The sequence below is a fragment of the Triticum dicoccoides genome, chromosome 3A (genome assembly GCF_002162155.2).
Source record: "Triticum dicoccoides isolate Atlit2015 ecotype Zavitan chromosome 3A, WEW_v2.0, whole genome shotgun sequence".
Classification (NCBI taxonomy): Eukaryota; Viridiplantae; Streptophyta; class Magnoliopsida; order Poales; family Poaceae; genus Triticum; species Triticum dicoccoides.
In genome coordinates this window covers 181,485,839-181,557,927 of record NC_041384.1, presented here as the reverse complement: position 1 = coordinate 181,557,927, position 72,089 = coordinate 181,485,839, and positions in this window count along the sequence as shown.

Genomic DNA, 72,089 nt, shown 5'->3' with positions numbered 1-72,089 from the left:
GATCTACGAGGTTCAGTAATAACTTGATCTGAAGTTCCATGATCATCATCATTAACTTCCTCACTAATTGGTGTAGGTGTCACAGAAACCGGTTTCTGTGATGAACTACTTTCCAATAAGGGAGCAGGTACAGTTTCTTCATCAAGTTCTACTTTCCTCCAACTCACTTCTTTCGAGAGAAACTCCTTCTCTAGAAAGGATCCATTCTTGGCAACGAATGTCTTGCCTTCGGATCTATGATAGAAGGTGTACCCAACAGTCTCCTTTGGGTATCCTATGAAGACACATTTCTCCGATTTGGGTTCGAGCTTATCAGGTTGAAGCTTTTTCACATAAGCATCACAGCCCCAAACTTTAAGAAACGACAACTTTGGTTTCTTGCCAAACCACAATTCATAAGGCGTCGTCTCAAGGGATTTCGATGGTGCCCTATTTAACGTGAATGCGGCCGTCTCTAAAGCATAACCCCAAAACGATAGCGGTAAATCAGTAAGAGACATCATAGATCGCACCATATCTAGTAAGGTACGATTACGACGTTCGGACACACCATTACGCTGTGGTGTTCCGGGTGGCGTGAGTTGCGAAACTATTCCGCTTTGTTTCAAATGTAGACCAAACTCGTAACTCAAATATTCTCCTCCACGATCAGATCGTAGAAATTTTATTTTCTTGTTACAATGATTTTCAACTTCACTCTGAAATTCTTTGAACTTTTCAAATGTTTCAGATTTATGTTTAATTAAGTAGATATACCCATATCTGCTTAAATCATCTATGAAGGTGAGAAAATAACGATATCCGCCACGAGCCTCAACATTCATCGGACCACATACATCTGTATGTATGATTTCCAACAATTCCATTGCTCTCTCCATAGTACCAGAGAATGGCGCTTTGGTCATCTTGCCCATGAGGCACGGTTCGCAAGTACCAAGTGATTCCAAAAGTCCATCAGTATGGAGTTTCTTCATGCGCTTTACACCGATATGACCTAAACGGCAGGGCCACAAATAACTTGCACTATCATTATCAACTATGCATCTTTTGGCTTCAACATTATGAATATGTGTATCACTACTATCGAGATTCATCAAAAATAGACCACTCTTCAAGGGTGCATGACCATAAAAGATATTACTCATATAAATAGAACAATCATTATTCTCTGACTTAAATGAATAACCGTCTTGCATCAAACAAGATCAAGATATAATGTTCATGCTCAACGCTGGCACCAAATAACAATAATTTAGGTCTAAAACTAATCCCGAAGGTAGATGTAGAGCTAGCATGACGACCGCGATCACATCGACTTTGGAACCATTTACCACGCGCATCGTCACCTCGTCCTTTGCCAGTGTTCGCTTAATCCGTAGTCCCTGTTTCGAGTTGCAAATATTAGCAACAGAACCGGTATCAAATACCTAGGTGCTACTGCGAGCTCTATAAGGTACACATCAATAACATGTATATCACATATACCTTTGTTCACCTTGCCATCCTTCTTATCCGCCAAATACTTGGGGCAGTTCCGCTTCCAGTGTCCAGTCTGCTTGCAGTAGAAGCACTCAGTTTCAGGCTTAGGTCCAGATTTGGGTTTCTTCTCCTGAACAGCAACTTGTTTACTGTTCTTCTTGAAGTTCCCCTTCTTCTTCCCTTTGCCCTTTTTCTTGAAACTGGCGGTCTTATTGACCATCAACACTTGATGCTCCTTCTTGATTTCTACCTCCGCAGCCTTTAGCATTGTGAAGAGCTCGGGAATCGTCTTATCCATCCCTTGCATGTTATAGTTCATCACGAAGCTCTTGTAGCTTGGTGGCAGTGATTGAAGAACTCTGTCAATGACACTATCAACAGGAAGATTAACTACCAGTTGAGTCAAGTGATTATGATACGCAGACATTTTGAGTATATGTTCACTGACAGAACTATTCTCCTCCATCTTGCAGCTATAGAACTTATTGGAGACTTCATATCTCTCAATCCGGGCATTTGCTTGAAATATTAACTTCAACTCCTGAAACATCTCATATGCTCCATGACGTTTAAAACGTCGTTGAAGACCCGGTTCTAAGCCGTAAAGCATGGAACACTGAACTATCAAGTAGTCATCAGCTTTGCTCTGCCAGACGTTCATAACATCTTGTTTTGCTCCTGCAGCAGGCTTGGCACTTAGCGGTGCTTCCAGGACGTAATTCTTCTGTGCAGCAATGAGGATAGTACTCAAGTTACGGACCCAGTCCGTGTAATTGCTACCATCATCTTTCAACTTTGCTTTCTCAAGGAACGCATTAAAATTCAACGGAACAACAGCACGGGCCATCTATCTACAATCAACATAGACAAGCAAAATACTATCAGGTACTAAGTTCATGATAAATTTAAGTTCAATTAATCATATTACTTAAGAACTCCCACTTAGAAAGACATCCCTCTAATCTTCTAAGTGATCACGTGATCCAAATCAACTAAACCATAACCGATCATCACGTGAAATGGAGTAGCTTTCAATGGTGAACATCAATATGTTGATCATATCTACTATATGATTCACGATCGACCTTTCGGTCTCAGTGTTCTGAGGCCATATCTGCATATGCTAGGCTCGTCAAGTTTAACCTAAGTGTTCTACGTGTGCAAAAACTGGCTTGCACCCATTGTAGATGGACATAGAGCTTATCACACCCGATCATCATGTGGTGTCTGGGCACGACGAACTTTGGCAACGGTGCATACTCAGGGAGAACACTTTTATCTTGAAATTTAGTGAGAGATCATCTTATAATGCTACCGTCAATCAAAGCAAGATAAGATGCATAAAAGATAAGCATCACATGCAATCAATATAAGTGATATGATATGGCCATCATCATCTCGTGCTTGTGATCTCCATCTCCGAAGCACTGTCATGATCACCATCGTCACCGGCGCGACACATTGATCTCCATCGTAGCATCGTTGTTGTCTCGCCAATCTTATGCTTCCACGACTATCGCTACCGCTTAGTGATAAAGTAAAGCATTACAGCGCAATTGCATTGCATACAATAAAGCGACAACCATATGGCTCCTACCAGTTGCCGATAACTCGGTTACAAAACATGATCATCTCATACAATAAAATTTAGCATCATGTCTTGACCATATCACATCACAACATGCCCTCCAAAAACAAGTTAGACGTCCTCTACTTTGTTGTTGCAATTTTTACGTGGCTGCTACGGGCTTAAGCAAGAACCGTTCGTACCTACGCATCAAAACCACAACGATAGTTTGTCAAGTTGGTGCTGTTTTAACCTTCGCAAGGACTGGGCGTAGCCACACTTGGTTCAGCTAAAGTTGGAGAAACTGACACCCACCAACCACTTGTGTGCAAAGCACGTCGGTAGAACCAGTCTCGCGTAAGCGTACGTGTAATGTCGGTCCGGGCCGCTTCATCCAACAATACCGCCGAACCAAAGTATGACATGCTGGTAAGTAGTATGACTTATATCGCCCACAACTCACTTGTGTTCTACTCGTGCACAACATCAACGCATAAAACCTAGGCTCGGATGCCACTATTGGGGAACGTAGTAATTTCAAAAATTTGCTACGCACACACAGGATCATGGTGATGCATAGCAACGACAGGGGAGAGTGTTGTCTACGTACCCTCGTAGACCGTTCGCGGAAGCGTTATATCAACACGGTTGATGTAGTCGTACGCCTTCACGATCCGACCGATCCAAGTACCGAAAGCACGGCACCTCCGAGTTCTGCACACGTTCGGCTCGGTGACGTCCTCGCCTTCTCGATCCAGCAAGAGGGGTGAAGTAGTAGATGAGTCCCGGCAGCACGACGGCGTGGTGACGGTGTTGGTGAAGAACAATCTCCGCAGGGCTTCACGTAAGCACTATGAAAACTAGGATGAAGGATAAACTAGAGGGGACGGGGTTGCCGGCACACGACTTGGTGTTTCTTGATCTGTCTTTGGTGCTAGCCCTACCCCTCTATTTATATGTTGAGCCCTGGGGTCGAAACTTGGAGTAAAAGCCTCCTCAAAGTCAGTTTCACCCGAAAGGCAAGAGTCCTTCTCGGACTCCAGGGCTAGACGCCAGGGTTCCCGGCGTCTACCCCCTAGACGCCAAGGTTCCTGGCGTCTAGCTTCTGGTCTCCGCAAAACTTCCTTTTGCACTTTCCAAAAGCCTCGTGGGCTTTCCCCTTTGGCCTAGATAAAGTGTTCTCGTGCCCAAACATTTCGGGAATCATCCGGAACCCCTTCCGGTGAATTCCGGAACCCTTCCGGAGATCAAACACTACTATCCCATATATCAAACTTTATCTCCGGACCATTCCGGAGTTCCTCGTCATGTCCGTGATCTCATCCCGGACTCCGAACAACATTCGGTCATCAACATACATAACTCATACAGTACTATATCGTCAACGAACGTTAAGCGTGCGGACCCTACGGGTTCGAGAACTATGTAGACATAACCGAGACACCTCTCTGGTCAATAACCAATAGCGGGACCTGGATGCCCATATTGGCTCCTACATATTCTACGAAGATCTTTATCGGTCAGACCGCATAACAACATGCGTTGTTCCCTTTGTCATCGGTATGTTACTTGCCCGAGATTCGATCGTCGGTATCTCAATACCTAGTTCAATCTCGTTACCGGCAAGTCTCTTTACTCATTCCATAATACATCATCCCGCAACTAACTCATTAGTTGCAATGCTTGCAAGGCTTATATTGATGTGCATTACCGAGTGGGCCCAGAGACACCTCTCCGACAATCGGAGTGACAAATCCTAATCTCGAAATACGCCAACCCAACAAGTACCTTTGGAGACACATGTAGAGCACCTTTATAATCACCCAGTTACGTTGTGATGTTTGGTGGCACACAAAGTGTTCCTCCGGTAAATGGGAGTTGCATAATCTCATAGTCATAGGAACATGTATAAGTCATGAAGAAAGCAATAGCAACAAACTAAACGATCAAGTGCTAAGCTAACGGAATGGGTCAAGTCAATCACATCATTCTCCTAATGATGTGATCCCGTTAATCAAATGACAACTCATGTATATGGTTAGGAAACTTAACCATCTTTGATCAACGAGCTAGTCAACTAGAGGCATACTAGTGACACTCTATTTGTCTATGTATTCACACATGTATTATGTTTCCGGTTAATACAATTCTAGCATGAATAATAAACATTTATCATGAAAAAGGAAATAAATAATAACTTTATTATTGCCTCTAGGGCATATTTCCTTCACAACAGGACCCCGTTTCGACCATAGGAGGTCCAAGAGAAGTCTGTTTCCTCCGTTTTGCGGTACGCCAGACCCCTCCCGATGAACAGGATCCCGTTTCGACCGTGGCCGGTCGAGCACAAGGCTGTTTCCTCCATTCTGCGGTACGCCAGGCCTTGTTTCGATCGGTTGTTCCGTCCAAGCCGGCTGGCTCCCGATGAACATGATGATGACGCAGTTTCTCCGTTCTGACCCAGCCATGTACACGAACCCTGGCCGTACGTTTGCGCGAGTAGGCGTTTGAGACCCCGCCCGTATGTATGTATGTGGCCATACTTACTTTCTTGCACCCTGGTTGTACGTACGTGTACATGCTACGTGAGCGCCTCTACTACGACACATGCCCTTGCTTACTCGGCCACGGTTCATCACTGTAGCCTGTAGACATACCGATCGACAAGTATGTACGTACATATTCGCGACCAGAATGACAACGTTACATACGCTTCGATCAGGTGGGTCCCGACTGTCAGGCACTTCCTTGAGTGCGAAGATGTAGCAGGTGGGTCCGAGCAGTCAGGGGCAAAACATTTTTTTCGCGAAATACGGTGGCCCGTCCGGTGGGTCCCTGATGTCACGTGGAGGAATCATTATTTTGCGCGAGTAAGGAGGCACTTCCTTGTTGTGGCCGCGGACCCAGCTGTCGTCCTCTCCACGTATAGTACTCTTCTGATGGAAGTCGTTCGTTGACCACATTGACCACGCCACGCCAAGAGCACCAAGGCGGTGGACGATGGTGAGGCCTAGGAAGGGGACAACACGGAGCCGGGGAAGATGCGGAGGTGGATGCCCATGTGGAGAGGATTACAAGGGTTCGTTGGTTCGGCTTCGGTGTGAGGCTGTCGTCACCACAGAATAACAGGGGGTGTGGGTGACTAAAGGGATGGCCTGGCCAGCGATGGGAGTAGTAGGAGTGGTGAGGCCTCCGCGGCAGCACAGGCGGCCACGTGAGGCAAGAGCAGGTGACACAACCGGCGCTGGTTTGGGCGGCTGGAGCAAGAAGACCAGAGGTTGAAGAAGCACTACGGCCGTTGGTCGGACATCATACGGTCACTGGAGCTAGAATCATTCATATTGACTAAGTTGACAAAGCCCTCCGTCCGCGTCAACTTAGTAGGCCCACAAGTCAGCCTCCCACTATGGTGGCTCCCAGCTAGCAGGTGGAGTATTCATTTTTTGTACGTAATAAGGAGGCACTTCCTTGCGTGCGAAGATATAGCTGGTGGGTCCAAGCTGTCAGCGGGGGGAATGTTTTTTCGCAAAATACATATGCCCTTCCGGTGGGTCCCAGCTTTCAGGTGGAGGAGTCATTATTTTGCGCGTAGTAAGGAGGCATTATAAGGAGGCATTTTCTTGTGTGCGGCCGTGGACCCAGCTGTCAGCCTCTCCACATACAGTCCACTTCCGATGGATGTCGTTCGTTGACCATGTTGACCACGCCGCGCCGAGAGCACCAGGTCAGTGGATGACAGCGAGGCCTAGGAAGGGAACGGCACGGAGCCAGGGAAGACTCGACAGTGGTTGCCCATGCGGTGGGGAGTATGAGGGTTTACTGATTCGGCTGCCATCGCCAGAAAATAACAGGAGGTGTGGGTTAGTAGAGGAATAGCCTGGCCAGCAATGGAGTAGGGTGGGGCGGTGCGGCCTGTGCGGCAGCACAGCCGGCCACGAGACGCGGGAGCAGGCAGTCCCACCGGCGCTGGTTTGGGCGGCTAGAGCAAGAAGATCGGATATTGAAGAAGCAGCGCGGCCGCTGGATTAACATCCAATGGCCACTGCTGTTAGAATAATTTGTGGACTAAGTTGACAAAGACTTTCGTACACGTCAACCTAGTAGACCCACAAGTCAGCCTCCAAATCTGTCCCAAACAACATACAGCCCGAAATTTCTAGCCAGATTCAAATTAATTTAAAAACTAAACATACCTTAATTTAAATCCAATGAAATTTTACCCACACAAAAACAATGAAATTTAAAATATCAAAATCCAAAAGAAAAAAAGTATTTTGGTACTAATTGCCTGTTTGTTGTATTTTTTTCATTTCATAGCCCATTTATTATTACTTATAGACCATTTCTTACTACGTATAGCCTATTTTTGGGCAAGCTCGAATGCATCCCTCCTCGTCTTGAAAGATTTCCAGCCCAGCAGGGCGTAGAAAAGCAAGTAGGCCTATGTTGGTTATTCTGCAAAAAACGAGAATAGCTGGGCTAGCCATTTTTAGAAAGGAAAAAAATTAACTGGGGTGGTCATGTGGTAAACATATGGAATAAAAGCCTGGGCTAGACGGGCCACAGCTCCCGCGCAACCTAGTTGATACCCTTCTCCGTCCCGAAAACAAAATTACTGCGCGCTGCTGGGTCCCTATTGTCATCCTCACCACGTACAGTCATCTCCTTATTCCTCTCAATTGTTAACCATGTTGACGACACCGAAGGGCGGCGCCGCGACGAGCGAACCAAGGCGAAGGACGATGGTGAGGCCTCGAACAGGAACGAACAGGAGTCGGGGAAGATGCGCAGAGTTTTAGGGTGCGATGTGGACACGACAAATGCGCGGCAGCACAGCCAGCCGTGGGAGGCGGGAGCAGGCGGTCCCGCCGGTGCTGGTTTGGCTTTGGCGGCTGGAGGAAGAAGAGACTGAAGAAACACGACAGACGTTGAATGTCAATCCAATGGTCAAGGTTGGCACAATCGTTTGTTGACTAAGACGACACCAAGTAGCATACTTTTTTATATATAGGAAGAAAAGAAAAACTCGGCTCGTTTGCCTGATAACATTCTCGAAACTGCGACCGTTCAATCTTGCGTCGCAACTAAAACTGCGAGGAAAATACGTTTGTCTGCCGTCCTCCTCCCAGGGAACGTTCGCCACATAAGTGACTAGCACCCTTGATTTTCAACTGATAGGTCTTGGGTTCGAGTCCCATGAACTCTCAATTTTGTCCTCCTTCCTTCCTCGCAAAAAAAAGAAAGAAAATCAAAGACTTGAGAAGGTGTACAGAACATGCTAGTGTACCACTAAAGAGACGTTGCTGAGTTTTAGAAAAAGGGAGATGTGCTCCTGTAGCTGGTTCGAATCCAAATCTAGACTATGACTATATATGGTGCTATGCTACTCTGCAAGTAATGAAACTGACATATCCAACGTTCGCTTCTCCTCTTCTCTACTTACTCTGCCTAGCATCAGAAGCTCTGGGTGCAGCAACCATGGTCGCTGGATGCTCATCCACCTGCTCTTCAGCCGGCAACAACCAGATATGCACCAAGTCTCCACCCGTACCATAGCCTATGGGTCCCATCACACTCCCAGCGGCAAACGCACCGTAGCTGGTTGGTCATCGCAACCCGCTGTCGTTGGTGTGGTGCCACTGCTGCAAATCACACAGAGTCATCTGTCGCGTCTCAACCACAATCCTCAACCCTGGCCGAGTCTTCTACAAATGCCCAAATCATTGGGTAATAATATGTTTAAGTGTTGTTCTGCTGCTTTCAGTTGCTGATTTTTTAATAGTTTGGTTGATGATCTTCCAATTTGATTTGTGTAGAAAAGGGAAGATTCGTGTGATTTGTATTTCTGGGTAGTTACTGATGTGGGGGAATGCAACTACGCTGATTATTTGGTTAGCCGAGGAATCCCAATACTAGCAGGTTGGGGTGTTGGATAAGTAACTGAAGGAATGGCAGAAGAGGAAGATGCAGAGCAGAAGGTTAAAGATGCAGTTCCTCTGATCATGGCCAAGCAACAGCTGATGAATGGCCTTGACAACAATTAGGAGATGAAAGAGCTTGTGAAGATAATGGGCAAAATTGATGTGCTATGTAGGATGATTGTCTCTTTATTTGAAGTGTATGTAGCACTCGTGATGTATTCAGTGGATATGACATGAGCACTTTGCTGAAACTAGTAATGAATGAAACCTGTGTAGTAGGCTGGGCGTAGTGTTGTGAACATCTAATGATTTCTATAGATGAAAATCAGGGGGTATCCCCTTTTGCTCATAAATAAATAAATAGCAGAGGCCCTTTTGGTAATAAGTAAATAAATTAGCAGAGACCCTGTCGGGTCAGCTTTGTTCCCATTCGAAGACGTCGAGCAAATTGCAGTCCAACAGCAAACTATGTCAACAAATTCAAGTTTCACAGCCAAATATGAGTACAACTAAACAACAATGTCATCATGTTTTAGTCGTCATACAATCACCAAACACAAATTAACATACATGACAAGTGATGTTCTCACAGCAAAATACTAAACAACACGTTCATCAGGTTTTAGTTGTCATAGCAAACACAATTTCACATAGTAGATAAAAATGTCTTCTGACAGGAAAATACGACAAAAGCAATCTAATCATCATTCGCAACAGCACCATCAATATCTTCACCATGTGTATTAGTCTGAATCGTAATTCCCCAGAGTGTCATCTTCTTCTTCATCGTCAATGTCCTCGAACGTTGGCTTCTTCTTGATCAACTCTTGTATGTCCATAGCACAACAGGAAATCTTTTCACCAGCGTCATTTACGTGATGGTTCTCAAAGATATTAGGAACACCTGTGGAATCTTGTACATCAGGGGCAGTGCAAGCATCATCTTGTTGTGCAACTTCATTCAACGAATTCATCTGCTCAAACCTTTGCAATACTCTCCAGTCATCGCTACGTGCAAATGTGTCTTCCAAGAAAAATATTTGTGTTGCTTGATTAGCCAAAATAAAAGGCTCGTTAGTCTCGTACGCCACCTTGACATTAATGGATTTGAAATAATCATCAGCTCTAGGTTTTGCAATCCTGGAAAACAGGTTATACCAATGACAGCACTGCAGAACCACACACCGATGATCCTTGAAACTGGAGATATACTGCAACTGAACAATGTTTGTTATGTTAGCATACATTTCAGTTGTCTCTCTGTCGTATGTATCCGTGCTCACGATGGCACTGTTTTGTGAATCCATGCCTTCCTCGCGTGCAAGGGTGTTATAGCGCACATCTCCAACAATGCAAGATTCATAATGTCTTACCCGAGTACCAGGACCCATTGCTAGTGCGTAAAGGGCATCATCAACTACCTTCCCATCCTCCCGCATCTTCTTAACCTATGGTTAGGAAATAGACAAGCTGATCATCTTATGTACTCAATATATTAAAAAACTTACAGTGCAATTCAAAAGCTTACATGGCTCTTGAACCATTTCGCAAATCCTGCCATAACCAGTTTGGTAATGTTTCTTGGATTTTGCGGCAGTAACTCCTTTTTGTAGATGTTGCACAACATAGTGATCATGTCAAACATCTTAATATATAAGAATGTGCTGCAAGTTTAGTATATTACGATGTATAAGCGGCAGTACTTAGCACTTACTTGATATAAGGTGGTATCTCAGGACAGTTATTCAACACATACCAAACCATTTTGTCCAAATCTTTAGGTTTGTCCTCTTGTCGACTCTTCCCTGTAACTCGAACATAATAACTGAAAACATTGAGCCCAGGATTGTCTTCACCCACCTCTTTGCTAAGATGATCAGCTGTTTCAATGTATTTTGAGCAGAATGTCAACGCTTTTGTAGCAATGTAGGCCTCTACAATGGAACCCTCGGGTCTAGTTCTGTTCCTAACATAGCCCTTGAAAGTGCCTTGGCGCCTTTCAATAGGGTACATCCAGCCATACTGTACTAGACCTCTAAGTAGTGCCTCATCAGGTAGATGAACATCCAAATGCACCATCACATCAAAGAAGGCTGGAGGATATATCTTCTCAAGGTCGCATAGGATAGTTGGTATCTTGTCTCTAAGACGCTCCAAAGCATCTATCCTGATATTTCTACTTTAGAGTTCCCTCAAGAATTGTCCCAACTCTACAACTCCTCTGTATAAGTCAGGGCGGCCCAATCCTCTAAGGATAATAGGTAAAACCCTTTGAAGTAGGATGTGGCAGTCATGGGTTTTCAACCCTTGTACCTTGTTTCTATCTGCATTGACTCTCCTTTCAGGGTTGGAAGCAAATCCATGTGGGAATCTCACACGTGACAGGACCTCGCAGAATTCTTTTCTTTTTACCTTGTCCAAGACGTACGCACCTGGTGTCATATCCCGTGGTTTACCTTCATCTTCCACCTGCAAATCCTTTCTGATACCCAGGTGTGTCAAATCAATCCTAGATTGTAAGGTGCCTTTCGTCTTGCCTTCAGTATTAAGAAGTGTGACGATAATGTTGTCACATATATTTTTCTCGATGTGTATCACATCAAGATTATGCCGCAGATCCAAATATTTCCAATACTCCAAGTCCCACAAAGTGGACCTGCGGGTAAACAATAATCTCTCTTCTGCCCTGCCACACTTCCTTTTCCCGCTACCATTATCAGGATGGTTTCCTGGTGTAATATGCCTGATCTTCTCTAGTTCCACTTGCAACTCGTCGATGGTGAGCCTCTTTGGCGCATCATGGTTTTCATGCTTTGCATTGGAAACATGTCTTCGGTATTTTGTAGGACGTGGCTTGTCCTTGGCAAGGAAACGGCGGTGTCCAATGTAACAGATCTTGCTAAGTATTGCGTATGAAGGCGGATTCTTGTCACAACGAACACATGCATCGTAACCATGTGTCGTTCGCCCTGACATAGTGCCCAAAGCCAGATAATCATGGATGCACCGAATTATAACAGCACGCATAAAGAAATCAGCTGGTGGGCTGCAATATAGGTCTCGACTAAGAACACCCCTCCATAGCTGTTGAAGTTCCTCCACTAGAGGCTCCATGAACAAATCAAAATCCTTTACAGGACTTTTTGGACCTGGGATGAGCAAGGCCATCATGTAGTTTGATTCTTTGGTGCAGACATTTGGAGGCATGTTGTAAGGGATAACAAGCACTGGCCACATGCTATATGTGGCGCTCTGGTGGCCAAATGGGTTAAATCCATCTGAAGCTAAGCCAATTCTAATGTTTCTTGAGTCAGCAACAAACTTTTTGTCTTTTTGATTGAAGCTTTTCCAGTCACTACCATGAGATGGATGGCTCATTACATTCTGATCCCTGTACACCTGGTTCCTAGAATGCCACAGTACATCCTCTCTTGTTTCAGCATCATGAAACAACCTCTGCAATCTTGGTATAATTGGAAAATGTCTCAGAACATTATGAGGAATCCTCTTCACAGCATCGCCATCTTTCCATCTTGATGATTTGCATTTCGGGCATTCACTTAAGTTGGAATAATACTTTCGAAACAAAACACAATTATTCTTACAAACATGGATCATATCATATCCAATTCCAACTGCACGAAGGAAATTCTTCATTTTACTGTAGGTGTGTGGCAGCTCAGACGCATCTGGGAAAGATTTGCGGAAAGCAGCCAACATCGCATCGAATGATTTGTTGGTCATCCGCTCCAATGTCTACACCTGAAGAAAGGTGACCACAGCTAAGAATACTGACAGCTTATTTCCTGGGGTGACAACCACGTTGCATTGTATTGTTCCAACATGCGGGCCCACCATTTTTCTTTTGTAGGAGAAAGTTCACGAAATGCACGAGCATTTCATATCATTGTTTCAATGTTGGTAGCATTGTTTCAATGTTGGTCAAACTCACTGGCTCCTCCACCACCACCTCCTCCTCCTCTTCCACCTGAGCATCAGGCAGATCAAGATAGTGATCTACTGCTTCCACATAGTCAGTAACATTGACGTTCACAGCATCACCTTGATGAACCCACCTAGCATATGTGACCGACATCCCATACAAGTGTATATGGTTTTGCACAGTTGACTGGGGTCTTGTAACTGAATTCATACAACTGCTACATGGGCAAAGCACATCTGATTTCGGACCACCGTACTCAGCTCTGATAAAGTTCATGAAGTTTTGAACCCCCTCGACATATGCAGCGGAGAATCTTCGAGCAGAAGTTATCCAAGTCATTTCCATCTATTAGACATACAAATTAGTTCTTCGACTAGATATTATAGGAAAAACATATATGTTTTTTTATGAAGTCCAGAAAATACCTAGGTCGATGTCTAAAGCTATGCCAAGATATTTGGACGAGCAGATCTAAGTAACGAAATATATGTAAAGTTAATTCAGCAAACAGATTTGAGTGCTGAATTATGGCAGGCTGTTTCAGCAGTCAATGAGGCCGAGCACACAGACATCGAACTATCAAAAGCCATCTCAGCAACGAAGATCGAGTATATAACAGTATAGAGCTATTTCACCTAACAGATTGGCTACTAGACCATGGCAATCTACGTCACAATAAATATATGGCAGGATATTTTAGCAACTAATCGGGCTTGGCATGCCATCACAGCTAAGCAGATTAAGTGCATAACAGGGCAAGGAAGCTTCATAAACAGAGCATATTGACTACAAACTAATTTGGGAAACTGTGAGATTAACAGCGTCTATCAGCTAACATTTAGCGCTACACCGACATGCACACGGCCTTAGTCTAGAATGCACGTACCGTGGGAGAAGCTGACCGCCGCGCGTCTCCACACAAGCGTCGCCAATGCTGGCGGTGCAGCTAGAGGACGGCAGTCTGCGAGAGCGTACTGTGGGAGCGAGAGGATCACCGTGCGTCCCCTCGATGAACTACGGCGCCGACGTATCGGCGCAATGGGGAGGGCGGCTTTGGCGGAGCGAATGGAGTGCAGGGGTGGGGGAGCGGGTTTGGGGAATATTATTGGCTAGTTGGCCGAAGGGCGGTTGAATTTGGGATTTGGGGGATTTTTGTGCGGTGGGTGGGGAAAGTTTGGTGCATGCTCGATTTCTCCAAGTGCAGCCCCACGTGTCAGCGAAGAGGCAAGCCGAAGCGCGTTCTGTTTGCGTGAGCCGTGTGCAGGACCGAACGTGTGTGGGGTGCAATGCGACTGCGACAGGGTGTTGTGAGTGTACCACATTTTTCCTTTTAAACTTGGTGCTTCACCCCCTCAAGAAAAACTTGGTGCTTCGCGCGATCCATCGATATTACTACTAGTAATACGGTAATCCCGACTAAAATGGCGTGGATGGGTCTTTTCCCGTGTGATATGCTGGGAGGTTGGCTTAGTTGGCTTTTTTAGGACGAGTAATGCTACACCTACGTAGTCCCAGTTATGTAATTAACGAAATGTGAAACGTGTGAGTTGTTGATTGTAGATTAGGGGAGGGAGGGGCCCACCACCATGAAAATTAGGGAGGAGAGAGAGGCAATTTATGTTAACCCTTTCGTAGCTTCCCTTAGATATAGAAAGATGTGAAATGTGTGAATGTGTAGTGGACGTACTATTGGAGTGCCTAAGATAAATTGTGTATGTAGACCCTATGTGTTTATTTACTTCGTATGTTAGCTTTGTCTCGGTTCAAACCTTCTAAGTTTATACACACAAAAACGAATCAACATTCCATATCTATCTCTATCTACTCTTATAAAAAGCAGAGTTGGTGATGATGGTGTGCCTGCCATCCTGCAATACAGGTTGTCCGATCTATATCTAACGGATAGGAAGGAGACTATGACAATTTACCCACACTCCTCTCCAAATTTGCAGATAAGGCCTTCCCTCTTTCATCCTTTTCTCCCACAAGATCTTGATGTTCCGTGCAATGCATGGGCATCTTGATAGTATACAATATACTATATTATTATGAAAGTTCATATACACGCACCGAGATTAATGCAAACCCGGAAGATTTTCATTACATTCCGAACTTTTATAGGACAGAAAAATAAAAGAAACCCGACCCTAAACCTATTCTACGGCGGTGACCGACGTCGTCCGTTTGCGATCTCCATAGCGGGGTTCAAGACCCGTGACGTGAAGGTGCGGTCTCCGGTGAGGAAGAGTGGAACACGAGAGATGGACCGGCCAGTTGGCACACCATGCCTTGCCGCCTCCCATGCCCTACTCATCCTCGGAGGAGTCCCCGACCTCGGCGGTGCTGGACATTGGATGGAGGCTAGTAGGGCGCGTGGCTGACGGTGCTCCCGTCGTCGGCCGCTAGTGTGGCCACCACTTGTGCGGTTGCATCCGCGTCCGGCTATGCTACTATTGCATCGCGAGCGACGACTTGTGTTGGCCGCCAACCTCGAGCTTCATCCCCGAAGACAAGCCCTTCCGCAGAGCATTCGCACTCGCGGTCATGGAAGATGTGGAGCCAGATAGCAGGACAATGCACTATGGTGTGGAGGTTAGCTGGGCGTTGCCGCTTTAAGTAGCGCATTCCGGTGAGGCCAAGCGTCGGGGTGCGTCATTAAGTCGCCGGAGTTGGTTCCTCGGGCACCAAACCTCTTAACGATGGCATACAGACGGACAACATGAATGCGGGCAGTTGGCGCCGGCTGGGAACACACCGTGCGACGGTGTGAGGGACGATGGTTTTTGGTGTGCCAGGGTAGTCAGCTACGGTCGTGGAAACCTTGGAGATGCCCTTTGCTCACATGCGACCCCCATATCTCATTGAAAAAGGAAGACGACCCGGCATGGTCTCAGGTCCTCGGGATGCAGTTCGTCGTGCTACACCACTCCACGGACACGACGCGGTGCGTGCGCACTTCGGCGCCCCGTGCATCCTCGACGAGCCGGGTGTTGATCTGCTGGTCGTGCCATAGCGCTAACACCACCCTCGGCACACTGAAGCCGACCGTGTCTAGTGACGATGAGCTTGTCGCTCATCGTGGTCGTTGTGTCCAGAGGTGGTGCTGGAGCTGCACCACGTTGCTGGCCCCGCGACCCACATGAATGGTTGCCGGTGGCGAGGAGGTTGTGAGCCAGCTCCTCCATTGGACTAGTCTGCGCCACGTCGTCCCGACAAGTGTGCCCCACATGTCGGTTTCCTTGATTTCCTGGCCAATTCGAGCGTCAGTGCTCTGCGTTGTGCATTAGGCACAGAACAGGTGGTTTTTGTGCTCTGGTTCAAATGTGTTAGAGTACCAAGTTGATACCCTAACCCCAAGTGTGGTGGTTTTGGGTACGGTACCACCCTTTTCCTTTTCAAGTAGTGAAGCGTAAAACTTCATTAAGTAGCTGGATGGTGTGCTAAATGTAGGTGTCCGACTGTTTGAAGGAATAATTGAGGTGTGCCCGGTCAGTACCCGCATTTAGGGGTCCAACTTACCATGTTCCGGCAGTAGTAACTAGACTTGTCCCTGCGTACTCCCTCTGTTTTTATTTACTCCGTATTTTAGCTTTGCTCAAAGTCAAAATTTGTAAACTTCGACAAAGTTTATAGACAGAAATAATAACATATACAATAACAAATCAATCCCATTAGATTCATTACTGAATATACTTTGACATCATCTAGATTTGCTATTGTAAATGTTCATATTTCTACTCTTATAAAAAGTAGAGTTGGTGATGATGGTGTGCCTTCCATCCTGCAATATAGGTCGTCCGATCTATATCTAATGGATAGGAAGGAAACGATGACAATTTACCCGCACTCCTCTCCACATTTGTAGATAATGCCTACCCTTGTTCATCTTTTTCTCCCACAAGATCTTGACGTTCCGTGCAACGCACGGGCATCTTGTTAGTTTTCTATAAATTTGGTCAAATTTTATGAAGTTTGACTTCATTCAAACCTAATATGCAGAGTAAATAAAGGTTTCAGTTTTCTATAAATTTGATTAATTGCATGTCGTGCAAGGAGATAAAGGTTTGGTCTGTTTCTATGATAGGGGGTCTGTGGAGATCAGAGGGAGTATATTGTATGTTCATAAGCAAAACGAACATATTGTACCCACCCTAGTCCTCTTTCAATCGATCTCCGGACCCCGAGATGAAATCGAGAGAGAACGAGTGGGTGCATGTGTGATACCTAAGGCGGATTCAAAATTCTGAACCGGTGATCATAGCATCCCAAATTATATATAAATGGTATACAATTTTTGTTTCGCTTTTGAACGTACAATATACTCCCTCCGATCCTTTCTAGTTTACATATAAGTTTTATGTGTAGTCAAAGTATCTCTACTTTGATCAAACTTGCAGAAAAAAGTATCAACATTCAACAACGTCCAATCAATAGTGTTAGGTTCATATGTACTCCTAGATTTGTATTCAAACAGATATGGTTTCCAATTTGTTTTCAACCACGTGAATGTGCTTGTTCTCGCGCATGCTCTTCCTACTAGGATTTCACCATGTATAGCCAGTCCAATAGTAACTTTTTTTAAGCTCCCTGTCCAATAGTACTAGTGGAGTACTGACAACATCTGTAGTAGAGTATGTAGTGCTCATAGTAGTCCCTTCTTCCATTTATATAGGGCCTAAGAGCAAGTCTAATAAGGCCTTGTCAGCAGGCTATAAGACTTGCCATGTCATTAAATTCCTACTTGGAGGAGTGAGAAGAGAGGAGAGAGAGTGAAGGGGGCACTTATTCTACAGCCCTGCTATAACACATAGATCAAGAAAAAATAGTATGGATGCAACTCTCTTCTAATCATATACCTTGCTCATGCAAATATTAAATTCTTAGAGCCAACCTAATAGCCATTCTAAGGGCCAACCTATTACTTAACCATGCAAAGATTAAATGCTTATATGAGTATTTTTTTTATGATGGCTCTAAGTGAGGTGGCATCTCTTTACAGCCAACAGCCGGCTACATTATTAACCATGCTCTAATAGTACATGAGACTAATAGTACATGAGATTAATAGTACATGAGATTAACTGCCTTTGACTATTGACAAGATTAATAGTACATGAGATGTATAATGTGATAATTATATCATTCGAAGCTCCTTTCACATACAAATTTGACCGTATGCTTTGTGTAAGTTGCATGTCATATATTATTACTCTAACATTTGGTCAAAGTTAGCCTCGAAAACCGCATTAGGCCCTGTATAGATGGAAGGAGGGAGTAGCGGTGGAAGTGGATCCTGTGATGTAGGTATCCCTGCCTTACCCTCCCTTTCGGTCACTTACTGGCGGGCCCCATGCTTTCTAGGCCCCGCATGTCAGTTACTCAATGGGTTCGGCCACGTCAGGGGATCCTCATCCATAATATACTCCCTCTGTTTTTATTTACTCTGCATAAAATGGAGGGAATAGTAGTATAAATGACGCGGGCGGGGAAGGGGAGGGACGTCGGTTTGCTCTCAACTGCGGTCCCACAAGCGAGCAAAAATGCAAGACGAAGCGCATTCCATTCGGTGAGCAACATGGAGGGTCCAGCGTGGCAGGGTGCAACGCGAACGTGACAAGAGCGATGTACAGTCAAAACCAATTGATCGGTCCTCACCGGAACCACTATTCACACTATAACCTTCGCTGCTTGGCCTACACCAGCCACTGCCCGAAAACCACACCTCCTCTCCAGCCCATTCCCCCACCTTTCGATACCCTAGCCCACATCAAGCGTCCCCTAGTTCGCCAAAAAGCCATGGTGCGCCACAAGATCACGTACTACAAGATGCTGATGCCGGAGCGCCGCGCAGAAATCACTGAGCTCGCTTTGCGGTGGGCCAATCCCTGAGTTCTCTGGAGCCAAGCTACGAGGAGGAGGAAGCCGATCCAATGTTCATGGCGGAGGTCGCGGTGCAGAAGGCCCCTGATGCGTATGAGACGATGGACGTCGACTTCGTGCCGGCGTCCGGGTCCCCCATGGCGCAGGTGGACCAGCAGTTCAACCCGGCGATACTAAAGGAGGACTGGGAGGCAGAGGCTCAACTCAATGTGGAGCGCGTGCATGCCGCTGCCATCGAGGCTCTCCTGCATACGGAACCGGATGTCGTGGATGTGAACCGGGCGGCAGAGGCTCAACTTGACGCGGAGTGCGTGGATGCCGCTGCCATCGAGGCCCTCCTGCAGGCGGAACCGGACGTCCTGGAGTTGAACCGGGTGGCGGGGGCTCAACTCGACACGGAGCGTGCGGATGCCTCTGCCATCGGGGCCCTCCTGCAGGCAGAACCAAACGTCCTGGACTTGAACCGGGCGGCGGAGGCTCAACTCGACGCGGAGCGCGCGGATGCCGCTGCCAGCGAGGCCCTCCTGCAGGCGGAACCAAACGTCCTGGACTTGAACCTGGTGGTGCTCTCGTTCATGTAGAGCGCCCGCACGCTTCGCATGAACGAGTAGCTGGAGGCCGAGGAAAACCACGGTGCGGAGACACATGTCGGTAGCTACGGCTGGTTTGCGCCGGCAGCCAAAGACGACGAGGTTGTCTCGCTCCGTGAGCAGTGATAGTTTTTCTTTATGTTGTTGTTTTTAGGGATCTTTTGTTGTGTAAAAACATATATTTATGCAAGTCGCCTGACTTTCATCATTTGGGTCAGTCAACCATTTCAGGCGGTTGGATGAATATCTTACGTCTCCTAACCCTTCTTTCTCACCTCTTCTTCTTCCCCAACAGACCACCGCATGGGCCATACGGATCTTCCCCAACATGCGGTTGGATAAACATATTGTATGAACGAAAACTATGTGTCAGCGGTAGGATGGCTGAGTTTGGTTTGATCACATGCGGTAGCACGTGTCTGTGAGAGTGTGTTCCCTTGGTTGGGTTTGCGGCGTGCAAGAGCGACTATGTGAGGGTGCGGTGCGACCGCAACGTGCAGGAGTGACTGTGTGATGGTGCGGTGCGAACGTGACAGCTGTGCGCAAGTGTACCTCCTCTCATTTTGAAAACTTTAGGCAAGCTTGGCAAAAATGTGTGGGAAGTATGGCAATGTAAGGCCTGGACCCAAACAGGATACAAGTACGTACGTAGGAGTACTAGTGTTAAAAAAGAAAGGCGGGGTTTTCCTACGCAGGATTAATCGATACAAATCCTCGTTTGATGTGTCAATTAATGTGTATTTTTTCTCCAAATCCCAAAGAGCTAACCATCTCACTCCTCATCGCTTAATTAATGCAGCGCCATGCAAACCAACCTTCTCACTTCCGCATGCATGCAAGGGTATATTAATGTCCTTGGTTGCTTGTACGAGGCAAACCCCATCAATTTTGCCTCGATTAGTGTTAGTTTCCTTCTACAAATTATAAATTTGATATACGGGCCTTGTGTACAAAAATATGGAGCTAGTAACTATTTGACTTCCTTCCCCATTGCGGTGACGTCGGCGATATCTCGAACGTTGTGGTTTGCTGAAGTGCATTCGATGGAGAACACCATTGAGGCAGACCACAGTAAGTCGTTCGCAAGTGCCGCCTGCAAGACAAGACAACCTCCTTATTTGCATACAGGAAGTCCGTTGAACCAAAGGACACGTAAATGTACTAGTACTAGTACACAATAGCGTTGTCTGTTCAGCTTAGTGCGGTGAGGTGGTTTCTCGAAGAAGACGATGGAGAAGCGGAGTCAGCAAAGTGTGAAATGATGGTTGCTTCGTCCGTGCTTTGTGATTTGACGCCTCACTGCTTTGTGACTTGTGATAGAAGGGACAGGGGAGTAGACTCTATGCTCTATACAGTACATGCGTCCAGCACGGGAGAAAGAGGAGAGACGTTGCATTTTTCTATTCCTTCAATCAATCAATCAATCAGGTAGCTTTGGTTCCATCTTTTTGGCTTTGGCGGCACCGTCCACAATGGTTCCCATCGATGCCAAAAGCTATTCACATTTGGCTACACATTGTGGATGCCATTAACCGTACCACTTGGTTTTGCTCCTATGTGCTATCTATACAAATCTCAATTATATTGATCTAAAAAATTATAGAATCAAGATTAGTAAAAAGGAGGTGATTTTGCCACGCGGATGGCGGGGGAGGTTTATTATTTTTAGAGGACATTGGCCTGGTAGTTTGCTAACATGCGGTCCCACATGTCAGTGCTTTACCAAGCCGATCCGTGTCCCACATGAGGCAGAACAATAGCAGAAGCAACACGTGGTTAACTTGAAGAAGATGGGGGAGAAGCGGATTCAGCAACGAGTGAAATGATGGTTGCTTCGTCCCTCCAACTTCATTTTTTAGAATTATTACTTCATACCTCCAACTTAACTGCGGGAAAGGTGCAGCTTTGTGATTTGATGCCTCATTGCTCATTACTATGCCGGCGCCATGACTGGGGTGCTTCACCCCTGCTGCTCTGCACTGTATTTCGGTATGTCAGATGGACCCGGTAGCTTGATGTCCCACATGTCGGAGAAATGGAGTAGAACATTTATGAAAGCGAGTGCTCCACTCATACGACAGAGGAGTACACGACACGGCGGCCGAGTTAACTGTTACTTGTACTGTAGTACTATAGTACTATAGTTTTGCTGTTTCACATGGTCCATCGATACAAACCCGATTAAACAGGAAAGGGCAGGATTTTTCCCGCGCGGTAGATGATACTGGCCATACATTTCAAAGGCAATTTTAATGTATGCAAACTGAATCATTAAGTAACAATATGATATCTAGTAAAACTAAAAACACATATGATTTATTGTGTTAGAGTGTACTAGTAGTGCTATATTGCATAGTTGTTAGATGTAACATGCGAGAACGTGTAGAGATGTAGTTTTGGAGGGCCTACAGAGAGAAAAGCATAATACAGCCACCGGACTTCAGAATATGCTCATTATGGTCACTATATACACTTTGCGTTTATTATTCAGTCACTTGCTCCGTTTAGCATCGGATTGCACTCTGTTGACCGGCCAAATAGTCTGCGTGGTACCATGTTGACTAGTTAAATTGACCATGTTCCTTGTGGGTCCCATCTATCAGTTCACATAGGCATAAGGTTAGATAAACAGAAATTTACACAAGCGCGACAAGACGCCAACCCATGCGCGGGAACCACCTGGTTGTGTATGTGTCTGTCAGGGCCTGATGTGTGCGCGTGCACGTGCAGGTTGAGCGCACTTGAGCATTAGAGTGTGTGTTGGTCGTGTGCTATGTGCATGCATGTGTGTGTGCGTGTGAGTGTTGCGTCCATGCATGGTCGCGTGTGTATGTGTGAGTGTTGCGTGTGTGCGTGGTTGCATGTGTTCATGTGAGTGTTGCGTGCATGCAGTTCGTGTGCATGCGTGCGTGTGTGTATAATCACCACACCAGCTCCCGTGTGTTAAAGCAGACGGCTCAACATACCAATACAAGGCTGCCTTGTCCGATGTGCCCGCGGTCATGACTTCGAACCACTGTACAATATTTTTTTGTCATTTGTTTTCATTCTTACTAGCAAGATGCCCGTGCATTGCACGTAACATCAAGATGCATTTGTATGACTAGTTTATCTTGTGAGAGAAAAGGATGAATGAGGAAAGGCCTTATTTGCAAATGTGGAGAGGTGTGTGGGTACCTTTTTGCAAAATTGCCAGAGTTTCCTATCCGTCAGATATAAATTGGACGGCCTATATTGCAGGATGGCAGACACACCATCATCACCAACTCTGTTTTTTATAAGAGTGTAGAGTAGATACACGCCGACAGGTGATGCAACACTAGAGGTGCCACATGGAGCGTTTAACTGGTCCACTAGTCATGTCTTGAGCAAATATAGAGTTGTGCGGTGAGCCCGTGACTGTATAATAACCACAAAGCATAAATATTGACTGTAATGAGTGGATTCCGAAGTCCAATGTATGTATCGTGCTTTCGCCTCAAATACAATGATAGTCACTGTATATATCGCGAGAGAAAGATGAAACATGCGTGAATGTCGGGGGCATACTTTTAGAGGACCTGAAGATAGTTTGTGTGCGTACGTGAAAGGGGCGTAGAGGGGGTGTATGCGATGGAGAGAGAGGTGCTCTTTGTTTCTCTTTATTATGACAACTTTATGTATAGTATAAAAGACAAAAATTCACAGTGCAGAATAAATATCATTGTGGGCACCATGCAATGCAAATTAACATTCATACTCCTCCATATAACTTTGTAATGTTGTATATATGTAGAAATTCTAAAATAATTTTTTGGCCACACTTTATTCAAAAGGAATGTTGTATGTGAAATAAACGTGAAGAGAGGGCTTTTTAGATCAATGGGGTACGTGATGTAACATGTGTGAATGTGTAGTTGATGTATTTGGCAGGGCCTAGAGAGGTATGTGTGTGTATTACGTATCCGAGAGAGGCATGGATAGAGGGGCCGGTGGTGGGAGGGGGCGTGGGAGAGATAGCACGGGAAATGAGAGGGGTCTAGAGAGAGACGAATATGATGATGTCATGGCGAGAGATGCCCTTGAGTGTGTATATGCAAGGGGGAGGGGATAGAGGCATGAGGAGAATTTTTTTGTGTGGTGTTTGTGTTGGCATGTGTGGGTGTGAGAAGATAATGAGACCTGGACAATCTTCATGTCTGTTTGGTAGTAGAAGGAAATTGCTTTTCTAACTCCGACCCGTGAAACCTACCGGCCTGACGTCCAAAGGTCTAAACCGGGGTAGGTTTGTAGCTTCATCTAGACGCCACGCATCCGCCTCCGAAAAACATTCATACACAATGGCCGCCTAAGCACACATGCGCGTGGCCGAAACCGCTCCTGCCCACTATTTGGGACACCTGGGATTACCATCCTACCCCCGACCCGCAGTAGGTTAGAAATTTAAGAGGGGGCAAAGTTTTTACTTTCCCTAAATTTCAAACAAGCGTGTCCCATCTGTTCAAAAAAGCCAAAAACAAGTGTGTCCCAGACCGAAACATGGTTCTCCCTTAGCTCCCCCCTGTCCGATTCCCCATTCGTACTCCGTGGGTGCCAAGACTACCTCTCCACCAGCCACGAAACCACGGCGTCCTCCGTTCGCCACCCCATCCCACCCATCAACCGCCACCCTCCTCCATCACGCCGGAGCCGATACCCCGACGTCATCGTCCACCGCAACCTCAACCGCAACACCCTCCATGGCTAGTAGTTGAAGCCGAGGCCGAGTTGTCCGTACCCAAGCCAGTTCAACCACGCCGTCCTGCGCCTCACCGCTGCCGCACCAACTTCGCCACCGTCAACCGCACCGGAGCTGTTCCTGCTACGCCGTCCTTCACCGCCTTGGATCTGCTTCCCCTCCACCGACAGACGGCCACCGCAACATAGTCAACAATTTGGCCATGGGTTCGTCCAAGGATCCACCCTCCTCCAAAACATCGGTTCCCCAGGTAAAACAATAAAATCGGTGCGACTTTTGGAGGACGCACAGCACTAGCAACTGGAAATGGTACTCCTCTTCCCATATTCATGCAAATCTTACATGTCTACTTGCACGGTATTCATCCCATAGAAGACATTAGTTGACCGCATCTTCTTGATACTAGATGTTCCTAGTAACTCGTGATGCACAAGGTTTCTCCTCATATACTATTTCACCTTAGCTAGAGGTCCGTCGCCCCCTGGATTTCAATCCCTGGTCAGTTGATTCCCAATTAAAGGAAGCATTCCCCGGCATAACAGGCGCTAGTCTGCCTATTACGCCGGGGAAGTAGCGCCTCAGTGTTTATCTTAGGGGCGTGTGGGGCCTAGAGCTGCTGATGCCCGATATGGAGGTCGGCCGGGATTAAGGGGATGGCCGGGGGGCGCTTCCAAGCACGATGGTGGTGTGAGGTCGAGGGGAGGGTGGGGCGGTGGAGCCAGGGGTCTGGGCCGGTGGTCGCTGGCGGTTTGAGAAATATTGTCAACAGTGACTGGCGGGAGGTAGACGAAGGCCATCTGCCCATTCCTTAAAGATCGGACAGTTCATAAAAAAATTGACTGACCTATTTATTTTCAGTCGATTTTTATTTTGATAGGACCACATGTGGTGGTGTGTTGGAGGAGTACCTGCATTTCCGAGCCATCCCTGTGCTCATATATTACAAAATCATACAGAGTAGAATCTAATTTTGTTTGCCATGCAATGTTGTAGAGCTATCATATGTCTCATCTCATTTATTTTCAACCCACCTGATATCTGCTACTTTTACAGTGCACTAGTTCTGCACACACTTCACCCATACTCTCACTATTGTGTTTTTATGCAAGGGTATTTCAGACTCTGCCTTGACAGAAGCAGAAAAGAAAAGAGAGAAGTCGCTCCTGCTTGCCTCGCGGGTAGGCAAGACACGTGTTTTCGCTTTAAAGGTAGGATGTTCAACAGATGGAGACGGTAAACATAGCTCTGGAGTTGATGATCTCGCTCGTAATGAACCACTGCCCCAGGTGCCTACTTTAACTTCGTAGTGTCATATGTTGTTGCATGTTGCATATGGTGTCTAGCTTGTATTCGAAAGGCCGAAGTTGGTCTTTATTATGATAAGGGAAGATATTTTTTACATGAACCACCATCCCGGGAGCACCGGAAGACAAATAGCTAGTCAGGGCACTAGCCGAGACAATGACAAGCCCAGCACAGACATTCATCACCTGGAAGCCAACTAAAAAGCCACGATGGTGGCGAAGAAGCCCGCCTCCCACCGGGCTCTCAGGTCCTAGATGATCATGCTCACCACTCCAGCTGGATGTCTAGCTTCTATTGCTTCCAATTTGGTTAAATTGCATCTGCTTAGCTTACACATTATACATTTGAATATGACATGCCTTCTTGTTTTTGGTACATACTAGTACATCTGTCTATTAACCATGTTCTTACATCAAACTAATGTTCTTGTGTATCCCTCATCAATCACTTATGATGAGGCAGTCAGGATAGTGGACTACTGTGAGTAAAGATCCTCATTTAAAGAAAGCAGCGTCAACCTCCCCACATGATTATCAAGAAACAACAAGGCTAGATGAAGATACTAAAGGTAGCTCTATTGATTACCGCATTTCCCCAACACGAGCATCACAGGTGCTTGCTCTAACTTGGCAGCGTGATATGTGGTTGCATGTTGCTTATGGTGTCTAGATTGTAATTCTTCCAATCTAGTTAAATTGCATGTGTTATTCTTGTCGGTTTTACTTGAAAATTCAAAATCAATAAAGCGGAAGGAAGTTAGCAAGGCAGCGGATAAAGGTGCTCCTTCCAAATGGAGGGCCTCTACAGATTCTACTCCTCCAACCCCCCCCCCCAAGATGATTTGCAAGACAACACATGCATAGACACTCAACGTAGCTATGTTGATGATGAGCACGTCTCCCCTAGTGCACCATCACAGGTGCTCCCTCTAACTTGGCACTGTTATATGTGGTTGCATGTTATGTATGATGTCTGGCTTGTATTGCTTCTAATTTTGCTGAATTCCATCTGCTTACTTTACACATTATACTTGTCAATAAGACACGTGTTCTTGTCTCTAGAACATACAATATCAGTCTATCACACCATGTTCTCACATCAAAGTACTACTATTGTGTAACTTTCAATAATCACTTATGATAAGACACGTTTGACTTGGGAGTGTGATACAGGTTACATCTCACATTCTTTTCTAGCTTGTACTACTTCTAATTTGTTGAAATGGCACTTATGACGAGACAATTTTAACTTGTTAGAGTGATATTCATTGCATATTTCATATGGTGTCTAGCTCTCATTGCTTCTAATTTGTTGAAGTGCCTTCTCCTTAGTTTACACATCATAGCTGTGAATATGCAATGTTGTCCTTTTTCGTTACACATTCAATCGTCCTATCATGTGGTCGCCTTACATTAAAGTAGTCCTCGTCAGCATCTTGGATCAATGAGTTCTGAAAAGCGGATTTTTATTCATTTTTCTTGTGGGTTTGAATTGACAAGGCAATAAAACTAAGAAGCATGAAGGAAAAAATAAGGCAGGGACTGATGACAGTCTTCCGGCCAAACCGGCATCCCAGGTGCTTTCTCTAGCTTGGCAATGTGATATTGTCTTGCCTGTTGCATACGGTGTCTAGCTTGCATTGCTTATTATTTGCTGAAATGGCTTTTTCTTAGTTTACACAAACAGTTGTGAATATGCCATGCCATCCTGTTTTCTGTACATATTCCATCCTGGTATCATGTGTTTGCCTTACATCAAAGTAGTGATTGTTAGTATCATGCATGAATGAGTTCTAAATAGTGAATTTTATTGCTTTTTCTTGTCGGTTTTACTTGACAATTCAAAATCAATAAAGCGGTAGGAAGTTAGCAAAGCATCGGATAAAGGTGCTCCTTCCAAATGGAGGGCCTCTACAGTTTCTACTACTCCAACCCTCCAAGATGATTTGCAAGACAACACATGCATAGACACTCAACCTAGTTGTGTTGATGATGAGCACGTCTCCCCTAGTGCACCATCACAAGTGCTCCCTCTAACTTGGCACTTATATATGTGGTTGCATGTTATGTATGATGTCTAGCTTGTATTGCTTCTAATTTTGTTGAATTCCATCTGCTTACTTTACACATTGTACTTGTGAATAAGACATGTGTTCCTGTTTCTAGAACATTTAATATCTTTCTATCACACCATGTTCTTACATCAAAGTACTACTATTGTGTAACCAGCAACAATCACTTATCATAAGACACGTTTGACTTGGTAGTGTGATATAGGTTACATCTCGCATTCTATTATAGCTTGTACTACTTCTAATTTGTTGAAATGGCACTTATGACGAGACAGCTTTAACTTGGTAGAGTGATATTCATTGCATCTTTCATATGGTGTCTAGCTTTCGTTGTTTCTAATTTGTTGAAATTCCTTCTCCTTATTTTACACATCATAAGCTATGAATATGCAATGGCACTAATGACGAGAGACCTTTAACTTGGTAGTGTGATGTTGTTTGCATCTTGCATATGATTTATTTCTCATACTGCTTCACATTTGTTTAAACACCAGTAATGACGAGACATTGCTAACTTGGCAGAGCGATATTTGTAGTATCTTTCATATGGGTCTACATTCTATTCAATTGCTTCTAATTTAGTGAAATGTCTTTTGCTTAGTTTACACCTCATAGTTCTGGTTATCTCATGTCGTCCTATTTTTCGTACATGTTACATCCTCCTAACATGTGGTTGTCTAACATCAAAGTTCAGTTCATCTGTATCACGCATCAATTTGTTCTGAAGAACTAAATTGTTATTCCTTGTTCTTGTCGGCTTGACCTAACATGGCACAGAGAAAGAGGAAGGGACACAGAATGGTAGGGATGGTGTTAGTACTAAGGACACACAAAGAGTGAACCGGAAGAATCCTGCAGATTCTGTTGGTACTCATGGTGCAATAGAAGGTCAAAGTCTAATGAAAAATTGTACAAACAGGGTATCCCGTGCTACACGAGCTGCAGAACAAGCCAAACAGAAAGAAATAGCTGCCACCAAACAAGCAGAGAAATCCCTAGTTGTTGCAACACCTTCCACAGTACCACCAGCTGCACGTGTTACTCGTTTGTCAACTTAGCTAACAGCATGTTCCCAAGCTCCCTTGCCACCTAACAGTACTTCCGAAGCACTCTTGACACAAGATGAGTTGGCACAATCTGAGGAAATATATGAGCTTCAACAGCAAGAAGGTAGTTGTCGTGGAATTGTCACGGTAGATGTCCTAGTGTGAGGACTTAGTCGTGGAGCCATCACGACTAGGTTAGCTTACAGGGGTTAAACGGGACAAAGGACACGAGGAGTTTGTACTGGTTCGGCCCCTTATGGTGAAGGTAAAGTCCTAATCCAGTTTGAGGTGGTATTGCTAGGGTTTCGATGACCAAGGAGCAAATACGCTTAACCTAGCTCTCGATCTGTTGTTTTCTAGTCCCTAACCGCCGTCGGGTCGTCCCTTTATATACACAGGTTGACGCCCGACAGTTCACAGAATCCCGGCCGGCTCATAGACGTGTCCAAATCGATATCTACTCTTTCCTATCTTACAATACAAGTCATACACCTATGGCGGTTTTCATTTATGTGCCCTAACCTGCCTTTGGGCTTTGGGCCTTCTTACTAAGTCTCCTTCATAAGTCGCCATCTTCTATGTCTTCATGGACTTAAATACTGGCAAATCATCATGAGCATAACCCGGCCCCTCTTGGGCGGTTTATACTCAATAGTTATATCCCCAACATTAGGCCCCAAGTTGATTTGAACTTGTTCATATCAATCTTCAACACTTAGGAAAATTCTTTTTTCATTATCTTCGCGAAGATTTGTAACTCCCTGTGACGTCATCTTCTGAGATCATGATAACTCGCCATGATGTCACCTATCATTAATTTTATACAAATCCACAATCATATATGTATCTTCATTTTTAATGAACCTCCGAAAATCGAGGCGTCAGCCGTGTTACATATCCAATTTTGAGCTCCTCGGTTCCCGCGCATGCCAGTTATCCATTCGCCTTATAAATAGGGACAGGGGTCCTTTTCACTTTCCCCCCTCAGCATCTTCGTCTTCATCATCTTCCTCATGACGTGTTCTTCTCGAGCCCAGCCGTCGACCCTCTCCTCTGCATCACCATTGGCCGTTGCATCAACCTGATTTGGTCCAGATCTCGCTCGCGTGCCTCCGCCGATCCAGCAGCCTCGGTAAGTTCTTCCTCCTCCCCCCTCTGTAGATCTCATTACGGTTCATATGATCTCATGAAGGTTCGGCACTGTTCTTCACTTGTTCTTCGCTGTAGTATAAACTTTTGATACAAACTTGATATTTTCCTGTGCGGCAATAGCCATAGTCCTTCCTTATCAGAGCATCACTTTTTAGGCAGAAAATCCAATTTGGACCTTTATAAACTGTTCAACTACCAATATTTAGGTCTGAATATATTTTCATTTTCTGACACGCGGTAGATCCAAAATTTGTGGTATCAATCTCTGAAAACTGTTTTTCCTCACTTAGTCATTCTCCAACTTTAGATCTACACTTTCAATATCTGTGTAGGCGGTTTAACTCAGAAAATAATGACCCGCCAGGTATCATTAGTACCCTCTTAAAACGCTAATTTGCTCATCTCTGCAACTTGATAACATCAAACTCCGGTTTAACACTTTTGCATGCTTCAACACTTTCTGCCTTTTAGCCTTTAATCGGATTAATCATGAATCTTAAACTGGCACAAACCTTCTTCCAGGTTATCGAATAAATGGCCAAGGCCTTTTATTCCTGCAACTGGGTTCAATCCCGGGTTACATAAGAAAGGTTGAATGGGTGTGTTGTTGCTGGCGCTTTAGCCAAAAAGGAAGTCATCCGCTGGAGAGTCTCTGGTCCTGAAAATCCTCCTGAACCCGAGGAAGGGGAAGTGATCATTTTTGCTGACCATCTGAGTCAAGGATTCAGCCCTCCCAGATCAAAAAATTTCCGTGATGTACTTCATTTCCTCCAACTTCACCCTCAAGATATTGGACCTAACTCCGTGTCCAATATTTGCAACTTTCAAGTATTCTGTGAAGCTTACCTGCAAGAGGAGCCCACAGTCGAACTGTTCAGTGATTTCTACTATTTAAACCATTGTACAGAATTCATGGACGGGCCCAATACTGAACTTGGCGGGGTTTCAATCCAAAAGAGAAAATATGTCAGCTTCCCACATGCTAACCATCATAGCCACCCCGAGGGCTCGAATCAAACTTGGTTCTATTGCCAAGATACTTCTCCAGCTGGTGAGAATCCTCTGCCAGGTTACCGTGCTCACCGGCTTAGCAGTACACATCCACTCCCCCAAAGACTCGACGCAAAGGAATGGGCCAAGTATGCATCACAGCTTTCAAAGCTCAGAGCCTTTGTGGGAAACAGTTTAAGAGGCGTTGATTTCGTCCGTTGCTGGGTGTCTTGGAGTATCTTACCCTTAAGTCGTCGCCCCGGTTTAATGTGTGAATACACAGGGGACGTGAAAGACCCTCGACGCCATATTGATATTCAGCTGACCGACACTGAAGTTACTGAAGTCGTCAAGAAAATGTTGGATATACCGGTGGCCGACTGCAGCAAAACAGGGCTTAGTCCTTTATGTGCTTCAAATAAACTGCCAGCTATAAGAATTGCCCAACTCTTGCTTAATCCATATTCTGAATACTCACTTATGATCTTTTCAACTTTTAACAGAGTGATGATCCATTCTGGAAAAGGAAGCCATAGGATAAACCGGCCAAAACAGCTCATCCCAAGACCAAGGTCCACAAGAAGCCCGCCAAGAAGAAAACCATTGAGTCTGCTGAGTTAAACATTGACGATGACAATGATAACCCGGAGTGAGAGGTAGAACTTGATTCACTTGGCTCCTTTTTCATACACCTCATTGATAATGATTGTTATCAGGACGACGCAGAAGCCACCCGTGCAAGTGATGCAGAGGTAATTATTCTCTCATCCGGCTCAGAACCTCTGCCCACACAGAGAACTCGACAAGCAAAACGGAAAGTAAGATTTTCTCACCCTCTAGCTTACATGGATCCAAACTTTCTTTTGAAGAAACAGCAACATGAAGCTCGCCGCACAACCCGGCATAGCGGCCATGTGGTGACTTCTTCCGGTTTACCGAACACGCCGGTTCATAAACACCACCCAGAGGTCTCTTATACTTCTGACACATGTTATCCCAAGGCGGGTTACTTCCGACAACCTCTTAATCCGTCTGATTCAAATTATCAGGGAACTTCTCGTTCTTCCTCTGGCGAATCAATAGGAACACAAATTCCAACCCTCAAAATTGTTCCTGGGTAAGCATATTCAATTGACCTTTCATATCTTATACTTGATCTTTGTACTGACCTGATATATACTTATTATTTTCAGGGAGCAAGCCAAAGCCAGTAAACGTGCCAAAGTAAATAAGCCAGCTGATGACAGCATTCCAACTGATCCGGAAAAGACCCTGGAATAGTCTAATCCAAATACTGAAGCTATTCTTGATGATCCGCCACCGCAAGATCATGAAATCTTAGTTGAACATATGGAAGTTGATCCGATGATTGATGTTGATAAACCGCCAAGCCCAACTAAAGTTGCTGACAACACTGACGATGTTATGGTCACTGGTGTTAGTTATACAGCCCCAGGCAACCCCACTACTCTATCAAAACATAGTGCCAAAGAAGAAATTTATGTTGTTGACAAAGGCAAGTGGAACGCAGACTTGGAAAGCTATGCCCACCTCAGCGCCCAAGATATTCATTCTGAATATGATGAAGGAGCGATATGAGGTAAATGTTGTTAACTTTGCATAAATATTCTTCCCTTAGCCGCCAAGTTTATTGAACATAATAAAATAGAATGTTCTGTAAACTTCCAAGATCCATATAGAACAACTCAAGTAGCCCCCAAGGGTCGGTTGAGACTGCCAATATGAACTGGGACTTGTAGAATAACAACTCTTTAATTTTGCCTATATAGCCCCCAAGGGGCGGTTTATACTTTCAAGATGAACCGGGACTTGAGAATAACAACTCTTCAAATTTGCCTGTGTAGCCCCCAAGGGCCAACTTAACAAATATGTTAAGATGGGACTAATTATGCTGCAAGGCACAAAATTCTTGCTTTGGACCTTTGTAAACCGGTTAACAACCAAGCTGATAGTGGAAGAAAAAATCCATAGTTTTAACTGGAGAAAATATGCATTAGCCCCCAAGTGCCAAGAATAATACTTGTATTGAGCTTGGGACTTGTAAAAAAATTTATAAGATGCAATAGACATTAGCCCCCAAGTGCCAATAATACTTGTTATGTGCTTGGGACTTTGAATATGCACTGTCATCTCATAAGTTGCTTGTCTCTTGCAGGCTGAGCTTAGCAAGAAGGAATCCCAAATCGCTGACCTTCAAGAAAATATTAAATCGCAACAAGCAGAGACTTCCAAGGCCAAGGATGAATTGACCAGTGCCATATCAGCAATGGAAAAACTGAAGGAAATCTTCAAAACTAAGCGGGGAGGTTGGGATACAGAAAAGACAACTCTGCTTAAGAGGGCTGAGGATGCTGAAGCGGCCCTTAATCCAGTGGCGGAGGAGCTGACTGGCTTGAAACAGCAAGTAAACGCCATGACTGCTGTCGTTTTTTGGTAAATAGCTTCATCATAGGCTTTAAACATGTATTATCTAATAACACGCCGGTTTACAGACATTTTTGATGATGCAGGAACCCACATTGCTCATCTTGGCTCAGATATGCGGGAAAGACCGAAAGCCGACTATACACTTATGGAGCAGTTATATACCGGCATGCAACGGGTTATCTGCACAGCTTCTTATAACAAACTGCCCCCAACCTTGATCAAGGAGACGTTGGAAAGGCTGGCGATGACGCCTGCATGTTTTGAAAAGCTAAAGAGATCAGCTGCCAGGGTGGGTGCTCTTACTGCGCTAACTCGGGCCAAGTTACAGTTGCATGCTTCTTTATATGTAGTCTCACAGTTTGATGTACACTAACACTTCCTTTGTTCGTTGTTGGACTAGCACCTAGGTGCAAGAGGAAACAAACATCAGGGATAATGCTCAATAGGTTAACTAAATCTAGAGGAGGAAGAATAGAGATGCGTTTTGAGGCAGGTTTAAAAAGGCCACGTGATGCTACAGAGTCAGCCAAGTTAGTATCAGAGGCAGCGGTTGCCGTTAGGTGTCATGTACGTATCCTCCCAACATGGATTCAGTACAGGAATGACAAAGACGAAACCCAGTTCAACACCTCCCTCGACCATTTATCTGTAAGTACGGTTATGTTTGGAAACTAGTAATATCGTCTTGCTCTGTCCCATACTTTCTAGGTTGCTAATAATGAGACTCCCATAATTTTCCACAAATGAGGTTCAGGTTGGATAGCCAAGATCAAGCAACCAGACAAGCTTGCACCCATGTTTTCAAGTCTGCTCTGTGACAGTATTGGTATAACTTGAGGAAAACTCACTTTGAAGGCAAGGCTAACAGTGAACTTGCCCAAACATCTCCGGTGGAAAATATATCAGATGAAGACTGGAGAAGCCTCGTTAAACACTGGTCTGATCCAAAGTATCAGGTACATTATATATATGTGATCATATCACATGTTGATGTCCTATTTACGCATGCGCCTCACAAATCTATCTTCTTGTAGGTGAACTGTTCAAATAATAAGGCCAACCATACGAAAGTGAAATTCCAACAAACACAGGAGCTCATAGCTACATTGCACACTCCGAGGCTCTTGTAATTAGCTATTGTTTCACTCTTTTCGTTGTACCATATTATCATCTCTATATTGACTTGTTCCAAATGCAGAGGAAAGCCCGCAAGGACCAAAAAGTACATGAACCAAATGCCGTGGAAATCTTCAAGGACTATCACACCAGCAAGACGAAGGGCATGACTACACCAGTCAAAGCTGCTATTGTAAGTCCTTAAGCCTCATGCCTTTCAACTACTACTTACTCTGACTTGTGCATTGAACTGCATGGTTTGCATTCAATGTCTATTACTCTTTTCAATTTTATAGACAATTTTCTTAGCGTATCATTGCACCTTACAAGGTTTAAAAGAGAGGAGTGATGTTCCTTTGATCTTGATCTGTAATCTAGTTCCTTGCTGGACTTGCCCACACAATGTTACAATTGCATGCTTGTCTGTTCTTAGTTGTTTTGTGATATGAATGATGTCATACTATTCTTACCATATTATAAACTTTGTCTCTTTATCCTTAGTTGTCAATATAATGTGAAGAAATAGACAATACATTAACCATGGTACATGGTCATATCTCTGGAACCAGGTTTTATTATGTACTTTGCAGTAAAGTACAACTAATATTTTACATGGGTTCACCAGAATAAGTTTTGTATATAGACCAAAGCTATTTTGTTTGGTTTTCCTACCTACTTAATATCTTCTTTTCTGGTACTACTAATGTAAAAACTCAACTTTTCAGCAAGCTATGGAAAAAATGGTGGAACCGCCACCTTATGAAGGTGACGAGGCGACTATAACCGCAATGTCACCTCTTGCTACAGTGGGTCAGTACCTGTCCACTAACAATGCCAAAAGCACGTTCCTTCGTAATATTAGGTTGGTTGTTAAGGGAATATCATCCAAACTACCTCATGATCAAGATATGCAAGCTCAAAACAATGTTATATCTGCGCTGTAGACACAAGTCCATTCCCTAACAGAGATCCTTTGTGAAACAAGGACAGACATTGTTCGATGTCGTCAAGATATGCATGGTTTTGAAACCAGACTATCACACATTTGTTATGTTGTTCAGGAGCCTAGGATAAATGAAGGCGAAGGGGCTCCATCCGACAATACATCATGAAAACGTAACAATCAGGTCAAATGAGTTGAGCTTCTGAACTTCTAGTGGTGCATTTATCTGCTACACTATTAACTTTTATGCCAACCTTCCTTTTGTTTTATGGTTGTAATTTATTTTCTTGTGATACAGAATTTGTTCTTAACGTGCAGCCACCGGCTGAAGAAAACAGTGAGCCATTTTTGTATAGTGTAGGGTGTTCCCTATATTTGCACTGGTGGCGATCTTTGATGCCCAGTGGATGTAATCTGTGCAATCGCCTTAATAGCCTAGCGTTAGTTTCGGGCTTATTTATTTCCTAGTCTTCTTTTTCCCTGGTTTTCTAGTGGCCGCAACAACCATGGACTGTATACGGACCGTGGTAACCTTGACCCTGCTACAGGACATAGGATCCATGGGCCTCCTACGGGTTGTCGGATAAATGGGCCTCCAACGGGCCGTAGAATCGGTGGTCCTCGGGCCGTCGGATAAATGGGTCCACATGGGCCGTAAACGGGCGTAATTAGTATTGGCCCAGCACTATAACGGGCCATTAACAGTCTGGAGGACAGCAAAGGCTTAATTCTGTCACAGGCATAATGGGTCGTTAACAGGCCAGAATATTGGACGGGCTGGAAACGACCCAACGGGTTAATAGGCCACAAACGGGCCGATTCTTGCCACGGGCTGAATTTGGCCCATTAGGGGAACATGCCAGTAACGGGCCGGAAGTAATCGAGGGCCGGAAAGGAGCCCAAGAACGTAGGCCATCAATAGGCCGAAAGCTAATAGAGGCTGGAAACGGCCCATGTGAATCATGGGCCATTAATGGGTACAAAGAAATTTACTATTCATTATGGGATAGAGTCACCGTGGGCCACTAAAGAGCCTAAAGTTACGAAAGGCCTCATATGGGTCGAAAGACGTCATGGGCCATACATGGGCCGAAAGTGAAATGGGTTGGTGTTATATTCAACGGCCCACATGACGCTATTTTGCCAATTTCGGGAAGGCCCTAACGGGCCGTGAGTTACCGGGCCGTAAAATGGGTTATTTGCGAACAGACCATTAACAGGCTTTTCATGGGCCGACCCGCTAAATTTTGACCAAGTCAAATGGGCTGGCCTTTGTAAGCTAAATAGGCCAGTGGTGGGTCGTCGCACGTGTTGACATATCATAGGGGCCTATCACACCCAATGACGAGCTAACACATGTTTCCTCCGTCCAATGAGAATTTTACACGTGCAAAATCCCCATTGGTCCGGGCTGTTAACGGGTTATCGGATCCAAAGCCGGACCCGATAGCTTAACGGCGACCCGTTATGGTGGATGCCACGTGTCGGTTACCCTTGACAAAAGCACTTCCATGACGCGTCATTTATCGTCATGGAAGTGAACACTTCCGTGATGGTAATTTTGGTATTGTCATGGAACACATCTACGACAGCACAGGTATGACTATCCTGATTCTGTCATAAAATCGTCATGGATGTACATACATGACAGAAAAGGTGACCTACTATGACAAACACGTATCATCACACAAGTGTATTTTTTTGTAGTGAGTACTTAAGGCTCAAGATGATTTGCTTAATGAGTTGAATAGTAAGAATAATGATAATATTGTTAGGGTTATGACTAGAGGTGGTAAGATGACCCAGGAACCTTTGTATCATGAGGGCCATCCTAAGAGAATTGAGAAAGACTCTTAGAGAACTAATACTGATGCACCTATTCCTCGTACTAAAAAGAAAAACAAAACTGATAGGACTTTGCATGCTAGTGAACCTGCTATAGACACACCTGAGAATCCCAATGATATTTCTATTTCTGATGCTGAGACATAATCTGGTAGTGAACATGAACCTAGTGCTAATGTTAAAGATGATGTTCATGTTGATGCTCAACCTAGAAATGATAATGACATGGAGATTGAACCTGTTGTTGATCTTGACAACCCACAATCAAAGAATCAATGTTATGATAAGAGTGACTTTGTTGCTAGGAAACACGGTAAAGAAAGAGAACCATGGGTTCAGAAACCCATGCCCTTTCCTCCTAAGCCATCCAAGAAAAAGGATGATGAGGATTTTGAGCGCTTTACTGAAATGATTAGACCTATATTTTTGCGTATGCGTTTGACTGATATACTTAAAATGCCTCCTTATGCTAAATATATGAAAGATATTGTCACTAATAAAAGAAAGATACCGGAAGCTGAAATTTCCACCATGCTTGCTAGTTATACTTTTAAGGGTGGAATACCAAAGAAACTTGGAGATCCAGGAGTACCGACTATACCATGCTCCATTAAAAGAAACTATGTTAAAACTGCTTTATGTGATCTTGGAGCCGGTGTTAGTGTTATGCCTTTCTCTTTGTATCATAGACTTGATTTGAATAAGTTGACACCTACTGAAATCTCTTTGCAAATGGCTGATAAATCAACTGCTATACCCATCGGTATTTGTGAGGATGTGCCTGTTGTGGTTGCAAACATTACTATCTTAACGAACTTTGTTAGTCTTGGTATTCCCGAGGACGACAGTATGTCAATCATCCTTGGTAGACCCTTTTTGAATACTGCAAGGGCTGTTATTGATTGTAACAAAGGCAATGTCACTTTTCATGTTAATGGTAATGAGCATATGGTACACTTTCCAAAGAAACAACCTCAAGTTCATAATATCAATTCTATTGGAAAAATTTCAACTATTACTATTGGTAGTTTTGAATTCCCCCTACCTACTGTCAAAAAGAAATATGATATTCTTATTGTTGGGTAAATGCATATCCCCGTTGAGGTAACCTAGTGTTATTCGAAAGTTCTCTGGTTTCATGTCACTCGAAAGAAGTTTATTAATAAGACTTGATCCACCTTGTTAATGGATTCCTTTTGATGAGCATGAGATGGATGAATTTAGAAGGCACAACTCCCTGTACCCATCTTTTACTTTATATTATTTAGTTTAAATAAAGAAAAAATAGTATTTTATGTCTGTTTTCTGAACTATCCATGCAGTAAAAAATGTCCCGAAAATAGAGGTTCTCCAAATGCCCTAAAAATTAGATATGATTTTTTATATAATATTTAAGAATTTTTGGTGCAAAGAACACACCAAGGGGCCTCACCAGCTAGACACAAGGGTAGAGGGCACTCCCCCTGACCTTGTGGGCCCCACGTGGCCCCCTCCACCTATTCCAGCACCTATCCACTCCTTCCTCCAGAAAAAATCACTTCATTGCTCAAACTCGTGTTCTTGCTGATCTTGCTGCCACTTTCGATCTCGTTGCTCAAAGCTCCATTCACAAAAATACTTTGGGGGATTTATGTTTGGTATGTGACTCCTCCAATGGGCCAATTAGTTTTTGTTCTAGTGCTTCATTTATTGCAAATTTTTGTTGCTTTGGTGACCCTGTTTTTGAGCTTGCATGTCAAATTTATATGGTCCAAAGTAGTTTTGATGCATGATATAGCCTCTAGGCACTTGTAGGAGTAGTTGCTATCAAGTTTGTCAAGTATGGTTCACTTTTATTTTGAGTCACTAAAATTTTTAGAATTTTTTCAGAGGAAGAAAAATGTCCAGGAAAATGTACCAAGGTGGTTCTTCAAGGAAGCAAGGACCCAGGCCTGCGATTCGTGAGCAGGACCTTGAACCGCCAAGAGAAGCTCAAGTGAAACCGTGTGAATGGCCGTCCGATGAATTTATGGATCATGCATGTTTCAAGGATGAAGTCTATGCATACATACAAAATGTCTGCCTCGATGATTTTTTATCGGAAGAGTGCTTATAGTATTATTATCTCACCGATTCCTTTGTGTGGAGGTTTCAGTTTTCATCCAAGCGCAATACTCATACTGTCCTGTTTGATCTTTATGATGAATCTTATACCATGGACCTATAAGACTTTTGTGATGCATGCAAAATTCCGCAATGGGGTAGTCTTTGTGAGCCTCACAAATCTGAATATAATGATTTCCTTGCTAGTATCACTGTTGGAGAAACTAGAAATATCACACAAGCAACCGTAGGGAGCATTCACTTTCCTGCCATACATTATTTTGCTCTCTTTATCGGTAGATGTATTAATGGTAAACATGAGCTTTGCCATGTTTGCGTTCCATATCTTAGTGTTCTCAAGCATGCGTGTTAGGTCGTAAACGATATAATTTGGTGGGATCTTAATTCTAAAGATGGAGACCTATTTGGTGGGATTTATGCAACTCGTTTAGCTAACTATTTGAATGTACCTATTAGAAGTTATGATATTGAGTTGCCACCTGCTTTTCTGGATTATGAGGCTATGGTACGCCACCAGTTTCTTAATAGGAATGAACATATCCTCCAGTACCAAGTAATCTTTGACAGACGGCGTGCCATCCTTGTTACTCTTCCTGCTCCTGCTTTCTTTAACTTTCAGGCAGATGGACGATATTTTATAACTAGAGAGGACGCAGACGAGTATGAGAGAAGAGCGGAGGCTGCTCACCTTCATGCTGCAGCCCTTCAGGTAGTAGCTGACGCATCTCAGTACAACCCCAACTACAACTTTGGATATCCACCAGGCTAGTGGCCATAGACCAACTTAGGCCAAAATCCTAAGATTGGGGGAGTACGTATTTCTCACTGACATTACATTCATGTTCACACACTCATTCTAGTTGTCGGTGCTCATACTATTTCATTGTAATATCCATGTGAGTTTATTTTCTTTTCCCGTTTTCTTCTAGTGTGTTTGATAAACCTTAAGAAAAACCAAAAATAGTTAGTTTACTTTCTATGCATGCTTAGTAGTAATTTTAAAAGAAAACCCAAAAAGATTTCTCATTCTTCTTTTTCTTGTTGGGAGCTTTCCCGTGTAAATAGTTTTTCTCGTTCTTGTTTCTCTTCCTTCAGAAAAACAAAAACTCCAAAAATATTTTAGTGTGTTTCTTTGAAATTCTCTTCTTTACTTTGGGGGTCGAGAGGAGAAGACCATGATGAAAATGTCGAGTGGCTCTCATATGCATTAATGTTGATCTAACAAGAGCCCATATTACTTTGTCTTCTCCTTTGAATAAATGTTTGCAGATTCTAGCTTAGTCCGATGCACGTGCACTATTATTATTTATCCACACCGTTTGGTCGTGCAAGTGAAAGGCAATAATGACGATATATGATGAAATGATTTAGATGAGGAAAAGCTAGTATGAACTCGACCTATCTTGTTTTTGTAATATGATTAGTTCATCGTTCCTGATTCAGCCTATTACGAATGAAACATGTTTGCAATGACAATTAGAGATTATAGTTACTCATGCCATGCTTAATTAGCTAGGAGTTTATAATGGTTTACCTTGCATTCCAACATGGAAATTAAAATGGTTGTGATGTAGTATGATAGGATGGTATCCTCCTTTGAATGATTCGAGTGGCTTGACTTGGCACATGTTCACGCATGTAGTTGAAACAAAATCAACATCCTTTACGATATTTATGTTCATGGTGATTTATATCCTACTCATGCTTGCATTCAATGTTGGTTAATCTCAATGCATGTTTATGACTGTTGTCGCTCCCTAGTTGGTCGCTTACCAGTCTCTTTCTAGCCTTCACTAGTACTAAGTGGGAATACTGCCTGTGCATCCAGTTCCATAAACCCCAAAAGTAGTTTCATATGAGTCCACTATAGCTACCTATTTACGGTATCTACCTGCCGTTCCAAGTAAATTTGCATGTGCCAAACTCTAAACCTTCAAATAATAATCTGTTTTGTTTGCTCGAATAGCTCATGTTTCAACTAGGGCTGTCAATATCTTCCATGCTAGGTGGGTTATTCTCAAGATGAGTGGATTCCGCTCATCATTCACGAGAAAATGGCCGGTAACCGGGATGCCCAATCCCCTGCTCAAAGCAAATCAAATCAAAATAATTGCAAACAAAACTCCCCCAGGATTGTTGTTAGTTGGATGGTACCCATTGTTTCGGACCAGCCATGGAGTGTGCTTGTTGGTGGTGGGGGAGTATAAACTTTACCATTCTGTTTAGGAACGGCCTATAATGTATGTAGCATGGAAGATACTGAGATCTCTTGTTTGTTACGTTGACAATGAAAGCATACCGCTCAAAATATTATTCAATCACTGAGGGAGTCCTGGATTAGGGGGTCTCCGGACAGCCGGACTATATCCTTTGGTCGGACTGTTGGACTATGAAGATATGAGATTGAAGACTTCGTCCCATGTTCGGATGGGACTCTACTTGGTGTGGAAGGCAAGCTAGGCAATACGGATATGTATATCTCCTCCTTTGTAACCGACCTTGTGTAACCCTACCCCCTCCGGTGTCTATATAAGCCGGAGGGTTTTAGTCCATATGACAACATACAATCATACCATATTCTAGCTTCTAGGGTTTAGCCTCTCTGATATCGTGGTAGATCAACTCTTGTAATACTCATATCATCAAGAATAATCAAGCAGGACATAGTGTTTTACCTCTATCAAGAGGGCCCGAACCTGGGTAAAACATCGTGTCCCCTGCCTCCTGTTACCATCCGCCTTAGACGCACAGTTCGGGACCCCCTACCCGAGATCCGCCGATTTTGACACCGACATTGGTGCTTTCATTGAGAGTTCCACTGTGTCGTCACCATAAGGCTCGATGGCTCCTTCGATCATCGCTAGCGATGCGGTCCAGGGTGAGGCTTTCCTCCCCGGACAGATCTTCATATTCGGTGGCTTTGCATTGTGGGCCAACTCACTTGGCCATCTGGAGCAGATTGAGAGCTGCGCCCCTGGCCATCAGGTCAGATTTGGAAACTTGAACTACACAGCCGATATCCGCGGAGACTTGATCTTCGACGGATTCGAGCCCATGTCGGACGCGTCGTGCAGTCACGACGAGCAAGATGTAATTCTACCGTCAGACGGTGTTCGAGAGATCGCATCCGCAGCTACTCCGGACTTTATTCTGGAGCAAGTTGTGCCATCTGAGAGCGGAGTGATGGACCCCGCCCTGGAGGCCGCACTCTCATTGGCGATAGAGTCGGATACTGACTTCAACCCTTACGAGAGCCGTGTTGCCGAACCATTGGATTCATCCTCGGCCACGGACTCCCAGCCGCTCGTATCCGTGCCCGTCAAGCCCGACTGGGTGCCGATCATGGAGTTCACCTTCATAGATATCTTTCAGCACTCACCTTTTGGAGATGTGCTAAATTCATTAAGGTCTCTCTCCCTATCAGGAGAACCTTGGCCGAACTATGTCCGGCCAGAATGGGATGCGGACGATAAAGAAATTCGCTCCCACTAAAACTCAAAGGACCAGCTCGGCATTGGTTGAATAGCTTGGCAGCAGATTCTGTCGGCAGTTGGGAGGATTTGGAAGATGCATTTCTTGACAACTTCCAGGGCACTTATGTGCGGCCACCGAATGTTGATGACTTGAGCCACATAACCCAGCAGCCAGGGGAATCGGCCAGACAATTCTGGACACAGTTCCTGACCAAGAAAAATCAAATCGTAGATTGTCCGGATGCAGAAGCCCTAGCGGCATTCAAACATAACATCCGCGACGAGTGGCTCGCCCGCCACCTCGGCCAGGAGAAGACGAAATCTATGGCAGCCCTCACAACACTCATGACCCGCTTTTGCGCGGGCGAGGCCAGTTGGCTGGCTCGCAGCAACAATACATCAAGGAATCCCGACACCTCAGATACAAAAGACATTAATGGTAAGCAGCATCGTAATAGACCGAAGCGCCGCAATAACGGCGATAACACCGAAGATACGGCAGTCAACGCCGGATTCAAAGGCTCTAGATCCGGTCAACGGAAAAAGCCATTCAAAAGAAATACTCCGGCTCTGTCCAGTCTGGATCGCATACTGGATCGCTCGTGTCAAATCCACGGCACCCCTGAAAAGCTAGCCAATCACACCAACAGAGAATGCTGGGTGTTCAAGCAGGCCGGCAAGTTAAATGCCGAAAACAAGGACAAGGGGCTACATAGCGATGACGAGGAGGACCCCGGCCGCCGAACCCAGGGGGACAGAAGGGATTTCCCCCACAAGTAAAGACAATGAACATGATATACGCAACCCACATTCCCAAGAGGGAGCGGAAGCATGCACTAAGGGACGTCTACGTGATGGAGCCCGTCGCCCCGAAGTTCAACCCAAGGTCTGCTTGTCCGATCACCATCGATCGCAGGGACCACCCCACTAGCATCTGTCATGGCCGATCTGCCGCACTGGTCCTAGACCCCATCATTGACGGATTTCATCTCACTCGAGTCCTTATGGACGGCGGCAACAGCCTGAACCTGCTTTATCAGGATACAGTGCGAAAAATGGGTATCGGTCCCTCAAGGATCAAACCCAGCAAAACCACCTTCAAAGGTGTCATCCCAAGTGTAGAGGCCCATTGCCCAAGCTCAATCACACTAGAAGTGGTCTTCGGATCACCGGATAACTTCCTAAGCGAAGAGTTAATCTTTGACATCGTCCCGTTTCGCAGTGGCTATCATGCACTGCTCGGGCGGACAACATTTGCAAAATTCAATGCAGTGCCGCATTACGCATACCTCAAGCTCAAGATGCCAGGTCCTCAAAGGCTCATAATAGTAAATGGAAACACAGAACGCTCGCTCCGTACGGAAGAGCACACTGCGGCCCTTGCAGAAGAGGCACAAAGCAGCCTGTTCAGACAGACCAACCATCTGGCGTTACAGCCCCCCGAAACCTTCAAGCGAGTCCGGAATAATCTACAACGGGATCGCCTAGCGCGATCGGCGCTCGCCTAGCAATTCGGCCCCCGTCCCAGCCCCCGTGCAGCAATGAAATTCGTGCCGCACGTACATAACTACGCATTGAAAATACCATGGACATAGGCGGGGGCACAGTCAGGGCACGCCCCGCATTGTGGAGTAACCACACCAGGGGTTGTATACCTTTGACATTCCTTTTCTCTTTCAGGGCCTAACTCTTCGGAAGGCCTTTCCGGTAGTACGACTACCAGACACATTCCGGAAGCAACAACCGATGTAGCAAGAAGCTAAGATGAACACGGGAACCGCCAGGTGGTCTCTAGTAATACTTGATATACCCGTTTTTCACTCTTTATGCATAGCTTGCCTTGGATGGGACATTTCGAATTGTCCTACTTTCAGCTTATTGCACTACTTGTACCAGTACGCTACGACGTATTATTCAAATAACAATGCATATTATTAATCTGTCATTGCATTATTTAAGTTTCTCTTATATTGCCATTTACGACATACCGCACCTGCACGCTCGGGTACGGTCAGTACGCCAGGGGATCTCGTTTACCCCGTAATACGGCGCAAGAAGCCCGAACACTTTCGACAGTGCGGCACCCCGAACTTATAGCATTATATGCATCAGCTCCGAATCATGTCTTGGGTCAAATGTTGGGTTGCCCGGCTCCCATGCTTTGGTACCTTACGTTCCACTATATCGGCTAAGGTAGCGGTGGGAGAACTACTGCGATTGTGTCCCGGTTCTTCCGGATGACCACCTCAGTAGAGAAAGCCAAAAATGGTTGTCATGATAAGGCGAGAGACTGGTTGGTGTTCGAGAGGTCTCAAGTCCTTAAAGACTTTTTCCGCTTCGGGCGAGGAGTCGGCCTTGTCCGGCTTAGGCGTGTATAGCGCCCAAAATTCGGCCCTCCGAATACTAGGGGCTTCGCCAAAATTTTTAAATCATAGACTTCTATGGCTAAGTGAGAGTGATAAAGCATTATAGTCCGATTGCCTGGTTCGTTGTGCTGAACACCTCCCTTGGAGGACCCAAAATTGGGGTAAAGAGTGTTCAGGTTTATCCCGAACACCCGGTACTAGTTTCATGGGGGCAGAAGCCGACGACTAGCCAACTCTCAGATTTTATAAACGACCGCACAGAAGGTAATATTTTAAATTAAGAAAGCGTCGAATGGCGCAAATGAACTCGTTTCATATTACAGGATCACATGAGCATGTTCATTCAAAAATTACATCCTTGGCACACTCATCTGCCACTAGGCGGGATCCCTCCAGGAGACCCTCATAATAATTCTCAGGGCAGCAATGCTCCTTGCCCTCTGGCGGCCCCTCCTTCACAAGCTTCACGGAGTCCAGCTTCGCCCAGTGCACCTTCGCCCGGGCAAAAGCGCTGCATCCACCTTCGATGCAGACGGACCGCTTGATGACCTCAAGCCGTGGGCAGGCTTCCACCAGCCGTTGCACCAGACCAAAGTAGTTGTCGGACAGGGGCTTGCCGGGCCACATCCGGACTATAAGGCCCCTCATGGCCTGTTCGGCCGCCTTGTGAAGTTTGACCAACTACTTCAGCTGGTCGCTCAAGGCCACGGGGTGTTCGGTCCCAGTATAGTGGGACCAGAAAAACTTCTCCGTTGAGCTCCCCTCCTCAGCCCGGTAAAATTCCGCGACATCCAGCACACTGCGGGGAAGATCTGCAAATGCTCCTGTAGAGCTCTGAACTCGGGTAAGAAAAAGGAAATTCTCCTTCACATGCTTACTTTGCATATTGAATGCCTTACCCGCTACTATCTTCTTCGCCTCATCAATCTCCTGGAGGGCCTTGTGGGATTTGGCCTTGGCGCTCCGGACACTTTCAAGCGCCTGCGCGAGCTCGGACTCTCGCGTTTTAGAGTCCAGCTCCAAGGACTCGTGCTTTTTGGCGAGAGCCTCGAGCTCTTACTGCACCTCGCCCACTCAGGCTTGTTGTTTCTCCCGCTCAATACGTTCTTTGGCTGCTTTGTCTTCGGCCGCGGACAATGCCTTCCTCAGGGTCTCCACCTCGGTCGTGGCCCCTGACAAATTCATGATGATCCTATTACTTTGCATAGTACTTATTTTTAACTATATAAAATGGGGAATATCTTACCTTTGCTCTCTTCGAGCTGCCCCTTGGTAAGGCCGAGCTCGTCCTCGGACCGCTTCAGGGGCTGCTTCAGCACAGAGACCTCCGCAGTATGTGCGGCAGCGGCCAGCAGGGAAGCCTGCACATACACATAGACATACTCTGATTAGACTCCTGAGTTATCATTTGATACTCTATTCGGCTTTTCTTTGTGAACGCCGAACAGAGCATCAGGGGCTACTATCTATACGGTAATATTTTTATATTTTGAATGCTTACTTCAAAGCCTGTTAGGAGGCTAGCGCAAGCTTCGGTCAGCCCGTTCTTGGTGGACTGAACCTTCTTAACCATCGCACTCATGATAGTGCGGTGTTCTTCATCGATGGAAGCGCTGTGAAGCGCTTCCAGCAAGTTTTCCGGTGCCTCTAGTTGGACAGAGGACACCGGCATGGATGGTTGGCTCCCCTTAATGGGGGACCGCCTACCGAAGTCCGGAACCATTGAAGGCTCCGGCGTGGTGTCCGGCTGGGGCCCGAACTCGAAGCCCGTAGGAGCCTCGCTCCCTTGGTAACCAGGGTCCGGGAGGTCGCGTGAGGCGCCCCCAGGACCGCCTACCCTTGGGACGGTGCCTCTTGAGACACCACCTCGGTGTTGTCCGTAGGGCGAGGGGTGGAAGCCGTCGGAGGAGAACCACTGTTCATATCCGACGAGCTCAAAGAGCCGCTCGACGAGGGTACGTCGAGATGAGCTCGGGCCGGACTGCATAATCGTGTTTGGCATGAGCAAGGGCAGTACAATAAAACATACCATGAAATAATATCGTGTCCGGACACTTACGATTTCTCCAGGGGCTTGTCCCTGGGTAGCCACTCGTCGCCACTGTCGGCGGCCGTCATGGCAAGTCCGGAGGGAGGGTCTTTCCCTTCTTGGACCCTTCGGCCTCCCCGGATGGGTCGTCCTTCCTTTTCTTGTCTCCCCCGGCTAGGGGAGAACTTTTCTCCTCCTCATCGTTTTCATGGGAGGAGTGCGCGTCGGACTCATCGGATGATGAGTCCGACAGAACCATCTTGCGCCCGAGACCCTTTCGGGTCCCCGCGGCCTTCTTCTTGGCCATCTTTTTCGGCACCTCATAAGGTGCCGGGGTCAGCATCTTCGTCAGAAGAGCGGTTGGCGGATCTTCGGGCAGGGGGGCTGGGCAATCAAGCTGCTCTGTTGTCTTTATCCAGTCCTGTTAGTGACATGGGAGCTTAGATCCTACACATAACTAAACCTGGGCAAATAAATACCCCGAGAAATATAAATGCTTACCGGACCGGCATGGCACTTTGCGCTGAGTCCGCGGTCTTCGATAAGAGGGGGAGGGATCTCGGCGCTCTTGAACAGCACCCTCCAGACGTCCTTGTGTGTCGTGTCGTAGAGCTCTCGCAGCATCTGGTGCTTGGCCGAGTCGAACTCCCACAAATTGAATGCCCGTCGTTGGCACGGAAGGATCCGGCGGACGAGCCTCACCTGGACCACGTTGACAAGTTTAACTTTGTTGTTCATCATGTTCTGGATATAGGTCTGGAGTCCGGTTAGCTCTGTTGAAGAACCCCATGACAGTCCCTTCTTTTTCCAGGAGGTGAGCCACGTGGGGATTCCGGATCGAAATTTGGGGGCCGCCACCCAGTTGGAGTCGCGCGGCTCAGTGATGTAGAACCACCCCGATTGCCACCCCTTTACGGTATCCACGTAGGTACCCTCGAGCTACATGACATTGGGAATATTGACCACCATGGTGCCTCCGCATTCTGCTTGCTGGCCTCCCACCACCTTCGGTTTGACATTAAAAGTCTTCAGCCACAGGCCGAAATGGGGCTTGATGCGGAGGAAGGCCTCACACACAACGATAAACGCCGAGATGTTGAGGATGAAGTTGGGGGCCAGATCATGAAAATCCAGCCCGTAGTAGAACATGAGCCCACGGACGAACGGGTGGAGTGGAAATCCCAGTCCATGGACGAAGTGGGTGAGAAAAACTACCCTCTCATGGGGTTCGGGCGTAGGAACGACCTGCCCGCACTCGGCAGTCGGTGCGCGATATTCGCAGCTAGGTATTCGGCCTCCCGTAACTTTTTGATGTCTTCCTCCGTGATGGAGGAAGCCATCCACTTGCCTCCTGCTCCAGACATGCTTGGAGTAGTTTGACAAGAAGGGCACGAGCTTGGGCGCTAGAGCTCGAGTGTGCGGGAATGGGAAAGCGAGAAGGAAGAAGGCGTGGGTGAAAAAAGTAGATCTTTGTCCCTTTTATAAGGGAGGAGGAGGCGATGAGTCTCCCCACTTGCCTGGCAAAACCGCTCATTCCCCAGGCGCCGTAATTGATGGGGTGGTTGGGTTACCCACGTCCATATTGATGAGAATCCCGTGATAAGGGGAACACGATCTCTGCTTTGACAAGACGTATCGAGAGAACCGCCTCGCGATATGTGCGGGGCTGGTTGAGAAAAGCGGTTCGAATAATAAACGGACCACGAAGTGATGTCATACTATCAAAACATGTCAGAAGATTGGATTTATGAAGTATTATTCTCTCTACAGTGGAATGTGGAATTTATTTTACAGGGTCGGACACTATCCTTGCGTTCCATGGTGTATTCGGAGGAGGAACCCGCCTTGCAATGCCGAAGACAACACTGCACGCCGGACTCATCATCATTGAAGCCTGGTTCAGGGGCTACTGAGGGAGTCCTGGATTAGGGGGTCTCCGGACAGCCAGACTATATCCTTTGGCCAGACTATTGGACTATGAAGATACGAGATTAAAGACTTCGTCCCGTGTCCGGATGGGACTCTACTTGGCGTGGAAGGCAAGGTAGGCAATACGGATATGTATATGTCCTCCTTTGTAACCGACCTTGTGTAACCCTAGCCCCCTCCGGTGTCTATATAAGCCGGAGGGTTTTAGTCCATAGGACAACATACAATCATACCATAGACTAGCTTCTAGGGTTTAGCCTCCCTGATCTCGTGGTAGATCAACTCTTGTAATACTCATATCATCAAGAACAATCAAGTAGGACGTAGGGTTTTACCTCTATCAAGAGGGCCCGAACCTGGGTAAAACATCGTGTCCCCTGCCTCCTATTACCATCCTCCTTAGACGCACAGTTCGGGACCCCCTACCTGAGATCCGCCGGTTTTGACACCGACAACCACTATTTCAAAACTCAAGCTCTGGCACCTCTGCAAATCCCTGCTTCGCTCTGCAAAGGGCCTATCTATCTACGTTTATTGCTGAGTCATCATCCTCTTATAAAAAGCACCATTTAGAGAGCACCACTATCATTTGTATGCATTGTTATTACTTTATATTGAGTATGACTTGACTGGATCTCTTTCACCATGAATTACAATGTTTAGTCAGTCCTTGATCTTTAAAGGTGCTCGGCATTTATGTTTTGCGGCCTCAAAAAGTGCTAGTGAGATACCATCTTGTTATATCATATCATGATTGTTTTGAGAAAAGTGTTGTCATCCGAGATTTATTATTATGGCTCGCTAGTTGATTATGCCATTGATATGAGTAAATGTGAGACCTAAATGTTACTGTGAATATGGTTAGTTCATAATCTTTGCTGAAAACCTGAATGTTGGCTTTACATATTTACAACAACAAAATCAAAAAGTTTTTGTTTATCACTTTCAGTTTATCAACTAAATTGCTTGAGGAAAAGCAAAGGTTTAAGCTTGGGGAGTTGATGCGTCTCCAACGTATCCACATTTCCAAACTCTTTTGACCTTGTTTTGGACTCTAACTTGCATGATTTGAATGGAACTAACCCGGACTGACGTTGTTTTCAGCAGAATTGCCATGGTGTTATTTTTGTGTAGAATAAAAAGTTCTTGGAATGACTTGCAAATCAACGGAGATTATTTTTGGAACTAATAAAAAATATTGGCGAAAGAATCAGCACCAGGGGGGCACGCCCTAGCCACAAGGGTGGGGTGCACGCACCCCCTGGGGCGCACCCTCTGACCTTGTGGCCCCCCTGGACCTCCACCGACCTCAACTCCAACTCCATATATTCACTTTCAGGGAGAAAAAAATCAGGGAGAAGGATTCATCATGTTTTACGATACGGAGTCACCGCCAAGCCCTGTTCTTCCTTGGGAGGGCAGATCTGGAGTCCGTTCGGGGCTCCGAAGAGGGGAATACGTCGCCATCATCATCATGAACCATCCTCCATCACCAATTTTGTGATGCTCACCATCCTGCATGAGTAATTCCATCGTAGGCTTGCCGGACCGTGATGGGTTGGATGAGATTTACCATGTAATCGAGTTAGTTTTGTTAGGGTTTGATCCCTAGTATCCACTATGTTCAAGATTGATGTTTCTATCACTTTGCTACGCTTAATGCTTGTCACTAGGGCCCGAGTGCCATGATTTCATATATGAACCTATTATGTTTCCATGAATATATTTGTGTTCTTGATCCGATATTGCAAGTTATAGTCACCTACTAGGTGTTATGATTCGGCAACCCCGGAGTGAAAATAGTCGGGACCACTCCCAGTGATGACCGTAGTTTGAGGAGTTCATGTATTCACTAAGTGCTAATGCTTTGGTCCAGTACTCTATTAAAAGGAGGCCTTAATATCCCTTAGTTTCCAATAGGACCCCGCTACCATGGGAGGGTAGGACAAAAGATGTCATGCAAGTTCTTCTCCATAAGCACATATGACTATATACGGAATACATGCCTACATTATATTGATGAACTGGAGCTAGTTCAATGTCACCCTATGTTATAACTTTTGAATGATGAATGCCATCCGACATAATTATCCATCATGGATCCATTGCCTACGAGCGTTTCACATATTGATCTTTGCTAAGTTACTTTTTCTGTTGCCACTGTTACGATTGCTACAAAACTGCTACGGTTACTTTTGCCACTATCACCGTTACTTCCATACTACTTTGCTACTAAATACTTTGTTGTAGATATTAAGTCTTTTAGGTGTGGCTGAATTGACAACTCAGCTGCTAATACTTGAGCATATTCTTTGGCTCCCCTTGTGTCGAATCAATAAATTTGGGTTGAATACTCTACCCTCAAAAACGGTTGCGATCCCCTATACTTGTGGGTTATCAAGATCTCTCCATACATGAGGACCTGTGCTCGGCTCTGGAGATGTTCAACATGGCCACCAGATGAGCAAGGGCCGAGGAAGGTCGCCTCTCCCTCCTTGAGCTCCCGGAGGCCGATCCGGAGGATAAGAAGGCTAAGGCCAAGAATGTGAAGCGTAAAGGCCCAGCTGTGCTCGTAGCCGAACCTGAGATGAAGCGCGATTGAAACCATTCGGAGTCTTCCAAGGGAAGCCGCCCATTATGAATCTTCCGCAACATGCACAACCACAACACCAATGACTACCAAGCTCAGGGCCATCCGCGACGGGCGCCTTGGCCAGCGCCCCGAGCGCAACGACCGCGTCTACGGCCGTGGAGAGGCTGAGGTGCGGGACGCTGGGACAACTGTGACCCCCACTAGGACTGGCGTGATCAGCCTCGTGAGGATCGCTGGCAGGGCCAGCCTCGTGAGGATCATCCTCACGGCAATTCTGGTCCTCCTTCGCTGCCGCCACCACCAAGGAGGAATGACCACCACCACCAAGGAGGAATGACCACCACCACCAAGACGATGGGGTTGGGGCTTCCAAGAGCCTCGTGCCATCGCTTACATCCTAGGTGGCGCCTGCCTCCCACCGCGTCTTCAAGTAGTTCGCCCGTGAGGTGAACGCGGACCTCCCCAAGCTTGAGGCTTCGCGTCCGCTCAGGTGGTCCAAGTATGCCATCACCTTTGACTCCACCGACCAGCTCAAGTGCACGGCCACTGCCGGAGCGCCCCCGATGCTCTGCTCTCCCACCATCAGCAACGTCCTCGTCACCAAGACACTTATCGATGGTGGCACGGGGCTCAATGTCCTCTCGGTCGAGACGTTCGACACGCTCCGGGTGCCATACGGCCAGCTTCGGCCTACAAGGCCCTTCTCGGGAGTGACCGACGTTCCACAATCCCCATAGGGCAGATCCACCTCCCTGTCACCTTCGGCAAGCGCGACAACTACCACACTGAGCTCATCGACTTCGACGTCACCCACATTCGCCTCCCGTACAATGCCATCCTCAGATATCCAGCCCTTGCCAAGTTCATGGTCATGGTTCACCACTGCTACAATGTCCTCAAGATGTTAGGGAGCGGCGGCATCATCACAGTCTCCTGCGATGAAATGGATGCGGTGTGCTCCCTCGAGCGCACCTACCAGGCTGCGGCGGTCGAGAACCCGGATGATGAAGGTGCCATCCACCCCCTATGGTCTTCCCCAAGAAGAAGAAGCAGCTACTGCACCGAGGATCTCAGGAGGATGGGACGTCTGACGATCGTGCCTCTGGCTTCGCGCCCACTGATGGGGCGCCTTCCCCTCTTGCATAGGAAGGCGCACCCAGCGCCCCTCTCGGGTTGGGTCGGGGGCTCTCCTCTAGAAGGCTTCCGACCTGGCCGGCATCGCGAGGGAGGCGTTCAGGCACCATGTGGAGGCGTGCTTCAGCGCACATTTCCGTAGGAAGAGCACACAGTGCGAGGCGCCCGACGCTCAGGAGTTCATCACTGAGGGAATCAAGGAGCTTTAGGAAGCAAGAGCCTACGGGGCGAGAGTCACCTCGCCCCACCCAGCATAGCTCCCTCCCCTAGCAAGGGCAGCGAGTTGCACGCCTACGTCAACATCCCAGGGCTCAACAGAGCCTCGTCTCAGGAGCTCTTCTGGCCGTCCCGTGTTGGTCGGTGCGAGGGCCCCCCTCACAACTATGTTCGCATGCCTTTCGGCCTACCGAGTGTAGGTGTTGCGCACCAGCACCACATGCGGGTCGTCCTGGAGGCTCACGAGGCCAGGCGCGAGGCGGTCCAGACGGAGGAGGTGACGAACCCTCGAAAGGCCCCCGGGCCTTCGGAGCCTCACGAGGTTAGGGAGTTGGACGGGTCATGAGGAACGACTTCTGTGGCGCGCATCTTCAGCTACTCCAACATTTCTTTAATAACGGAGCCAAGTGACACTTTTTCGGTTTGTTTAGTTAGGGGTGCCCCACTGGCTGCATTATCCCCAAGCCATATGGGTCCGGCCCTACGGGTGTATCATTTTTCGCATATATCAGAACTGGCTTTGCCCTTTCATGAGTTGCTTTATGTCATCACCTGCTTGTCCAGCGCTTCACCGCTATGAACATCGTACGCCCTGGTAAACCCACCTGTGACCGCCTCATGATTAAGGACTGGCAGTGCGTGGTTCCGTCCCTGTAGTGTCGCTAAACCCAAGTGGTTGAGATCTATCTCACGGGCCATCTCCCGTGCACGTCACCTCCCATGGCCCTAGGTGCCTTGTACTCGCATGAGCTAATCAAGGGCGGATAAGATAGGTGCACGACCCGGTGCCTCGCCATCACAGGAACCACATGCCGGTTGTCTTTCTTCAGGATCTTCACATGAGAAGACTCGGCATGACATCTGTGCTCGGGTCCGTCCCTGCAGCGTCGATAAACCCAACGGTTGAGCTCTATCTGGCGGGCCGGTCCCATTCACATAGCCTCCTGGGGCTCATTGGTGTTTGGCTTTCTCATGTGATATCCTCAGGAGATTCACTCGGTGCAGGCTACCTAACCATCTCACAGCACCCTTGCAAATGTTTAGAACCAAATTTAGGCGCAACCTGCCTTGAGGTAGGGCCTCTTGAGTCCCGTGCTGGCTCACGAGTGCCCATACACACTGATGTCGCTTGAAGCTACGTCGGTATTTCCCCAAAGAGGAAGGGATCATGCATCACAACGGCGGTGGGTATTTCCCTCAGATATGAAACCAAGGTTATCGAACCAGTAGGAGAACCAAGCAACTCAACGTAAATAGCCCCTGCACACAAATAACAAATCCTTGCAACCTGACATGTTAAAGGGGTTGTCAACCCCTTTCGGGTAACGGTTCCAGAAATTGGTGCGTGACGGGAAAAAAAGGTTGTAATAGATTGGATAAATAGATCCCAAATAAAATAAAGTGCAGCAAAGTATTTTTGGGTTTTGGATTAATAGATCTAAAAATAAAAGCAAATAAAAGTAGATCGCAAAGACAAATAATATGAGAAAGAGACCCAGGGGCCGTAGATTTCACTAGTGGCTTCTCTCGAGAAAAATAGCAAATGGTGTGTAAACAAATTACTGTTGGGCAATTGATAGAACCTCAAATAGTTATGACGATATCCAGGCAATGATCATTACATAGGCATCACGTCCGAGATTAGTATACCGACTCCTGCCTGCATCTACCACTATTACTCCACACATAGACCGCTATCCAGCATGCATCTAGTGTATTAAGTTCATGGGAAAACGGAGTAATGCAATAAGAACGATGAAATGATGTAGAAAAGATTCATTTATCTATTGCGTTAGATATAGATCCCATCTTTTATCCTTAGTAGCAACGATACATACATTTCGGTTCCTTTTGTGTCACTGGGATTGTCGGTGTCAAAATCGGCGGATCTCGGGTAGGGGGTCCCGAACTGTGCGTCTAGGCGGATGGTAACAGGAGACAAGGGACATGATGTTTTTACCTAGGTTCGGGCCCTCTCGATGGAGGTAAAACCCTACTCTTGCTTGATTACTATTGATGATATGGGTAGTACAAGAGTAGATCTACCACGAGATCAAGGAGGCTAAACCCTAGAAGCTAGCCTATGGTATGATTGTTCTTCGTCCTACAGACTAAAACCCTCCAGTTTATATAGACACCGGAGAGGGCTAGGGTTACACAGAGTCAGTTACAATGGTAGGATATCTACATATCCGTATCGCCAAGCTTGCCTTCCACGCCAAGGAAAGTCCCTTGCAGACACGGGACGAAGTCTTCAATCTTGTATCTTCATAGTCCAGGAGTCTGGCCGAAGGTATAGTCCGGCTATCCGGACACCCCCTAACCCAGGACTCCCTCAGTAGCCCCTGAACCAGGCTTCAATGATGACGAGTCCGGTGCGCAGATTGTCTTCGGCATTGCAAGGCGGGTTCCTCCTCCAAGTACTTCATAGAAGATTTTGAACACAAAGGTAGTGTCCAGCTCTGCAAAATAAGTTTCCACATATTGCCATAGAGAGAATAATATTTACACAAATCTAATCTGCTGACATATTCCGTAGCGTGACATCACACCACGGCCAAGTCTTTATTCGAATCGTTTTACTGTCCCACCTCAGCGCGTTTAGCGAGGCGGTGTCCTTGGCACGTCTTGTCAAAGCAGAGGTCGTGTCCCCTTATTCCGGGATTCTCATCAATACGGGCATGGGTAATCCAGTCGTACCCGTTGGTATGTTTTCTCGATCAAAGGCGAGTCCCAAACGGTCATGGGGAGGGCCCTTGGTATTCAGCCTCTTATAAAGAGACCAAGGCCTTACTCCTTTCTTTCAATCTCAAACGAGTCCGCCCTTCACCTCGAGTTCCAACACCCAAGGCTCCAGATGTCAGGCGCTTCGGACCTTCGACAATGTCCGGTTCCGACCTTCGAGGCCGATGGATGCCCTCCTCCGTCATGGAGGAGGACGTGCTGAAGTTCAGAGAGGCCAGGTTCTTGACCGGCGAAATCTGGCATAGGTTTCCTGCTCAAGGGCAGGTCATTCCCACTCCCAAGCCTGGTGAGAGTGTGGTGTTCATGTCTCACTTCCTTCGGGGGCTAGGCTTCCCGAAGGATCCCTTCGTAAGGGGACTCATGTTTTATTATGGGCTAGAATTTCACGACTTAGCTCCGGAGTCCATCCTCCATATTTCCTCATTCATCGTCGTGTGTGAAGCCTTCCTCTGTATTACTCCTCACTTCGGACTATGGCTCAAGACCTTCAAAGTAGAGCCGAAGATGATCGAGGGACGGCACGCGGAGTGCGGAGGTGCTTTTATAAGAAAGAATGCTGGTGCTCCATGGCCCGAGGGCTCTTTTCAAGAGGAGTCCAGCTTATGGCAACGAGAGTGGTTTTACATCACCGTTCCCAGGGGCACCAAGTGGGTGGCGCCACCTGCCTTTTGCTCGCGTCCCCCACCACAGCTAGTGTCATGGGTCAATAAAGGACTGGACTGGGGGCCATCCAAGGATGTGCCCTTATTGCAGGGCCGCATTCGAGATCTCTTAGAAAGAGACATTAGCCTGGTCGTGGTGACGCAGGTCATGTTGATTCGTCGAGCCTTGCCCGGCAAACGTCGCCCCCTTCGCCTGTGGGAGTTCAATCCGGAGGGACCACGAGCTCTCCAGCATTTCATGGGCGCAACGCCCGTGGAGATGTACAAATTGTTCTTCGGATCACAAGCAATGTGTCCGGACTTGACCGAGGAAGCAGGCCTGAGCTGCAATCGTCGGATACTCAAGTAAGTAGCCTTGTGCGCGGACTCACTATCCGTATATTTATCATAAAATTGCCCCTAAAAGAGTTGTCCTTTAAACAGGAGTGGATAGCCAAAGCAAAGCTAATCAGGTGTCCGGCCCCCCTCCCCGAGACCACACCGGATCCTGTGCTAGTCAGGATGTTGGAGGTTGTGCCTTCGGAGGAAAGTGAGGGAGGGGACAAGGAAGCTACAGCCTCCTCGAAGAAGGTTGTACGGAAGGGAGGAATCGGAAATTCCTCTCCTTAGGGGAAGAAGAGGACCGCCTCTGACGACCCGGAGACCATGGCCTCAAAGCGGGGGAAGAAATCTTCGTCAGAGGATCCTGCGGCGGGGGATACTTCGGCCGAATAATGCCCTCAAGTGGATCAGCCCTCCACCAAGCCGTAAGTAGAGAGGAGTTTTTCTTTTTAAGAAATGAGAGAAATCCTTGCGATATATCTGAGAAGAGTAATCAAAAATTTACCTTGTAGCTCGGACCTTAGCCCTTCTCAACAGAGCTCGTCTTCGGGGGATCTTCTTCCGGAGATGATGGAGAGCGGAACGCCTCCCCCTGCCGTACCACCTTGCAAGGCGGGCGACCCTGTGGTATCGTCGCGAAGGGTTTCTCCGAATCCGGCAGGGCCGGAAGGTAGTCATATGGCCCCCCAAAGCCCTCCGCATCCGGCCTTCGAAAAGGACCATCGGACGAGTTCGGCACCTTCTGGTGCGTGGTCCGAGGAGCTGAAGGATCTGCTAGGGCGAGCATCTATCTCAGAGGAGCACCGTGCATTGATGGGTACAATGATTGAGAGGATTTCATCCGCGGAGAGCGGATTGCACGCGGCCGTCAGGAGTTTACTGACAGGTTTTGAGGTACACAAAATAATGTACCCTTTTTGGACAGTTGCGCATAAATAAGATGCGCCCTGTGTAGATAGTAGCCCATGAGACTCTGTGCGTTTTCAAAAGTGACGGCGCGCAGAGGATCATAATCCCAGGTCTAATATGCCACCTTCATACGTAGGTGGCGAAGTGTCGGGTGACCAGTCGGACTGATGAATTTGCCAAGCTAAAGCGGCAACTTGACGTGGCAGATGCCGACATCGCGCTTGTCAACAAGCGGCTTGACGAGGCACAAGGTATGTAATTACTCCGGAAACACCTGGTAAGAGGAGCTTTATGCCAGTATCTTACAATGTGTGCGCTTGATGAATATGGTGCTGCTGCCATGGAGAACCTTTGGGCGAAACTTGCTCGAGCCAAGGATCAAGCCAGGGAAAGTGATGCGGCTGCCGGAAAGGCAATTGAAGAGCTAAAAGCCGAACAGGCTGCTCACTGCCGAAGCAAGAAGGAAATGGCCGAGATGGCTGTGAAGCTGAAGAGCGCTACTGACCGTTGCAAGCTTCTTGAAAAAGAAGATCGGGCGGAACAGACGGACCTGGAGAAGGCCATTGCCGATGCCAAGGATGATCGCTCTGCGATGAGAGCTATGAAGGAGGAGCTGCGTCAGGCCGGAGAGATCGCGGCTGGAAAGCCCTTTATGCTGCGGAGGAAGTTTTGTGATCCTAAACATGCTCCGTTAGACCGGATGTGGAGTATGGCGGACACCTATCTGGATTTGGCAGAGAGTGTCGCAGATGCGGTCGAACACTTCCAGATCAAGAAGATCGCGAAGTGGAAAAGCTCTTTTGGTCGCAGTTCCACAATCCAGAGCATCCATTGTCATTAGCCGATCGTTTGGCCGAATGGGCCGAGCTAAATAGGTTGTACGAACTCGCCATGAAGTATGTCATGAGTCATCTGTGGCCAGAGAGGCTAGAGCTGAAAAGTTATTTCAACTTGGTGCAGCAGTTCCTTGGTGCGGCGCCGCATATCAATGCGATGAATAGGTCAGCGTGCATAGAGGGTGCGCGGATGGCTCTTGCCCATGTCAAGACATACTGGGTGGAAATGGAGGCCACCGCTGTTGCATCCCCAGACTCGGATGGAAGTCGAGTACCTGCCGAGCACTATTTTCAGGAAGTTCTGCAAGGCGCTCGTTTAATAGAGACGCAGTGCTCGAAGGATACTATATTCGAATAGCATATATTATTGTAAAACAATATTTTGATAAATTGTAGAAGCTTTTTATACTTGTGCCTACAAGTATTATAATACCTCCTGTGCGGCCGTTTACATTATATGTATATATAATCTGAAAGATGGCAGTCGTCGGCTTCAGCCCCCACGCACATAATGTGGGGGTGTTCGCAGAAGGCGCATTTTCACACTTGATCCAACGTCTTGGTCCTACAAAGGAGGTGATAGCGCAGCGAACTAGGCAATCGGACTATGATGCTTTATCACTTTCACTTAGCCATAGAAGTTTGACTGTGAGGCTACTTATATAGCCCCTGGTGGCGCCTGCGCTCGCCCGAACTCGGGGCGCGTATGTGCCTGTCCGGGAAGCGGCCCTTCATTAATGCGGAGGAATCCTAAAGATTCCGGTAAGTCATCGAGTGGTTGACCAGTCTCACGCTATATCATGACAGTCAGTTTTCGGCTTTCTCTACTAAGGTGCTCGCCTGGCCGAACCGGGGCACAATCGTAGTAGTTCTCCTAGTGCCGCCTTAGCCGATAGAGCGGAACGTAAGGTAGCAAAACACAGGAGCCGGGCAAACCCAACATTTGACCAAAGACATGATTCGGAGCTGATGCATATAAGGCCAAACTCGCGACACCCAACACTCCCTAAGGTATTCGGTCTTTATGAGGGCGGGCGGGATAACGCCCTTAGTAATAAGCCCCTAGTGTCCAGGTATGCGCAAAACTCTGACGTGGCCACATGCCAAAACGCCAGCCTCCTCCTTGGTTATACCAAGAAACCAGGGGATGTGTATCAACAAGAGACAGTAAAAAAGGTTTACGCAGGGTCTTAATCTGAAAAGAATCCTTGGAACGGGTCCCTGCTGCATGTCTGCGCCTGTGTCTCCGTTGTGCCGTATCCTGCACAGGCGTAGCACGGGCGTAGCACGGTGTTTATGTGCCGAACATGAGTTATACTAAATAAACAAAGTATAAATCGAAATGGGTAAAATTGAGCTTTATTGTCTCTTGTTTTATATGCGCGGAGCCCCTAGTACAGGGGTATACGGATATTAAGCCTTTATCAATTGTATGTTTATGCCGGACTCGTCTAGCCGTGTCCGTGGTCTTGACGACCTGTTTAGGCGCTTTGGCTGGTGAAGCCGCTTTATTTTGGGGCTGTCAAGGCAGCCGCACTGTCTTCCGCGCGGGAGGAACACTCAATGTTTTCCCTTTAATGAGATGATGCCTCATGGACCGGGCATCTTAAGCGTAAGAGATGCATAATGCGGTATTGCGTTAAAGCGGGCGAAAGCTTCGCGTCCCAGCAGTGCTTGATAGCTACTTGAGAATGGGGCGATGTGGAAAGTTAGCTGTTCGCGACGGAAGTTACCAGGGGAGCCGAACATAACTTCTAGCCGGAGAGAACCCATGCAACGGGCATCCGGGCCTAGCGTAACCCCTTGAAAGGAGGTTTTGCTATGGCGAATTTTTGTTGGGTCTATCCCCATGTTGCAGATTGTGTCCTGGTATAACAGGTTTAGACCACTGCCGCCGTCCATCAGGACATTTGTAAAGTGGAGTCCGCCGATTATTGGATCTAATACCAAGGCAGTCCAGCCTGTGTTCCGGATACTTCTAGAGTAATCCTGATGGTCAAAGGTGGTCAGTTTTAACAACCATTGGCGAGACTCCTTTGGGATAGGCCGTATGGAGTGTATCACTATTGGTGCCATTCTGTTCGTCACGTGAAGTAAGTCTACTATTTTGACTTCTTGTGGGAAATCCTTTTGTTTCCTGGTGCTCTACTTGTGGGGTTCATCATCGTCCTCACTTGATGTGTCGAGCCCCTTGTGTTCGGCGTTGAGTTTGCTGGATTGCTTGAAAACCCAACAATCTCTGTGGGTATGGTTCACAGGCTTCCTGGGAGTACTGTGTATTTGACATATCTTGTCCAAGATTTTGTTTAAGTTGGATAGCTCGTACCTGTTATCCTTGAGGGGCGGCTTTCTCTGATTCTGCCGTGAGCTTTTGAATCCGGCGTTGACCGCCGTGCTCTTTGGGCTGTTTCCCTTATTCCGGCGCTGGTCCTTGCTGTGTCGGGGTTTTCCGTTTCCATCCCTAACTTCGGATGTACTTGGGTTGCTGGTGCTACATCTTGCCAACCAGCTGTCCTCTCCTGCGCAAAAGTGGGTCATGAGGCTTGTTAATGTGGCCATTGTTCTTGGCTTTTCTTGGCCGAGGTGTCTGGCGAGCCATTCGTCTTGAACGTTATGCTTAAAAGCTGCTAGGGCTTCGGCGTCCGGACAGTCGACTATCTGATTCTTTTTAGTAAGAAATCTGTTCCAAAATTTCCGGGCTGACTCTCTGGGCTGTTGAGTTATGTGACTGAGATCGTCTGCATCGGGAGGGCGGACATAGGTCCCTTGAAAATTTGCCCGGAAAGCATCCTCAAGCTCTTCCCAACTTCCAATGGTGTTTTCGGGAAGGCTTTTGAGCCAATGTCGGGCTGGCCCTTTAAGGTTGAGGGGTAAGTATTTTATGGCATGGAGGTCATCTCCCCTGGCCATGTGTATGTGGAGGATATAATCCTCGCTCCAGACCCCAGGGTCTGTTGTTCCGTCGTACGCCTCTATGTTTACGAGCTTGAATCCCGTTGGGAATTCATGGTCTAGCACCTCATCGGTGAAACATAGGGGGTGTGCGGCACCCCTGTATTTGGTGTGCCGTGATGTTCGGATATTTTTTGTGTTGCATTGCTTACTAGAGCTTGCTTTCTTGGCCCGTACATAGATCTGGCTGGGCCGTCTTTCTGATGCGGATCCTTTAGTGGATCGCGTGCCGGCTTGTGTGCGGCGCCGCTTGCCGCTCCATGTTGGCCATGCGGTCGTCTATCCAACCGGGTGGCTTTCCTATTGTTTGACTACGGGGCTCTAAGGCCTCCTCATCAAATTCAGGCAGTAGCTTTCGCTTTGGATAGCTTTTTGTGCGGCGACTGCCGCCATATTTGTCTGCGGTGTTGCGTACTTTACTCCATCTGATTCTGAGTGCATCTTCCGCAGTTTTGAGCTTCCGCTTCTGCTTTTTCAGGCTACGCGCAGTGGCGACGAGCCTTTTGTGGAGGTTCTTCTGCTTCATGAGCCTATCCGACGTAAGGTCGTCCGGACTGTTGTTTTCGCCAGGGCGGGGTGTTCGGATTGTTTACCCAAGTTGCCCTTTTCGGACGGTTGCTCAAAGGCATGTTTGTCGTCCGCCGGCTCGTCCTGCTCTATGGCTGGGTCTGTATGGCTGTTGTCTCTGTTGAGGCGGGGCTTGGAGCGGCGCTTACGTCGCCGCTTTGGTTGCTTTTCGAGTGAACGATCCCTCGTTGCATCCATGTGTTCCTCGGTGTCGCTTCCTTTGGGTGTGTCCACCATGTATACATCATGAGATGAGGTGGCTGTCCAGTGCCTTATAGGCGTTGGTTCATGTTCATCTCCTACATCGTCGTCCATACCGTCGATGTCTTCAGAGTCGAAGTCGAGCACGTCGTTTAAATTATCGACAGTGGCTACGAAGTGGGTGGTGGGTGGGCATCGAATTTCTTCGTCGTCCACATCCCAATCCTGCCGGTCATAGTCCGGCCAGGACTCTCCTGACAAAGAGAGAGACCTGAGTGAATTCAGAATGTCATCGAAGGGCGAGTGCTGAAAGATGTCTGTGGCGGTGAACTCCATGATCGGCGCCCAATCGGATTCGATCGGTAGGGGCGCGGAGGGATCGGAGTCCGGAGAGGAGTCCGGCATCTTGGAGTCACAGGCTTCACAGAGGACAAGGCTGGTGTTCGGCTTGAATGCCGTAGAGATTGCAGCCCCCAAGGCGGTGTCTAACCACCCATCCTCGATTGGTGTGGTCGGCTCCGGGCCAAGGGTCGGAGCGGACACAGGTGCGGCCTCCAGGGCACTGTTCGGCGGTAGAGCTAGATCATGCCCACTGGGACAGTGCGGTGTGCTCGGCTGCGGCTCAGATCCGTCGAAGATCAAGTCTCCGAGGTCGTCCGCTGTGTAGTTTAAACTTCCAAATCTGACCTGACGGCCAGGGGCGTAGCTTTCGATCTGCTCCAAATGGCCAAGCGAATTGGCCCGCAGTGCAAAGCCGCCAAATACGAAGATCTGTCCGGGGAGAAAAGTCTCACCCTGGATCGCATCGTCGTTGATGATCGGAGGAGCCATCGGGCCTAAAAGTGACGACACAAAGGAACTCTCAATGAAAGCACCAATGTCGGTGTCAAAACCGGCGGATCTCGGGTAGGGGGTCCCGAACTGTGCATCTAGGCGGATGGTAACAGGAGACAAGGGACACGATGTTTTTACCCAGGTTCGGACCCTCTCGATGGAGGTAAAACCCTACTCCTGCTTGATTAATATTGATGATATGGGTAGTACAAGAGTAGATCTACCACAAGATCAAGGAGGCTAAACCCTAGAAGCTAGCCTATGGTATGATTGTTCTTCGTCGTACGGACTAAAACCCTCTGGTTTATATAGACACCAGAGAGGGCTAGGGTTACACACATTCGGTTACAATGGTAGGAGATCTACATATCCGTATCGCCAAGCTTGCCTTCCACGCCAAGGAAAGTCCCTTCCGGACACGGGACGAAGTCTTCAATCTTGTATCTTCATAGTCCAGGACTCCGGCCGAAGGTATAGTCCGGCTATCCGGACACCACCTAACCCAGGACTCCCTCAGGGATCAAGCACCGTAAGATCGAACCCACTACCGGGCACCTCTTCCATTGCAAGATAAATAGATCAAGTTGGACAAACAAAACCCAAATATCGGAGAAGAAATACGAGGCTATAAGAGATCATGCATATAAGAGATCAAAGAAACTCAAATAACTTTAATGGATATAAAAAGATATGAGTGATCATAAACTCAAAGTTCATCAGATCCCAACAAACACACCGCAAAAAGAGTTACATCATATGGATCTCCAGGAGACCATTGTATTGAGAATCAAGAGAGAGAGAGAGAGAGAGATGAAGCCATCTAGCTACTAACTACGGACCCAAAGGTCTACAAAGAACTACTCACGCATCATCGGAGAGGCACCAATGGAGGTGGTGAACCCCATCCGAGATGGTGTCTAGATTGGATCTGGTGGTTCTGGACTCTGCGGCGGCTGGATGAATATATCGTCGAGCCCCCTAGGGTTCTGGGATTTTTGGGGTATTTATAGAGCAAAGAGGTGGTCCAGGAGGCACCCGAGGTGGGCACAACCCACCAGGGCACGCCTGGGCCTCCTAGCGTGCCCTGGTAGGTTGTCCCCTCCTTGGGACTCCCCCAGGTGCAACCAGGGCCCAACATGTTCCTTCTGGTCCATAAAATCTCCATAAAGTTTTGGGGCATTTGGACTCCGTCTGATATTGATTTTCTGCGATGTAAAAAACAAGGAAAAAATAGGAACTGGCACTTGGCACTATGTCAATAGGTTAGTGCCAAAAAATGATATAAAATGACTACAAAATGATTATAAAACATCCAAGATTGATAATATAATAGCATGGAACAATCAAAAATTATAGATACATTGGAGACGTATCACACACCTCCTCCAGTCCTGTCGTACATGCCCCGGGGTCCCGTGCAAGAGCGGAAGCACCATGCTCCGCGCTGGTGAATAAACAACCGGGGCACCCTAGCGGCTGCAGTGACCTTAGGAGAGCCACCAAGCTTGCTGCTCAGCCTTACCGCATTGCTTTCCCTTCGAGAGGGCCACGCAACGGGGCTGGGCACGGGAGCTAAGCTCAGGGCACGCCTGGCATATGCCACCTCACCAGGTCCCACGGACTTGGTCTTCGCGTGTTCCTCCCGAGCGAAAGCCCGGCGAGTAAAGGTATGGAGAGTTGTTCGTACGTCAAGGGGGACCCCTAAGCATCGCGACTCAGGGGCCTCACTGGTCACGTAGCCCCTCACCCCTTGGTCTCATCCTGGTGATCCGAGCGCCCCAACGACAGCTGAGGTATGCGCGGGGCCGGGCCCTGCCGATGCAGAATGCTAAAAAATGACACTCGTGTTTCTTTCCTAAGGGTTGTTCGTACGTAAAGGGGGACCCCTGAGCATCGCGACTCAGGGGCCTCACTGGTCACGTAGCCCGTCACCCCTTGGTCTCGTCCTGGTGATCCAAACGCCCCAATGGCAGCTGAGATATACACGGGGTCGGGCCCTGCCGATGGAGAACACTAAAGCAAACGGAAAAGAAATCATGAAATCCTAGCACATTGTTGCAAAACATATTGTCTTTTAAAGCAGAAGTTCTCACGCCTCCACGAGGCATGGTGAACGTTGCAGGGTTAAGACAGGAGGAAGCGCCGCCTCTGAACCTCTTCTTCAGCCTTGGACGCCGCTGTCGCTCGCCTGGGGGGCGTCGTCGACAATGTCGCTGCCGTCCTTGCTACTGGCCCCGGTAGTGGGGTCAACACAAAGGAACTTCTACAATAGGGCCTCCACCTGCTTCTCCATGGCCTCAGCACTAGCATCGCGGAGCTTAGGAGCCACAGGTTCAAGTAGCATGCCAAGATCGAAGCTCGGGTCCCGAAGGTGGAGGTGGCTGAAGACGCGTGTCGCGGTCGAGGTGAAAAGCGCGCGGCTCTCCCCCTCCACCATGGCGCCCACACCGGCGATGATACCTTCCAGCACCGCGACGAGCTTGAGGAGTAACCCGGTGAGGCCCTCCTCCGGGCTAGCAAGCGGTTCCTCGTACCCTTCCCCATAAAGGGTCTCTAGCACCGTGCGGGACCTTAGTTTGAGGGAGATGAAGGCGCTGCACCCCGCGTCAGCCACCTTCTCAGCCATGGAAAGGCATTTCTCCTTGGCCTCCAACTGGGCCTTCTCCTTGGTGACAAGCTTGGCGGGGGACGCATCAGCTGCCTCTGTCTCCTCCTTCAGCTTATCCAGGCGGCTCTACTGTATGGCCTATTCCTGGGCTGCCTGCTCCAGCTCGGTGTCGCGGTCAGCGAGCGCAGTCTCCCGGGCCTTGAGCTCCTCCTCCTGCTCCTCAAGCCGATGGGTGCGGGTGGCCTGCTCATCACGGAGGGCCTTCAGCTCGTCCTCCACCGTGCGGCAGCGCTCCTTGGCACATGCAGCACTGTGTCGCGAGTTGATGTGGCCTCGCTAGCCTCCCTCCCGCCCTGCGTAATGGCCGCCTCGGTCTGGCCCCAGGCCGCCATGACGGACGAGTCAGCCTGGAGACACCCCGAGATCAGCCCCAGACGCCCCGTCACCACGCGTCGGTCGGCGCCCTGAAGATCAGCCTCGAGCTGGTCCAATGCAGGGAAGGCCTCCTCCAAAGTGCTGGGAATGGCAGAAGAGCCATGGCCCGCCAGCGTGAGAGCTTCGGGAGGAAGTGGCACCGATGCCTAGACTGGCGTCGTTACAACAGCAAGGGCGTTCGGGGGCTCCGGAGCCCTCGAACCCCCTGTGGGTGCCTCAGGGACCCGCGCCCTCGGGGTGTGCTAAGCCTCGGAAGTGGCCTCCTCCTGAGGCCTCGGCCCCGAGCTTCGAGGGGCCCGTTGTCGGTGTCAAAACCGGCAGATCTCGGGTAGGGGGTCCCGAACTATGTGTCTAAGGATTGATGGTAACAGGAGACAAGGGACACGACGTTTTACCCAGGTTCGGGCCCTCTTGATGGAGGTAATACCCTACATCCTGCTTGATTGACTTTGATGAGTATAGAGGTTACAAGAGTTGATCTACCATGAGATCGTAATGGCTAAACCCTATTTGTCTCGCATGTATGATTATGATTATGACTTCCCCTACAAGCTAAACCCTCTGGATTATATAGACACGGGAGGGAGCTAGGGTTATATAGAGTCGGTTTACACAGAAAGGAATCTTCACATCCGAATGCCAAGCCTGCCCTCCATGCAAAGGAGAGTCCAATCCGTACACGGGAGAAAGTCTTCTGTCTTGTATCTTCACGGCCCATTAGTCCGGCCCATGTCACATAGCCCGGACGCCCGAGGACCCCTTAATCCAGGACTCCCTTAGTAGCCCCCGAACCAGGCTTCAACGATGATGTGTCCGGCGCGCAGGTTGTCTTCGGCATTGCAAGGCGGGTTCCTCCTCTGAATACTTCAAAGCATCTGATTTGAAGAGTTATATTTGGCTTTTCATTTAATGTCATATCCTTTGGCTCCCGCGCCTCCGTCTCTTCTACTTCCATGTGTGAACGAATAGAAAAGGTCATAGTATTTTTCGCACATAACACCCTAGCAATAAAAGAGGCGTCTATTTAAAGGGATTGAATCTCAGATGCCATTCCACACCCGACGGAAAATCCTTAGAGCTTGCTAGGAGAAACCACTCAAACATGGCTAGCGCTCCCAGTTCTTCCTCCCGCCCTCATGGCTCCGAAAAAGGCGATTGGGAGAGATGCTCAGTATCCCATGCCCAGCTGACCAAGCTCCAGGCGCAAGGCTACTTCACAATCTCACGCCGGGCTCCATTCTGCACATTCGCGGGCTTCATCCATCTTTGCGAGCTGTTCCTAGGTTGTGAGGCCCATTTTGAGTTATGGAGGAAATTGTTCTGCCTCGTCCCTCGCTCCCAAAAGCGATCCATATTCGAGGTGGACGGCACCGAGATATGGCGCATAGCCGGGACCAGATACCTGTCCGGAACACCGAAGAAGGCGTCTGAGGAGTGGCCCTCGGAGTGGTTTTATATTGAAGATGTCGCTCTCCCCGATCTAGTCTGAATGGGCCTTACGAATTTTCCAACGCTCAATTGAAGAAACGCCAGAGCTAGCGCCCTTGGAGACTCGAGGAGGAAGATAGCACGGAAGTCCAGATGTTAATGGACAAGATAAAAATACTCGACCAATCCGGACTATCCCTGATTGAGGTCATGGCAATTTCCATAACACGAGGCGTCCATCCACTCCAATCCAGAGGACTCCCCATGTGGAACTACAACAGGGAGGATGATACATCTCGCTACAGGCGCAAGGGTCCGGATGACTTTGCCACCCTGGCCAGCATGCTGGCAGATCTTTATAAAGGGGAGAAAGAAGAATTCGCCTGCCTTAAGTGTCGGGACGAATTCTCCATGTACAACCCCCTAGTTGGGTAAGCTTTCCATCCATAATCTTATTCAGTCCTCATCTTAAGCCGCAACTAGTTGGACTCAAACTGACCATCTTTAACAGGAATGGCGGAAGGCCACCACGGGGATCTATAGCCCTGCTCCGCAGCCAGAGAATCATATTCGGGACCTAAATCCTGGATTTGAGGAGCATCCGGATATATTTGTAGATCTTAAGGAGGGGGTCTTCTATCAGACGAGCTACGATGGCACAGAAGTGGCCATTGTAGCCGATTACCCCGGTCTACTGCCGTCTTCCCACGTAAGTGCCCAGGGAGCATCTCCTCCAAAAGAGCTTCCTCGTTACGCCTCACCCACCATACTGTCTCGTGCTCCAAAGGGGAGGCGCTCGGCGCTCCATGCTGCACCAGAGGCGTCTCATAAGAGAGCGGCGCCTGCCCCAGGCGGGTCTTCAAAGAGGAAGGCAAATGACAACACGGCCGAGCCTCCATCAAAGAGGTATGGATTCGAATACGCCCCCTGGCAGTCACATTGAACCAGGACATTGTCCGCTGTATTTTATCAGGAAGAGTGTTCGCCGGACTATGTCCGGGGATCCCGCCGGTCGCGCCTATACCAATCAGGTTCCAGACCCTGCCTCTAGGGCAGGGGCTGATGTGGGAGTGACGCCGGATTATCCTCCTTCAGAGGATTCGGATGATGTATCCATCACGAACTCTAAAGTAGAGAGCGCTATGAATCATCGGCGAAGGAAGGACGCTCTTCGTGACACCAGCTTTACTGAAGAGGCGTTCAATGCCTTCAGCTCGGCTGATGCATACATCTGAGCTGCTCGGGATGGGCTTGCCAGAGCCACTGAACAGTATTTGAAAGATATGCAGGTAAGTATGCATTGTATAGATTTGGTAACCATATACCAGTAGCCCCCGAGACTTGAAGCGGTTGAAACAACTGATTTAAGGATCATTGTATAATCAGGTACTCACGGAGAAGAACAACATGCTATCTCAGGAGCTGGAACAGCGCCGGACCCAGCTAACTGTTGTTACCGCCGAACAGGGGAAGCCCAAGGAAGCACCGACTAGTAAGTTTCCCTTCTATCCGGAAAATGTGATCATGTGTCAGTCGTGTTTATACGAATAAACATTGTTGTGTTATACGATGGTGGGCTCGTTGGCTCAGATGGAAGAGAAGCTAAAGGCCGCACAAGCGGAGAAGGAACATGCCGAAAGGCAAGAGGCCGCTGGTCAACGTGTACTGACACGGACCAGGGACGAAAAGAACAAGTTGCAGGATGCCAATACCCAGCTCACCGAAGAGCTGAAGGATGTGCGGGCCCAACTAGCGGACGCTATAATGGAGAACAAAAAGCTGTGAGGCGGCATATACAGTATGCCTTTCAACTTATTGTCGTACAGTTCACTGTGGGGACTTCTGATAAGTTTATTACTGTAGGTATTTTGACTGGGCGGCCCGAAGAAGAGGCATCCAGCTTCCAAGGCGATCTTTTACAAGAGTTGTCCGAAGTGTATGAGCGAGCTCGGAAAGCGATGCGGAGCATTGCCAAGGCTTTATGGCCATCTGCATCCCCTTCAAGAAGTATGGAGGAGCTTGTGAAGCTGTTCAAGGGAGCTCGGCACCGCTTTAGATTATGGAAGATATCTTCTTGCCGGGAAGGCACACGAGAGGCATGGGCCATGGTGAAAACGCGGTATACCAGACTTGATCCGAATCATATGGCCCGGGTTGGACCTCGGGGGCCAGATGGACAAGAGATTCCAGTGAGCTTGGTATATGACCAAGTAAAGATAGTCGCCAAGTTTTCACAACAGGACTATAAGCTAGACAGCCTGTTAGATGGTATAGAGGAAGAAGTTTTTGAGTCCAAGTGACTATGTACTTCAATTGACAATTTTGTCCCTAGCCGAATTGTAAAACGATTGTCATGGTAGAACTTTTCGCTTCGACCTCCGGACCCGAAGGTGCGGAGTGTTTCCGAATACCGGACCGACAATAAATACCGGGGCATGCGTGGGAACCAGACGTAGGGGTCATAGTTTCTTGAACAGACAAGTTGTATTCGGCTAGCTATGTTATATTACTTATTGATTTTAAGAAACATATTCCATAAAGAATAGTTCCGTTAAGGGTTCCTTTCCCTGGGTGAATATGCGTTAGTATGCTTGCCCAAACTGTGATTCGAAAAATCGCAGTATACATAATATCTGGGGGTTCATAGTGCAATGAGGGTAAAACGTCTTTAGTCCGCCGACCGATTATTCACTTAAGAATGCTAGCTTTCGGCTTCACCCGGTCTGAGGTACAAGTCCGGATGACCCGGCTGTAACAACCGCAGAGGTGCTCCCTTTATGCCCTAGCCGAACTAACGGGAACGTAGGGCATAAGCACAGGAGCCAGGCAACCCAGCTTGGCAAAAACTTAAGTCATAAATATGCATATCATGGCGAAGAAAAGGTATATATGAGAAAAGGACATATATGTGGCGAGTTTGATGCTCAGAAAATGATAATAAGCTTCTGTAAATGAAGCCCCGAGGTGTTATGGACGTATACATTTAAGTATGTGTACCTCATAAGTGTGTGGTCTAGCCGCACAAGAACTATAAAGCTAAAGAAAAATATTTAAAGAGAGAGAAAATGAAAATAGGAGAAAAAGAAAACGAACAATGAGTTCGGCTCTAGGCGTAGAATCTTCGGAGTCTGGTGGCATTCCACGGGTTCGGCTCTAAGCGATTATCCGATGTGTCACGCGGACGGCACGCACCTCCAGTGAGAACTTCATCTATAATGAAGGGACCTTCCCACTTGGGCCTGAGTTTGTCCTTTTTCTTTTTTGGCAACCGTAGAACGAGTTCAGCAAAATTGTAAGTCTTGGCCCGCACCTCTCTGCTTTGGTATCTACAAGCTTGTTGTTGCTATAATGCGAAACGGGCTTTTGCAACATCGCGCTCCTCCTCCAGGGCATCTAAACTGTCCTCCCGATCTAGCTCGGCTTCTCTCTCTTTGTACATGCGCACTCGAGGTGAGTCATGAATAATGTCACAGGGTAGAGCAGCCTCCGCGCCGTACACCATGAAAAATGGTGTGTGACCGGTAGTGCGATTGGGCGTGGTCCGCAGCCCCAAGAGTACGGAGTCGAGCTCCTCGACCCAGTGTTTGTCTGACTCTTTTAAAGATCGTACTAGTCTAGGCTTCACGCCGCTCATGATAAGACCATTACCTCGTTCGACTTGATCGTTTGTTTGGGGGTGATAGACGGAGGCGTGATCGAGCTTGATGCCCAAGTTAGCACACTATGTTTTCACTTTGTCGGCTATAAAATTGGAGCCGTTATCGACGATGATGCTGTGTGGAACACCCTAACGGTGTATGACACTGGATATAAAGTCTATCACTGGTCCGGCTTCGGCCGTTTTAACTGGCTTGGCCTCTATCCACTTAGTGAAATTATCTACCATGACCAGCAGATATTTTTTATTATGGCTTCCCCATTTAAGGGGTCCGACCATATCAAGCCCCCAGACCGCGAAAGGCCAAGTAATGGGGATTGTTTGCAAGGCGGTAGGTGGCATATGGCTTTGATTGGCGAAAAGCCGGCATCCCACACAATGTTGGACAAGGTCCTGTGCATATGCTTGGGTCGTCGGCCAGAAGAAACCGGTACGGAAGGCCTTGCTTACAAGAGCCTAGGCTGCGGCGTGGTGACCGCCAAGACCAGCATGGATTTCGGCCAGGAGTTGTCGTCCTCCTTCTTCGGAGATACATCTTTGAAGTATTCCGGTAGCACTATTCTTTTAGAGCTCTCCTTAATGAACCTTGTAGGCTTCCGAGCGCCGAATGATGCATCGAGCCTCATTCTGGTCCTCGGGGAGCTCTCGCCTATTAAGGTAGGCCAGGAAGGGTTTGGTCGATGGGACAATTACTGCCATTATTAGATGGGATGATGGCGTTGTTTCGGTGGCTGAGCCCCCGATGATATCGGTATTGTGTTCGGAATCTTGGGGTATGACCGGATACTGGCTAGTGTTGCCGCTCTCATCCTACCACACCACGGATGGCTTGAAGAGCCTTTCCAAAAAGATGTTAGGCGGGACGGGGTCACGCTTGGCGCCCATGCGAGCAAGGACATCCGTGATACGTCTCCAACGTATCTATAATTTTTTATTGTTCCATGCTATATTATATTCTGTTTTGGATGTTTAATGGGCTTTATTATACACTTTTATATTATTTTTGGGACTAACCTATCAACCGAAGGCCCAGCCCAAATTGTTGTTTTTTTGCCTATTTCAATGTTTCGAAGGAAA